Raw genomic sequence first — 72,089 nt, forward strand, 5'->3', positions numbered from 1 at the left:
TTGAAAACGGTCAATTAAACGATAATTATTTTAAAAGGTTGTGATTATTTAAGATCTAGATCGATTGTCACACATATTTTAAATTAAAATGCTGAATGCCTTTGCCGACCGACCCATGAAATTTTAGACTGAATATCTATATAAAGTTTGAATTGCTACAAACCCTGTTTTTTTCTTTCTTTTTTTGCATTCAACGTGTTTGTGGTTGAATTTACATTAAAGTTATGTACTGCCCTGTTTGTAATAGAAGTAAACGTTTCGTATACGTACCTTTTGGCGAAAAAAAAAACAACAACAAAAACATGTGTGTTTTATATCATAGAAAATGAAAGTAATTGACGCGCTTGAACATGCATCTTTTATCTGGCTGAAGAACAAAGTACCCCTTCAAAAGGTCATATGAGTCGCGCCATAAGAAAACCAACATAGGGCATTTGCGACCAGTATCCGCGCATTCTGGTCAGGATCCATGCTGTTCGCTAACAGTTTCTCTAATTGCAATATGCTTTGAACAGCATGGATCCTGACCAGATTGCGCGGATACTGGTCGCAAATGCACTATGTTGGGTTTCTCATGGCGCGGCTCATATTTTTATTTTGTCTATAGATCTACCATGCCTATCAATAGCACAGAAATGTTTAACATGCCCCCACTCTACTTTGGATTTCACTGAACGGCCGAGCATGAATATTAAAGATGCGAGGATGGAATTGAAAAATTGGTATTATGTTATTATAAAGAATAAAGGCAATTATTAATTTGTTTACCGTAGTCCCTTATACTAAGCGGTTGTCTCAAATTGAAATATGTATATTTTAAACCATTAATTGCATTGACGAATATGTTTTACCTAGATCGAACGGTCACTAAAATAGTGGACATAAAGGTAACAGAAAGCAAACGTGTATTCATGATATTGACAAACAACCTTTTAACAAACTGTTATCAACCAAACTTTTGATACGATTATAAACAAAGGTAACCCATAATGAAAATGAGTTAAATGAGTTGCGCGCATCTCCGCTGTCCCCACCTCTATTATGATATCTACGGCTGAAACAATGATATGCACTTGACTTGAGACATGTATTTATTTTACGTCAATGCAATGAGTATTCAGAAAAAAAAGCTAAAACCCTGAAACGGAAATAACTGATTAATTTGAAGTAAAATTTTAATTCAGGGTCTTCTGTACAAGAAAATCCTACAAGTTTTGAACAAAGCTTGTTTTAATTTTCCATGTCTGTTATTCAACAATAAATATATCAGACGTCGCTAACTGTGAGCAAACCCCCAAATGACGTTTGTATGGACGCCGCCATATTGAAATGGACGTCGCGTCATTTTACAATGCAAGTCTATGGGGAAAAACATAAAATCTTGATTTTTAACTTCATTTTACATTTTTTCAAAAAATTGAAAAAGGTGCCTAGAGATATTAACCGTCTGGTATTAACAATGTCATTTTTGACAATTTTATATACAGTATAAATAAATTATGGGAGGTCCAAAATAAGGTGGGACAGACTATAGATGCAACTATTATGTATATTCTTATCTTGATATGAACCTTGTGTAGGTAGCATTTATTAGATGTAACTACTGTGTATTACTGTGTATATTCTTATCCTGATATGAATCTTGTGTAGGTAGCACTTACTAGATGTAACTATTGTGTATATTCTTATCCTGATATGACCTTGTATAGGTAGCATTTACTAGATGTAACTATTGTGTATATTCTTAACCTGATATGAATCATGTGTAGGCAGCATTTACCAAATGTAACTATTGTGTATATTCTTATCCTGGTATGAACCTTGTGTAGGCAGCATTTACTAGATGTAACTATTGTGTATATTCTTATCCTGATATGACCTTGTATAGGTAGCATTTACTAGATGTAACTATTGTGTATATTCTTATCCTGATATGAATCATGTGTAGGCAGCATTTACAAGATGTAACTATTGTGTATATTCTTATACTGGTATGAACCTTGTGTAGGTAGCATTTACAAGATGTAACTATTGTGTATATTCTTATCCTGATATGACCTTGTATAGGTAGCATTTACTAGATGTAACTATTGTGTATATTCTTAACCTGATATGAATCATGTGTAGGCAGCATTTACAAGATGTAACTATTGTGTATATTCTTATACTGGTATGAACCTTGTGTAGGTAGCATTTACAAGATGTAACTATTGTGTATATTCTTATCCTGAAATGACCTGGTATAGGTAGCATTTACTAGATGTAACTATTGTGTATATTCTTATCCTGATATGAATCATGTGTAGGCAGCAATTACAAGATATAACTTCTGTGTATATTCTTATCCTGATATGAATCATGTGTAGGTAGCACTTACTAGATGTAACTATTGTGTATATTCTTAACCTGATATGAATCATGTGTAGGCAGCATTTACTAAATGTAACTATTGTGTATATTCTTATACTGGTATGAACCTTGTGTAGGCAGCATTTACTAGATGTAACTATTGTGTATATTCTTATCCTGATATGACCTTGTATAGGTAGCATTTACTAGATGTAACTATTGTGTATATTCTTAACCTGATATGAATCATGTGTAGGCAGCATTTACAAGATGTAACTTTTGTGTATATTCTTATACTGGTATGAACCTTGTGTAGGTAGCATTTACTAGATGTAACTATTGTGTATATTCTTATCCTGATATGACCTTGTATAGGTAGCATTTACTAGATGTAACTATTGTGTATATTCTTAACCTGATATGAATCATGTGTAGGCAGCATTTACAAGATGTAACTATTGTGTATATTCTTATACTGGTATGAACCTTGTGTAGGTAGCATTTACAAGATGTAACTATTGTGTATATTCTTATCCTGAAATGACCTGGTATAGGTAGCATTTACTAGATGTAACTATTGTGTATATTCTTATCCTGATATGAATCATGTGTAGGCAGCATTTACAAGATGTAACTACTGTGTATATTCTTATCCTGATATGAATCATGTGTAGGTAGCATTTACTAAATGTATCTATTGTGTATATTCATATGGTGTAGGTAGCATTTACTAGATGTAACTATTGTGTATATTCTTATCATGATATGAACCTTGTGTAGGTAGCATTTACTAGATGTATCTATTGTGTATATTCATATGGTATAGGTAGCATTTACTAGATGTAACTATTGTGTATATTCTTATCATGATATGAACCTTGTGTAGGTAGCATTTACTAGATGTAACTATTGGGTATATTCTTATCCTGATATGAATCATGTGTAGGTAGCATTTACTAGATGTAACTATTGTGTATATTCTTATCCTGATATGAATCATGTGTAGGTAGCATTTACTAGATGTAACTACTGTGTATATTCTTATCCTGATATGAACCTTGTGTAGGTAGCATTTACTAGATGTAACTACTGTGTATATTCTTATCCTGATATGAATCATGTGTAGGTAGCATTTACTAGATGTATCTATTGTGTATATTCATATGGTGTAGGTAGCATTTACTAGATGTAACTATTGTGTATATTCTTATCATGATATGAACCTTGTGAAGGTAGCATTTACTAGATGTAACTATTGTGTATATTCTTATCCTGATATGAATCATGTGTAGGTAGCATTTACTAGATGTAACTATTGTGTATATTCTTATCATGATATGAACCTTGTGTAGGTAGCATTTACAAGATGTAACTATTGTGTATATTCTTATCCTGATATGAACCATGTGTAGGTAGCATTTACTAGATGTAACTATTGTGTATATTCTTATCCTGATATGACCTTGTATAGGTAGCATTTACTAGATGTAACTATTGTGCATATTCTTATCCTGATATGACCTTGTCTAGGTAGCACTTACTAGATGTAACTATTGTGTATATTCATATCCTGATATGAATCATGTGTAGGTAGCACTTACTAGATGTAACTATTGTGTATATTCATATCCTGATATGAATCATGTGTAAGTAGCACTTACTAGATGTAACTATTGTGTATATTCTTATCCTGATATGAACCTTGTGTAGGTAGCACTTACTAGATGTAACTATTGTGTATATTCTTATCCTGATATGAACCTTGTGTAGGTAGCATTTACTTGATGTAACTATTGTGTATATTCTTATCCTGATATGAATCATGTGTAGGTAGCATTTACTAGATGTAACTACTGTGTATATTCTTATCCTAATATGACCTTTTATAGATAGCATTTACTAGATGTAACTATTGTGTATATTCTTATACTGATAGGAACCTTGTGTAGGTAGCATTTACTAGATGTAACTATTGTGTATATTCTTATCCTGATATGAATCATGTGTAGGTAGCATTTACTAGATGTAACTACTGTGTATATTCTTATCCTGAAATGAATCATGTGTAGGTAGCATTTACTAGATGTAACTACTGTGTATATTATTATCCTGAAATGAATCATGTGTAGGTAGCATTTACTAGATGTAACTACTGTGTATATTCTTATCCTGATATGAACCAGGGTTGTAGGAATGCTAATGCTAATGGTAATGCATTAGTAATGCATTATTTTTTTCAAATAATGCCAAGTAATGATTAATGCCACAATTTTAGCATTGAAAATAATGCTAATTTAATGCCAAAGTAAATAATGCTAATGCTAATGCTTAGCATTACTTAGGCATTATTTTCTGTATCACTGGAAAAAAAATAATACACATGTATGCTGTTATTTATACAGGTTACAGCAGTTCTCTAATAGATTTTTGCTTGATTTTAATAACTGTCTGATGATATAATTGCCTTTTGTTCAATGTACACCTGAAAGATTTTGAAAAATATATTTAAAACCTTGGACAACTCCAAGGTGCATATTTATAATAGCCATAGAAATGTGACATAATTAGATTTGTCACCCAAAATATCAAACAGCATCTATTATCTTTTGACACCTTTTTATCAGTTAACACTATGCCACTGATAGTGATGTTTAAGACCTGTTTAAGGCAGCTAGCTTTTACATGTCATGTTAAATTAGGCTGTTAAAGAGCCATTAAACAGGTACTTGACATTCTCTAACAATTTAAATGCTCATGCATGCTGTACTTCCAACATTAGGTATTTTTTTTTTTTTTTTTTTATAAAGTAATGGTAAAAGAAAAAAATCAGATATAATACAAGGAAGTCATACAAGTATTTAACTATTCATGTAGACGACCTAGGTAAACTAAAATGATTTAATGAAAAACAGTGTATGTGATAATAACATGCAATGATTCTCAAAAAGTAATGCTAATGCTAATGCACCCTATGTAATGCTAATTTAATGCATTATTTTGATAAAAATGAGTAATGCTAATGCTAATTTAATGCCATCTTTTTCCAAGTAATGCTAATTTAATGCATTACTATTGCAAGTAATTATTAACAACCCTGATATGAACCTTGTGTAGGCCTGCAGTTAATCTTGAAGATGTTCTTCTCCATCAAAACAACTGTGCACACTGCACAGACCAACCTGCTACAGACAGGACTTCTTAGATTCCAGCTCATTGTGCACTCAGCTTATTCACCAGACCTTGCCCCAATGGATTTTTGGGAGTTTCCCGCTGTCAAGTTGGCTCTTAATGGCTAAAGATTGAATCCTTTCTGGAACTGTCCCGCACTGTGCATGGTCTTTACTAGAGTGTACATTATATACTGACATGTTCCCCCAGTAGATTGCTAGACATAAAAATGTGTTTTTTGTAAGGGCGATTACTTGGAAAAGTGACAGTCTTGAGCACTTGTCAAACTGTTGTCACACACAACATTGCTGATGTCATTTACTGTAATGCCTGATACTAGCTTTGTGTTTATCTAAATGTTTTCAGTGTTTGATGTACTTCCGTCTTGAAATTTTCAGGAACTGTGCAATCAAGATTGAACAACTAAATATATAAATTCTACAAATGTTGTATAAAAGAAAGAAAAGAAAGTTGCAGACCCAGGCTGGTTAATTCTGGATCACCCCTCATATATTTTTATCCTGGTATGAATCTTGTGTAAGTAGCATAGCTAGGTGTAACTAATGTGTATAATCTCATCCTATACAAACTCCTTGTGTTTGAACCTCCTGTCAAGCACAAGCCACTTCTGTGTTGTCAACTACCCTTATTTATGGTCTTTTGTATCTGCAATAATGAAATTTGAAAATCTAATTTCTAATCCATATTTACATTAACTACATGTATTGAATGAAAGCTTAAATGAAACTCATCTTCAAATAATCCGCCCACAATAGAATGTAAACATCCTTGTTGAAAGTTGCCACAGAGAAAGAGTCATTAATTACAGCATGGAGACATGGCACTTAAATGACTAACTAGAAAATTACAAAAATTCTAATATCTATAATTATGAAAAAACTTTTTATTGAAGGTTACAATTAATTAACCTTTATTTATCATAATGACAGATATTGCCAATTCTTCTTCTGTTTAAAGTATTCTAAAAGATTTGTTAACATTTTAAATTACCTTAAAGGACTGAATAAGGCAATCCAACACGAACAAAGCAAATCATAAAATCCTGATTAATGTTGTTCATTTTCAATATGAAAATAAATCAAATATAGCTGTTCATATCTCCCCATGTTTACTGTTTGTTTTTCCCTCATTTTCTTATCTTATCTTGAATTATGCATATACTGCATAGCTTCATTTATAATGTTGTCTTCAAGTCAAATTGGTAATGACTTTTCTTTTATAGGACAGGGTATTAAGCACAGTTTGACTCTAAAGTGCATTGTGATTTTATAAGGCTATTTTCAATACTTCTTATATCCCTTTTATTTTCATTTTCAAATACTGATATCTTGTAATGAATTTCAACCTAAAAATGATAAAGTCTGTGTGAAACTTGTTTTCACATTTTACTATGACTTCATCTTGTTTTTGATTGTGTCCAAGATCACACTGACAGTACTGGTAACCTATTTAACATTGAAATTTGCTTTGCTGTTTGAAATGGTTGAAATGCCAATAGTTACTTGATAGCTTTAAAGTTTCTTATTAATATCCGAGAAGGTGTTTTTTTCTAACTGAGTGATTAAGGTGTCAGCAGCTCTACCAGGAGAATATGGGTTTGAGTCCCACTTCCTTAATGACTGCATCTTCTGCACGACTGTATGTTAAGGGAAAGAACTTTAGGAGAATTGTACTCTTTGTATATCAGAGTTACTACCCTTCATGAACACACCGTACATCTGTATTTTTTTAATGCTAACTAGATGTGAGTCCAAAGGACGTTGGTGCCCCTACTTCTTGTCACTACATGTTTTCATGACTAGGTAATCAAGAGGGCTATGATGGCCCTATATGTCGCTCACCAGAGTTGATCTAGCCAACTGACCTAGTTTTTTACCCCACATGAGCCAGTTTCGAATTCAACCTAGAGATCATCAAGACAAACATTCTGACCAAGTTTCATAAAGATTGAGTCACAACTGTAGCCTTTAGAGTGTTCACAAACTTTTCCTTTGATCTGACCATGTGACCTAGTTTTTGACCCTAAATGACCCAGATTAAAACTTGACTTAGAGATCATCAAGACGAACATTCTGACAAAGTTTCATAAAGACTGAGTCATAACTGTGGCCTAAAGAAGGTTCACAAGCTTTTCCTTTGATCTGGCCTACTGATCTACTTTTTGACCCCGCATGACCCAGTTTCAAAATTGACCTAGAGTTCATCAAGGCAAACATTCTGACAATGTTTCATAAATATTGGGTCACAACTGTGACCTCTAGAGTGTTCACAAGCTTTTCCTTTGACCTGGCCTACTGACCTAGTTTTTGACCTTACATGACCCAAATCTAAACTTGACCTAAAGGTCATCAAGACAAACATTCTGATCAAATTTCATAAAGATTGACTCAAAACATTGGCCTCTAAGTGTTCACAAGCTTTTCCTTTGATCTTGCCTACTGACCTAGATTTTGACCCAACATGACCCAGATTCTAAATTAGCCTAGAGATCATCAAGACAAACATTCTGACCAAATTTCATAAAGATTTGGTCACAACTGTGGCCTCTAGAGTGTTCACAAGCTTTTCCTTTGATTTGAATGGGTGACCTAGTTTTTGACCCAACATGACCCAGATTCGAACTTGACCTAGAAATCAACAAGACTAACATTCTAACCAAGTTTCATAAAGATTGGGTCACAAATTTAGCCTCTAGTGTTCACAAGATGTCCTTTGATCTGGCTTACTGACCTAGTTTTTGACCCCACATGACCCAGTTTCGAACTTGACCTAGAGATCATCAAGACTAACATTCTGACCAAGTTGCATAAAGATTGGGTCACAAATGTGGCCTCTAGAGTGTTCACAAGCTTTTCCTTTGATCTGGCCTACTGACCTAGTTTTTGACCCCACATGACCTAGTTTCGCACATGACCAAGAGATCATCAAGACAAACATTCTGACCAAGTTTCATAAAGATTGGATCACAAATGTGGCCTCTAGAGTGTTCACAAGCTTTTCCTTTGATCTGGCCTACTATCCTAGTTTTTGACCCAACATGACCCAGATTCGAACTTGACCAAGAAATCAACAAGACTAACATTCTGACCAAATTTCATAAAGATTGGGTCACAAATGTAGGGAACAGCAGGTGCACAACTTTACATGCTATATAACAATCTTCTAATGATTTATGACTTTCGGTCAAAACATTTAACCCCCTGTCTACAGATGGAAATCATGATGATAAACAAGTGTTCAAAGTTTCAAAGCCACATGTCAAATAGTTTTGACAGAAGGCTAACTTTTACAAAAACTGAACCAATTTCCAAGTCCAAAAAGGGCAATAATTCAGCCAAAATAGTTGACAGAGTTATGTACTACTCTTGCCTACAGATAGTTTCGAATTTGACCTAGAGATCAACAAGACTAACATTCTGAGCAAGTTCCATAAAGACTGGGTCACAAATGTAGAGAAAAGCAGGTGTACAACTTTACATGCTATATAACAATCTCCTAATGATTTATGACTCTCGGTTAAAACATTTAACACTCTCTTGCCTACAGATGGAAATCATGATGATAAACAAGACTTAGTGTCCAAAGTTTCAAAGCCACATGTCAAATAGTTTTGACAAAAGGCTGACTTTTACAAAAACTGAACCAATTTCCAAGTCCAAAAAGGGCAATAATTCAGCCAAAACAGTTGACAGAGTTATGTACTACTCTTGTCTACAGATAGAGACTGTTATAATAAACAAGTGATAAAAGTTTCAAAGCCATATGTCAAATAGTTTTAACAAAACCTGTACAGAAACTGAACCAATTTCCAAGTCCAAAAAGGGCAATTATTCAGCCAAAATAGCTGACAGAGTTATGTACTCTTGCCTACTGATGAAAATCATGATGATAAACATGTGTTCAAAGTTTCAAAGCCGCAGGTCAAATAGTTTTGACAAAACGTTGGCTTGTATGAAAATTGTATCAATTTCCAAGTCAAAAAAAGGGCCATAATCCTTCCAAAATAGTTGACAGAGTTATGTACTCTTGCCTACAGATAGAAACTGTTATAATAAACAAGTGATAAAAGTTTCACAGCCATATGTCAAACACATTACACAAAATATGAAATGGAACGAAAAACTTAACCAAGATTTGTAAGTTAAAAGGGGCCATAATTCAGCCAAAATCCTTGATGGAGTAATGTATTCTTGCCTAAAACTGGACATGGTGATGCTAAACAAGTGTTGAAAGTTTCAAAGCTTTATCTCAAAAGACTTTGTCACAATGTGGACTGGTACGAAAAACTTAACCAAGGTGTGTTGCAGACGCCGACACCGACGCCGATGCCGTGGTGAGTAGGATAGCTCTTATTACCAGTAGCTCTACTACTAAGCTCTACTTATTCTCAATTCCACAAAAAATCCTTACCAGGTACAGATATGTCAAAATACACCTAAAAATTGGAGATTCCATCCATGTTGTACCACAGAAAAGTGGTCTTGGTTTTTCCCTACGGCCAATAATAAAAAAGTTACAAAATAAGCTATTTATAGTAACATAAAAGGGAAGTTATTCAATAAAAAAAATTTGTAAGTGAACAAAAAAGGCATGCTAAAAAACAACATAAGAGCATCGCAATGCAGAGCAATATATACACACAAAACAAAGTCATATGACCTTTGACCCCTACGTGTGACCTTGATCTTGAAGCAAGTCATACAAAACATGCGCTCTGCACTTCGGCTCTATGTGAGGAACATTTGTGCCAAGTTTCTTTAAGGATGAGAATTAGGCCTTGAGAAGCAAAACTCAAACAACACCAAATCATAGAAAGAAAGACTTGTTTGACATGAAAATTGAACAGCATGTAAAACATGTATGGGCGGCGGTTACCGCCAAAATTAGTAAATATACAATCCATTCATAAACAAGTCAGTCAGTGCAGTGCATTTCAATGCCGTCTAGTCTAAAACTCCATCCCGTCCAATACATTTGCATTCAACGCATTGTATTTTGAAACCATTTAATACAAAACTTCATTCCATCTATTTAAACATGGAACGATGCATTTGAAAACCTGTTGCAACGCAACGTAATATGAAATCATCCAATGAAACATGAAACCATGCAGCTCAAAGTGAAGCCGTTTAACACAACGTGAGTACGTGCAGTGTAAGATGAAATGATTCATTACAACTTGACGCTGCTTAATGCATATTGACACTGCTTTGTGTAATTGAGAGCGGTGTATTAAAACTTGATGCCATGCAGTACAATGTGAAGACGTTTAACGCAACATGAGTTTGTGCAGTGTAAAGTGAAATGATTCAATAAAGTTTGGCGCCGTCTAATGCATACTGAAACCATGTTGTGTGATTTGGAGCGGCGTATCAAAATTTGATGCCATGCAGCCAAATGTGAAGCCGTTTAACGAAACCCGAGTTTGACCTGTTCTAAATATAGATTAGTGATCAGTTTTACATAAAAAACATCTTGAAATTTGTCCTAAAACTAACTTCATAGTACTATTCTTACATTTAATTTTAAACAGTTACTGCGATTTATCTGAATATTAAAAGGGACCTTACTTTCGTGAAACATCTTTTTTCTTAGGTTAAGCTTTATCAGAAGTATGCTTTTTTTTTGTTGTTGTTGTTTTGGTTGGACAGGATCTTTTTTCGTTTTTATACAATATTTCATTTAAGTTGGAAAGTCAGTTTCCTGGATTTCATACTACCTGTTAGGGGATCCGAGCGAATGTAGCAGATACTTGTGGATATAAAGTTAATACTTGTATGAAATCAAGGAAACTGACTGTCCAACTTAAACGAAGGACTGTTTAAAAACGGCTTAAGATTTTCCGCCGCCACTCCCCTCCCACTCTCCACCTCTAACCTGCTCGCTTAGCTCAATTAGGGTGAGCGCAGATGTACGGATCTTGGGGTCGCGAGTCCGATGCCCGGGCTTGGCTTTGTTCTCCGTGACGATTTTATAAAAGACACTGTGTCTCACATCATTCGTCCTCAGATTCATTAAAGACCTATAATATACATAACAGGTCTTTGGATTCTTGTATGGAAGTTGACAGTTACCTGCTGAGAACAGGTGTGTACTGGTACAGAATCCTAGAACACCGGTTAGGTTAGCTGCCTGTCGTTATATTAACGGCGTTAAACCAAAAACAATCTATCAACTCACCCCCCCCCCCACACACACACACCACTCCGACCCCGAAAAAAAATTGTGAAGTACCTATAAGTTTGATAAACTGTCTAAAAGCATAAACATGTAAACAAAAAGTTCATAGGATTAAAAAGTAACTCAATTTTATCATTATTTTTACTTGTACTGAGTCTGTTTCATGAAGCATACTTCTTACAAAGCTTTAACTGAGAAGAAAAATGATTCACGAAATAAGGTCCCCTTAAATATTCAGATAACTCGCAGGAAATGTTTAAAATTAAATGTCAGATTTTTACCACAAGGTCAGTTTTAGGATAAATTTCAATATATTTTTATGTAAAAACAAGGAAGAATATCCAACAGGGAAAACCACGTTCCAAAAACACAGCCTCCCCAAAGGCACACACGAACAACACTCACACACCACACATACAAACAAAATAAACATACAAGGACAAAACAAACAAATACAGGAACACAGTGGAACGGTCAGTGGCAAAACCACCACTGGGGAGTTTAAAGCGGTATATAGTGCACCTAACCTCACTCTGAGCCCTATGTTATACCTAGCTGCCAGGTGAAATCCTAACATACGTTAAGGCAACAGAAGGAACGTAATGTAAAACTGATCCAGAATCAATATTTATGAAAAGTCAAAACCTATTAACTGATAGTCTTATTAACCTTTTACAATGCACGTACTGGTGTTTCGTTAAACGGTTTCACATTTGGCTGCATGGCATCACATTTTGAAACGCCGCTCCAAATCACACGACATGGTTTCAGTATGCATAAGACGGCACCAAACTTTAATGAATCGTTTCACTTTACACTGCACGAACTCATGTTGCGTTAAACGTCTTCACATTGGACTGCATGGCATCAAGTTTTAATACACCGCTCTTAATTACACAAAGCGGTGTCAATATGCATAAGACAGCGTCAAGTTGTAATGAATCATTTCATCTTACACTGCACGTACTCACGTTGTGTTAAACGGCTTCACTTTGAGCTGCATGGTTTCATGTTTTATTGGATGATTTCATATTACGGTGCATCGCAACAAGTTTTTTAGTGCATCGTTCCATGTTTAAATAGATGGAATGAAGTTTTGTATTAAATGGGTTTAAAATACAATGCATTGAGTGTAAATATATTGGACGGGGTGGACTTTTGAACTAGACGACATTTAAATGTATTGCACTGACTGACTTGTTTATGAATGGATTGTATATTTACTAATTTTGGCGGTAACCGCCGCCCATAAACATGTATATTACTTTACGAAACAAGTGTCAGTATACTGATATAAACATTGAATTCTGGAAAAGGACTGCTTAAAGGGGCTCCACTTCCGGACAGTTAAACACCTTTAAAAACTCAACATTTTCAAAGAACAGTTACACATGTTCATTTTGATGCATTTGCAATAGTGTGCGAGTGGTGAAATTTCGCATAACAAGATGGAACACAGTTTTCAGCAATTGTTTATCTTTATTTCTTTACAAATGGTATTCATTTTCAAAGGGATACAACTTTTTCCGATTATTTTAAGTACAAATGGCATTCATTTTCAAAGGGAAACAGCTTTTTCCGATTATTTTAAGTAATCGTCCAGAAAAAGTTGTTTTTCACAAAGTTTTTCTTTGAATTTACTGGGTGACCTAGTTTTTGACCCGAGATGACCCCTATTTGTAATTGTCCTAGATTTCATCAAGACAAACATTCTGTTCATGAATATCAAGTGTAAAATACAGCCACTATGGCATACACAAGGTTTTTCCTTGATTTGACCGGGTGACCTAGTTATTGACCCCAGATGACCCATATTCACACTTGACCTAGATAAAGTGCAGTCCCTATTGCATACACAAGGTTTTTCTTTTATTTGACCTAGCGACCTACTTTTTATCCCAGATTACCCATATTCGAAATTTGACCTAGATTTCATCAAGGCAACCATTCGGACTAATTTTATGAATATCCAGTGTAAAATGCAGCCCCTATTGCGTACACAAGGTTTTCCTTTGATTTGACCATGACCTAGGTTTTGACCCAAGATGACCAATATTTGAACTTGACCTCGATTCCATCCAGATAAACAATGTGATCAAATTTCAGTAAGATCTGGTGTAAAATATGATTTGACCTAGTGAATCAATAGGGGTCATCTGCTGGTCATGACCAACCACCCTATCAACTTTCATGATCCTAGGCCCAAGCATTCTTGAGTTATCATACGGAAACTGTTTAACTGTTTTTGGGTCACAGTGACCTTGACCTTTGACCTACTGACCTCAAAATCAATAGGGGTCATCTGCTGGTAAGGGCCAACCACCCTATCAACTTTCAACTTTCATGATCCTAGGTCCAAGCGTTTTTCAGTTATCATCCGGAAACCGTTTAACCGTTCTGGGTCACAGTGACCTTGATCTTAGACCCACTATTTTCAAAATCAATAGGGGTCATCTGCTGGTTATGACCAACCATCCTATCAACTTTCATGATCCTAGGCCCAAGCATTCTTGAGTAATCATCTGGAAACGGATTGGTCTACATAGAGTCATTTTACCTATGCTCAACCAGCCAAGTGCTCGATCACTATTTATAAATGTACATGTTTATTGAAATAAACCTTTGAACTCATGATTGCTGTTCATTTATTTCCTTCCCAGCATCCTTGTATGACATTATACACATTCGATCTAGATCTTTAAGGGGCTTGTTTGTTTACAGACCACAGCTTCTTTGCATTTGTCAAAATACTTACCGTGAATCTCCTATAGAAAATGATGCGTCTTTCCCAAATTCTTTAAGAGTACTGGATCAACGTATTTTATAGTCTTCTAACCTTTATTGATAATTTAACGTAAGCTTATATCTGTAAACTATCGACTTGAAAGTAAAATTTAAGATGTAAATAAACGCGCCCACCTCTATACGGATGAAAACAAAAATGGCGCCTTCATTAGTTGCGTCATGTAGACGCTTGAGATAAAGATATTCACTGCGCCATAAGACAAGTTCGATAACATGATTATAGACATTTGACTTTTTAAAGTTTTTAGGTTTGTTTGATTGTTAAAACAGTACGATTTCTTGTTAAATTACTTGAGGGATACTGCAGACACACCATTTACCAATGTTCCTTTTGCCCGCTTTTCAGGTTGGTGTTTCTATCTCTTGTTTGAAAGTCTGAAACTTATTAGTTTTCAAATCTGAAAACAAAACTAGAAAATATGAAGTTTTGACTATAAAAATATTTGTTTGTTTGATTCTATGATTACCTCTGAAAAAAGAAATTGGTCTGGTCGTCACTTTAAAATTTAGTGTTTTACACCTATTGTTTGAACCGCGCCATATTTTATCCTGATACATGTCAGCCAAACGCTTGAGTGAAAATTAACCAATAAAAGTAGGTCAATTCAGAAACTAAACGTTTTCCACAACATTGTCAGTTTTTAATTTGTTTCGAGAAATATACATGTAAATCTGGTTGAGCATAGGTAAAACGAGTCTACAGACCGACCGACCAACATCTGCAAAACAATATACCCCTCCTTCTCCGAAGGGGGGCATAAAAATACAGCCTCTATTGCATACACAAGCTAAATGTTGACAGACAGACGCCGGACATCAAGTGATCATAATAACTCAACTGAGTATTGCATCTACATCTAGAAAGATACTTAAAACAGAGATACCCTTGATTGGTCGATTCCCAGTTAAGGCAATGTCTTATTTATTTATTTATTTTTTTTATTTAACCTCGCACCAACACATGATAGGTCATATGGCGACTTTCCAGCTTTAATGGTAGAGGAAGACCCCAGGTGCCCCTCCGTGCATTATTTCATCACGAGCGGGCACCTGGGTAGAACCACCAACCTTCCGTAAGCCGGCTGGATGGCTTCCTCACATGAAGAATTCAATGCCCCGAGTGAGGCTCGAACCAACATCGATGAGGGGCAAGTGATTTGAAGTCAGCGACCTTAACCACTCGGCCACGGAGGCCCCCGTCTTATGAAATTTTATCTTCACCAACAGTGGCATTAGCTGTACTTTTTTTTTCTAATTTTAGCTCTGGTGTCCCCTAAAAGGGGACCAAGTGGAACCATTACAATGATGCTACAGACCAAGTTTGATGATGATCCATCAAGCAGTTCATGGGAAGTCATTTAAAGAATTTTTATCTATAGCAGCCTCTAATTGGGGCCACTGGTGCCCCTATTTGAATAACTTGGGAGAGGACTTTACAATGATGCTAAAGACCAAGTCAGATGAAGATCAAGCCAACAGTTCAAGAGAAGTCATTAAAAGGCCTTTTTCTATTTTTAACTCTACTGTCAGCTAAAAACATCAAACACTACCACTGAACAAACTTGTGCCCCCATTTGAACAAACTTGGGAAGAGGACCTTATAATGAGGCTACAGACCTCCTTTGATGAAGTTCCGCCCAGTGGTTCATAAGAAGAAATCTTTTAAAGGGATTTCAGATTTTAGCTCTAGTGGGCCCTTAAATGGGGAAATCGCCCCCATTTGAACAAATGTGGGAGAGGACCTGCTGTTTAAAGGTATTTCTAATTTTGACTCTAATCCTTGAAAGGGACCAAGCTTCTCCACCTGCACAAAAGGACCTTATAGTGATGATACAGACCAACTTTGATGAAGTTCTATCCAGTGGTACATGAGAAAAAGTCATTTAACAGTGTTCCTATGTTCCAGTGGCCCCTAAAAAGGGTCAGTTTGAACAATTGTGGGAAAAGACCTTATATTATAAGAATGCTAAAAGCCAATTTAATGAAGATCCATCCAACTGTTCATGAGAAGAAGTCATTTCAACGTATTTCAATGTTTGTTGAAGATCTATCCAGAGTTCATGAGATGAAGTCATTTAAATGTATTTTTTTTTCAGCTCTAGCAGCCCCTAAAGGGGGCAAAGTGCCCCCATTTGCAAAAATTAATTTAAAGGCGTTATAATGATGCTACAATCCAAGTTTGATGAAGATCCATCCAACGATTCATGAGAAAAAGCCCTTTAAAGGTTTATTCTATTTTTAGGTGTAATGCCCCAGCTATCCCATATAAACAAATTTTAGAGAAGATGCTACTGACTAAGTTTGATGAAGATCTATCTGGCAGTTCATAAGAAGAAGCCATTTATAGGTTTTTCTTTTTTAAGCTGTAGTGACCCCTAAAAGGGTCCAATTGCCCCAATTTAAATATATTTGTGAGAGCACCTTACAGTGATGCTTACAGACCAAGTTTAATGAAGATCCATCAGGCGGTTCATGACAAGTCATTTAAAGGTTTTCTTACTATTTTTAGCCCACCATCATGATGATGGTGGGCTATTAAAATCACTCTGCGTCCGTGGTCCGTCCGTCCGTCCGTTAACAATTTCTCGTTATCGCATCTCCTCAGAAACTACTGGGGGGATTTTGACCAAACTTTGTCAGAATGATGTATTGGTACCCTAGTTGTGTCCCCCTGAAAATCAGACTGGTTCAACAATTTATGAGTGAGTTATGGCCCTTTGTTTATTTCTATAATTTATATAGATTTATATAGGGAAAAACTTTGAAAACCTTCTTGTCCAAAACCACAGAGCCTAGGGCTTTGATATTTGGTATGAAGCATCATCTAGTGGTCCTCTACCAAGATGATTCAAATTATTTCTCCGGGGTCAAATATGGCCCCGCCCTGGGGGTCACATGGTTTATATAGACTTATATAGGGAAAAACTTTGAATAACCTCTTGTCCAAAACCACAGGGCCTAGGGCTTTGATATTTTGTATGTGACATCATCTAGTGGTCTTCAACTAAGATTGTTCAAATTATACCCCTAGGGTCAAATATGGCCCCGCCCTGGGGTCATATGGTTTACATAGACTTATATTGGGAAAAACTTTGAAAATCTTCTTGTCCAAACCACAAAGCCTAGGGCTTTGATACTTGTAATGTAGCATCATCTAGTGGTTCTCTACCAAGTTTGTTCAAATTATCCTCCTAGGGTTAAATATGGCCCCGCCCCGGGGGTCACATGGTTCATATAGACTTATATAGGGAAAAGCTTTTAAAATGTTCTTGTCGGTAACTACAACATTCAAACTTGGACCACATGTATATTTTTGAGTGGCAAGATGAACCTTGACATGAGTTGACCTTGATTTTGACCTAGTGACCTACTTTCACATTTCTGTAGCTACAGCCTTCAAATTTGGACCACATGCATAATTTTGTGCACTGGAAAAAACTTTGACCTTTATTTTGACCTAGTGACCTACTTTCACATTTTTGAAGGTACAGGCATCAAATTTGGACCATATGCATAGTTTCCTGTTTCAAAATGAAATTTGACATTGATTTTGACCTAGTGACCTACTTTCACATTTCTCAAGCTACAGCCTTCAAATTTGGACTACATGCATAGTTTTGTGTACCGAAAAAAACTTGACCTTGACATTGACCTAGTGACCTACTTTCACATTTTTGAAGGTACAGGCTTCAAATTTGGACCACATGCATAGTTTTGTATTCTGAAATAAGATTTGACCTTGATTTTGACCTAGTGACCTACTTTTACATTTCTAAAGCTACAGCCTTCAAATTTGGACCACTTGCATAGTTTTGTGTACTGAAATGACCTTTGACCTTTACATTGACCTAGTGACCTACTTTCACATTTTTAAGGTACAGGCTTCAAATTTGGACCACATGCATAGTTTTGTATTCCGAAATAAAATTTGACCTTGATTTTGACCTAGTGACCTACTTTTACATTTCTCAAGCTACAGCCTTCAGATTTGGACCACATGCATAGTTTTGTGTACCGAAACAAACTTTGACCTTTACATTGACCTAGTGACCTACTTTCACATTTTTGAAGGTACAGGCTTCAAATTTGGACCACATGCATAGTTTTGTATTCCGAAGTAAAATTTGACCTTGATTTTGACCTAGTGACCTACTTTTACATTTCTCAAGCTACAGCCTTCAAATTTGGACCACTTGCATAGATTTGTGTTGTGTACGGAAATGAAATTTGACCTTGAGCTAGTCAGTAAGTCTTGAAATTTGGAACACTCAAAAATGGCACATTGGTGGGCACCAAGATCACTCTGTGATCTCTTGTTAACTCTAGCAGCCCCTAAAAGAGGCCAAGTGGGGCTAAAATTAAAAATATTTTGTTTGCAGTCTCACTTCCTACCTGCTTAAAATGCTGCGCCCCAAGTTTTTATTGGACCATGATGGTCAATTTTTGTTTTAAGTTGCAATATGACAAGTGCCGCATATATTTTAAGTAACAAAATAATAAGTAAGAAAGTTTAAATTGTATTATTCAATTTTATCCTTTTATACAACATATACAGATTTGTCTTATTTTTACAGAAAAAATATTCTGTAAGATATGATCATATAATCACACTGGCCATAGCTTTCGCAGATGCGGTGGTTCCAACGCAGCAGCGGTGGAGGATTCGTCGCAGAAGCGGTGGAGAAATATGGCCGTCTAGCTTTATTTTCACTGTCAACGGTAAGTTTTTTAATGAGTTTTCCCATATCTTTTTCCGTTTGAGTGAAAACAACCAGTGAGACAGGAGCCCAAATGTATACTCTTCCAGCCACAAACACTTGTTCAGTGCAATTCTTTGTCAGTAATGTAAACACTTCTGTACAGTTTGACGAGGGACTGTCGTTTTTGTAGAATTTCCATCAAAAACGGTAAATTCTTGTACAAAGCGACCCCTGAGCTCGTTTACATCAAATCGTAAGTATGTCAATGTCATGCAACAACTATTTCTCCGTAATCAGTGAATTTTCATTGCCGGCATATAAAATGATCGACCAAAAATGATTCCAACGCAGTATGCGGTGATTCCAACGCAGTATGCGGTGGATACATTTGCAACGCATTACGGTGGATCTTTTTTCTTCAATGTTTGTTTGCATCACATTGTAATTTGACACTGTAAAGCAACAACTTTTTCTTCGTAATCGGTGATAATTCATTGCAGGCTTATAAAATGATCGATTAAAAATGATTCCAACGCAACTGGAATGCATTAAGGTGTGTCTGATTTCTAGAACGTCCGTTTCTGTTTTCTAAATGAACTGAGCTGCACTTCTAACGTGATTTGACTTTGGATCTCCATTACATCACTGACAAATATAGTTTGTGCTACGCCAGTGGTTCCTTGCTGGCTAAAAATCCTGTAAAAATACTTTCTGATGTAACTTGATAAACACTTATTGAATGACATGTCTGTCAAAAAAATGTCAAATGTCAATAGATTTGTCTGTTGAGCGGAACACTTTTCAAAAAATGTATTCTGTTGACTTGCACTTCCATTTTCTTTAGATTGAAAAATATATACCCGATAATCATATTCTAATTTCAGTTATCCTATTTTACGAATCTTTGTTAACCTGTTTTATTAATCTTTATATACCTGTTTACTTAAAGATACATTTTTTATTGTATTATTTATAGAATATATAAGCTAACATACTAATTCTTACTCTTCATTAAATTCATATCTGGGGTATATTCTCGATACAAAACTAAATGTTCCACATTTAAACAAATTACAGGGCTAGGGCTAGTAGGCCTGTTCTTACAATATTTCAAAAGACAGAAGTGTCAGATCTCACCTCAAATGTAATTGCAAATATCATGCCATACACATTAAAACTTTGTGTAAACTCATTCTACATGATTTACAAGTAAAAATATATAAACTATATTTTTCTTAATTCTGAAAGTTATTGTTTTGAGCAAAAATAACTATATTTCCCTTTCATGTATAACATAACTTTTAGCTCAACTGGTCGCATTCCTTGACTATTGAAATACTTTACTAGAGCTTTCACAAATGTGATTCATGCCTTCACCTGGACTTGCTTGACAACACAGGACCATAATCTAGGAAATTGAAGAGCAATTAACATAAAAACCCTTATGCACAACAAGGTATCAATATTGATCATTGCTGAAAGTTTGAATAAATTATATGAAATAATGAATGAGGAATTCAGGTCACAAACATTTCTCTATATCCTTTCCGCAGCCTTAACGTACTAAAACGTATTAGCGTCTGATGGCCCTTTCACGCTTCCATAGAAACAACATTTATTATACGAAACTTATTTTGAAAATATTTCTGAAATGTCTAGGTCTGCAGCTTTCAAATACGGTTATATCTTACATCTGAGGCATATACTGACACTCTCAGACAACATCAAAAATGACATTTTGAGCGATTTGATGGAGTTCCAAAATTATCAATGTACCCTTGCTCTGTTACGGACCCCTGGGGGATTTCTGTTTATCCAGAGCTCAAATATTTTTTCATAGATTAAAAGCTGACATGCTGTACTAAAGCCCAGGTAATTTCAATTCGTAATAAAGAGCTGAAAATTGGCTCCCCAATAGCAAAAAAAAAAAAAAAAAAAAAAAAAAAAAAAAAATGCAATTTGTACAAAATTTTGATTAAACATTGGGGATAGCTAACAGAAGTTTCATCATTATTTGGCAATTTAGAAAATGTCACTGGAAAAGAATAATGGTGTACACTGATACTTGGTTGATGAATTTATTGATGTCTTTCACTTCATACCAGAAATCCTTGAAATATTCATGAACTTGTTTAAGAATGAATCAAGATTTTTTCATGAATGTCAATATACCTATAGAATTCAAGAAAAATTCTTGAAAAACAAGAGCTGTCCGTAAGACAGCCAAGCTCGACTATTCGAAATATTGTCACAGAAAGCAGGAAATTATTACCCAAAATGTTAAATATCAAAAGAGTTTTAAGTTCGAAAGGGGACATAATTTGACCAAAATGCATATCAGAGTTATGGGACTTGATGCTATCAACTAGTTTTATAACCCCGAAGAAACATGTTAAATTTCCATTCCATAATCTGCATTAGTTTTGGAGATAGTAACTTGCATGTAAAACTTTAACCAGAATTTTCTAAGTCCAAAAGGGGGCATAATTTGCTCAAAATACAAGTTAGAGTTATGGAACTTGACCCAGTGAGCTTGGTAATTGGCCTAGAAAAAGAACAAGCAAATTCGATGAATTGGTATCCCCCGCCGAAAGGGTTTGTGGTGAGGAATGGCAAAAAGATATATCCGGCAAAAAGTTAAGAATGTTACTAAGAAGCAAATAATCTTATTAGTCAGGATCAATTTAACAGAAAACAAATGTTTTAAGTATACAAATAAATGTATGATACTATGGAAATTATTTTGAATGGAATATGTTACTGTAATAAGCTTAGCTTTTAAATTATTGGAGTTAATTGAAATGGAGCTTGAAGTTAACTGAAAAATATTGTATTCGAGTAGTTTGGCACCAAGTGTCGCTGTTGTTAATGACATCTTGTAAAAACAATCAAGTAAGAATCTGGAACGTGGGTGCTGGCGGGGCTGTGAGGTGGGTGTGGTTACAACTTGAATATGATAAATAGTCATGGAAGTTTTGAATTTATTTTAAAGAAAACGGAATGAAAAACAAGAGGGCCATGAAGGCCCTGTATCGCTCACCTGACCTATTGACCTAAAGATCATCAAGATTAACATTCTGACCAAGCCTCATTAAGATATGGTCAAAGAGTACACAATAAATGTATGATACTTTGATCCGGACTAAAGAATTCATTTTGAATGGGATATGCTTACTGTAATAAGCTTAGCTTTTAAAATTAAATGCAGTTAATTGAAATGTGAGCTTGAAGTTTAACTGGAATGAAATATTGTCTTTGAGTGGTTTGGCACCAGGTGTTGCTGTTTTACATGTACATTTGTACATAAAAAATCAGATGTCCTTAAGAGAACACAGATAAGATATCTTGAACATGGCTGAGGGCAAGGTTTGTGCAGTCACAACTTAACATGTTGAAGGTTTGAACATTTAAAAAAAAAAAAAAAAAGGAATGGAAATATATATATCTATATATAGATATATGTATATATTTATTTTTTTAGGGGGTGGGGGTGCAGGGGAACGGGAGAGGAAACAAAGATATTTAACATGGCTGAATTTATAAACTATTGATTTGAAAATTAAAAATGAAAAAAAAAAAAATAAAAAAATAGGTAATAAATGTGATTGTTAGGGGGGGGGGGGGGGAGGAGAGGAATCAGACATTCATGATGGGTGAGTGATAATATAAATTGGATTTGAAAATTAATCAAAGAAAGAAAAAAAAAAAAAGTAATATGGGAGAGTGTGGGGGGAGTGTGGTTGGGAGGGGGAGGGGGTGTGACCAAGGCAAGTGGGTGACCAGGTGTGGGTGCGCAACTTCACATGTTTATAATAAATGTTCACAGAAAAGAATGAAAGAAATTTAATGAAATTCTGCCAAATGGTAAGTTTGTTATGTACAAATATGTGGATTTTTAGACAATTAAAGGGCAATAACTCTGAAGTTACAAAAAGAAATCTGTACAAAATTGTCTGTGCACAACCACATTATAGTGCTCTAAATTCTGTTAAAGTTTCATAGTTCTAGGTCAAATATATCAAAAGTTATGATGCAGAAATTGGCATATCTATAGATCTATAGTACCCTATATAGTTAACACTAGAAACTTCTAAGGGCCATAACCCTGGTGTTACTTGGGCAATCTGTCTGAAACTTGATGGGCCCCATAACCTCATAGTGGTGAACATGTATATGAAGTTTGTTTGAAAAAAATCTAAAATAAGGAATGATTTTTTTTTTTTTGTGGGGGGGGGGGTGTCGGGGGATAGGGGGGGAGGTGTGTGATCAGGTAAGGGGGTGACCGGGTGTGGGTACACAACTTCACATGTTTACAATAAATGTTCATGGAAAAGAATGAAAGAAATTTAATGAAATTCTACAAAATGGTAAGTTTGTTATGTACAAATATGTGGATTTTTATACAATTAAAGGGCAATAACTCTTAATTTACAAATAAATCCAAATGAAATTGTGTGTACACAACCACATTATGGTGATCTAAATTCTGTTTAAGTTTCATAGTTCTAGGTCAAATATATCAAAAGCTATGATGCAGAAATTGCCATATTTATAGTACCCTATAAAGTTAACACTAGAAACTTCTAAGGGCCATAACTCTGGTGTTACTTGGGCAATCTGACTGAAACTTGACGGGCCGCAAGAACTCATTGTGGTGAACATATATATGAAGTTTTAAATAAATATTCCCAACCATTTCCTAGATATGGCTCCGGACGGACGGACGGACAGACGGAAAGACGGACGGAAGAACGGACGGACGGACAACGCCAAAACTATATCCCTCCGACTTTCGTCGGGGGATAATAAATAAGTTTCAAAGCTATATGCCTTTTGGTAATAGCTGTATGTACTTGCACGCAAAACTTTAACCAGGATTTTCTAAGTCCAAAAGGGGGGATAATTTGCCCAAAATACATGTCAGAGTTATGGGACTTGATTCTATCAACTAGTTTTATTACCCCGAAAACACATGTGAAGTTTCAATTCAATATCTGCATTAGTTTTGGAGATAGTAACTTGCATGTAAAACTTTAACCAGGATTTTCTAAGTCCAAAAGGGGGCATAATTTGCCCAAAATACATGTCAGAGTTATGGGACTTGACCCAGTGAGGTAGGTAATTGATCTAGAAAAAGAAAAAATAAGTTTCAAATATATATGCCTTTTAGTAATAGCTGTATGTACTTGCACGCAAAACTTTAACCAGAATTTCTAAGTCCAAAAGGGAGCATAATTTGCCCAAAATACATGTCAGAGTTATGGGACTTGACCAAGTGAGGTAGGTAATTGATCTAGAAAAAGAAAAAATAAGTTTCAAATATATATGCCTTTTAGTAATAGCTGTATGTACTTGCACGCAAAACTTTAACCAGAATTTCTAAGTCCAAAAGGGGGCATAATTTGCCCAAAATACATGTCAGAGTTATGGGACTTGACCCAGTGAGGTAGGTAATTGATCTAGAAAAAGAAAAAATAAGTTTCAAATCTATATGCCTTTTAGTAATAGCTGTATGTACTTGCACGCAAAACTTTAACCAGAATTTTCTAAGTCCAAAAGGGGGCATAATTTGGCCAAAATGAAGGTCAGAGTTATGGGACTTGGTGCTATCAACTAGTTTTATAACCCCAAAGACACATGTGAAGTTTCAATTCAATATCTGCATTAGTTTTGGAGATAGTAACTTGCATGTAAAACTTTAACCAGAATTTTCTAAGTCCAAAAAGGGGCATAATTTGCTCAAAATACATGTTAGAGTTATGGAACTTGACCCAGTGAGGTTGGTAATTGACCTAGAAAAAGAATAAATAAGTTTCAAAGCTATATGCCTTTAAATGATAGCTGTATGTACTTGCATGCAAAAACTTAACCAAGGTGTGACGCCGACGCCGACGCTGATGCCGACGCCAGGGTGAGTAGAATAGCTAGACTATTCTTTGAATAGTCGAGCTAAAAATGATGAACATTTTATGAGCAGTTTAAGAATATCAAACTCTGAAAAACATTCTTGATGATTGTGTTCTTAAGAAAAAATCATCTAAGATTCAATAAAAGTACTAAAAATTCAAAACCTTTTTCTAGTTCAGTACCAGTTCTTGAACCCAATTAGGAGTTTCTGAACTGTTCACTCATTAAACACAAGAGGGCCATGATGGCCCTATATCGCTCACCTGTTATCACTGCAATTGAGGACAAGAAGGTCCTCAGAAAACATATCTAAGTCCAAAGGACAGGAACAACAAAGGGAAGAAATTTAACCAAAAAGAAAAAAAATTCTTACAAGGTACAGATATGTCAAAATACATCTAAAAATTGGAGGTACCATCCATGTTGTACCACAGAAAAGTGGTCTCGGTTTTTCCCTATGGCCAATAATAAAAAAGTTACTAAAAATAAGCTATTTATAGTAACGTAAAAGGGAAGTAATTAAAAAAATTATTTTAAGTGAACAAAAGAAGGATCTGCCAAATAAATCTGTTGACATAAATGAAATTTCAGATCAGTATCTTCATTAGTTACAGAGATATACCCATTTTAATTTGAAATAAAGGGAGGTAATTTGACATAAAATCAGTCCATAGTTATCTACCCTGATTAACTCAGTCCAACTAATGACAATAATGAAATTTCAAATAAGTCCTATAAGTACTTACTGATATAAATCCTTTTTGATTACAATCAGGGGAGGTAATCAGATATAAAATAACTCTGGAACCTACGCTTGGATCTGATTTGTCATGGAATCCAAGATTTATTGTTGTTGAAGATATTTTGGAAGTTTGTATCAAATAAAACCATAAATGAAGAATCTATATGGCTGCAAAAGCCAAAATAGCCAATTTTGGACCTTTAAGGGGGCCATAACTCTGGAACCCATGATGGAATTTGGCCAGTTCAATAAAGGAATCAAGATCTTGTGGTAATACAAGTTGTGTGCAAGTTTGGTTAAAATCAAATCATAAGTGAAGCTGCTATCGTGCAGACAAGGTCAAAATAGCTAATTTTGGCCCTTTCAGGGGCCATAACTCTGGAACCCATTATGGGATCTGGCTGGTTCAAGAAAGGAACCGTGATCTTATGGTGACACAAGTTTTGTGCAAGTCTGATTAAATTCAAATCATAAATGAAGCTGCTATTGTGCAGACAAGGTCAAAATAGCTAATTCTGGCCCTTTCAGGGGCCATCACTCTGGAACCCATAATGGAATCTCGCCAGTTCAAGAAAGGAACTGAGATCTTATGGTGATACAAGTTGTGTGCAAGTTTGGTTAAAATAAAATCATAAATGAAGCTGCTATTGTGCAGACAAGGTCAAAATAGCTAATTTTGGCCCTTTCAGTGGCCATAAATCTGGAACCCATAATGGAATCTGGCCAGTTCAAGAAAGGAACTAAGATCTTATGGTGATACAAGTTGTGTGCCAGTTTGGTAAAAATCAAATCATAAATAAAGCTGCTATTGTGCAGACAAGGTCAAAATAGCTAATTTTGGCCCTTTCAGGGGCCATAACTCTGGAACCCATAATGGGATCTGGCCAGTTCAAGAAAGGAACTGTGATCTTATGGTGATACAAGTTGTGTGCAAGTTTGGTTAAAATAAAATCATAAATGAAACCACTATCGTGCAGACAAGAAATTGTTGACGGACGCACGCACCGACACACGACGGACGACGGACGAAGGGTGATCACAAAAGCTCACCTTGTCACTATGTGACAGGTGAGCTAATAAAACTTAAGTTTTCCTTTTACAACAAGAGCCATGTTACACATGACTAATCCCCCCGCAGGGCATATTATAACTGAAGGCTAAAGTTCCTGGCAAGTTAGTGCCTGAAAGTATTAATTTTGGGGAAAGCTTTGAAGAACCGTTTAGTTGTGGTCCGCATCAGGGGTTTTAAGATTTGGAAGAAAGAATAAGTCAGTAGTGAGGTGGTTTACTGCTAAATTTTATTAATTTTCATGAACAGTATAGCTATGATATTTTTCTATATGGCTACTGTAAAAAGAAGGAATGGAAAGCTAACAGGGAACAAGAGTGCCAGAATGTCACAATATATGCCTGTCAAAGCAAATTTCTTTACTCTAGCAGCTGTATTTGCAAATGGAATGTTAATTTTGTGGTTGTTTAGTAATCATTGTAAGTCTTTTGTTTTTTAAAGTCCACAAAAAAACTCCTTACCAGGTACATATACCTATGGAAGCGTCCTGGTGCCAGCAGAGAGATCTAAATTTGTTTTACGTACGACTTACTATCTCCTACGTAGGAGTTAGTATCTCCTACATAGGAGTTAGTATCTCCTACGTAGGACATAGTATCTCCTACGTAGGACTTAGTATCTCCTACGTAGTACTTAATATCTCCTACGTAGGACATAGTATCTCCTACGTAGGACTTAGTATCTCCTACGTAGGACATAGTATCTCCTATGTAGGAGATATTAAGTACTACGTAGGAGTTAGTATGTCCTACGTAGGACTTAGTATCTCCTACGTAGTACTTAATATCTCCTATGTAGGAGACAGTATCTCCTACGTAGGACTTAGTATCTCCTACGTAGGAGTTAGTATCTCCTACGTAGGACATAGTATCTCCTACGTAGGACTTAGTATCTCCTACGTAGGAGTTAGTATCTCCTACGTAGGACATAGTATCTCCTACATAGGACTTAGTAACTCATACGTAAGGGTTCCCATTTTGCGGGGCTGCAACGTTCTATGGTCCTACTTGCGTTTCCGGTACATGTGTTAATTGAACATTGCTGGTTGACTTTTTAATTGCATGCTGATAAAAGGCGTTTATTGCAATATTTCATTTATTTTCTAAACTATTTATATTCTTGTATTTTATGTGTTGTTTTGAGAAGGGGCTTAAATGAATAACTTTTCATTGAATTCCGTGAAATAATCTCTTAACCACTGTTTCTAACCAATAACAAAGAACGAATTTATATAGACCTGATTGCATGATACGATTATCAATGTTCTATAAGATTTAGTAAGTTTCAACTAGTCAATTATTCTTTTATCTAGTCACTCTGATCAAACAAAATTGTAAAGGTTATTTCTCATGAAATTAGCTCTTATAAAAAAATAGCCTCTACCGTGAAGAGCGATAAAGGGGAATAAATCATGTTTACCAAGTTACTCGTCATTAATTTCTTCTCTCTAGGCATAAACTTAACAAAACAAAGGAATGCCAGATTTAATGACTGGAACCTACAAATTCGCCGTGATATTCGGTAATTAAAAGATTTTACTGTCAAAAAAATGCTTCACTTTATTTAAATACTATTCTATTCTTCTTCTTTTTCACAACATATACAATATATAGAAGATACACACACCATGTTAAAGAAAACAAAACCGTCGGACTACAAGTTGATATGACATTAGTTTTTAGGAACACTATTATTGAGTGTATTCTTGGGAATAGATCACAAAATTCAGTAGGAAAAAAATATATAAAGTGGGCTAAATATAGTACTGTAATTAAGAGAAAATATACAGTAATTAAGACTCTTAGAGAGAAAGAGAGAGAGAGAGAGAGTTAGACGAATATTTGAATTTTATGTGAATAATGAGACATGTGCAAGATCCACATCCCTAGCTGAAAAGTCAAGGTCACTTTCGGCCGAGACAGAACTATTTTTGTCCGTTCTAGATCGGTATTTAACCAGTCGGGCGTTCAATTCATACGCAGCTGAACTCTGTCAGGGTTCCCACGGTCAGGGAAAGTCGGTGAATTTTGTAATTAGTCAGGGAAATTTGGACTTTGGGCAAAAGTCAGGGAAATTTGGAGTTGTACATGTGCGAATCCAGCTTATTTTCTCAGAGGGGGTCTGACCCCCTCCCCCATCCGGAAAATTTTGAAATTTGGCGCTTTCAGTTTTCTGGGCATTTTAGGAGCATTTAAGAACACAACACTTTTCCACTGCAAGTTTATATATAATATACACCTTATTTTCACAGTTTTATGTGCTAACCTGTTAAATTTGGGGAAAATGATAAAATCAAGTTTTCTTCAAGGTAGATAATTGATATAAATATGAATTATGTCGGGATCGTATGAAGCAGCAGCCGCATATACTTTGAATGCGGTCCTAATATTGCCTTTTTCGAAAAAACAAACATTTTCTTTCCTTCTTCTCTTCTTTCCTTTTTCAAGGATTTTCCAGAGGGGGTCCGGACTCCCGGTCCCCACCCCCTCTGGAACTGCGCATGTTGTAGGTTGAATGTTTTAGAAATCAGTTTTAACATTAGCTAAAAAGATAACATTAGCTTAAAAGATCTAGCAGTGTTTTAAAGCTACCTCTATAGGCAAAATTATTAAGGCACCTTATTTGAAAGATTTAGCTTGTAAACCTTAACCCTAAGACTGCATTGCCTGGTGACCACTTTTATGACCCGACTAATTAGTGTACTAAAATTGACAGAGGTCCACTTTTCGAAACCTGCTCATTTTAAGACCCATGTCAAATGTTTTATTCATTATTTAATTGCTCAAAAGAGTTTTGATGAAATTGAAATAGTTGTTATTTTGTGCACATAAAGACGTCAGTTCCACCATGACTTCGTCTACTCTGACTTTTTTTCTTTTCAAGGAAAATTAAGCATTTGTTTTTCATAAGACTACAGGATGAATAGTTCAGTAAAATATAATTTCTAAAACACTCGCCTTTAAATATAATTACAGACTCCCAATTACTACACAATCATTTAGTTTAATCATATTTTATTGTACATATATACGGAAACATAAACAACAATCACATACATCATATATGTCATATATACAAATGGGTTGGGCTAAAAGTTATTGAAACGTTATGTCGTGCTATTATTAGAAACATCAACGTTCGTAAAGCGACGGTTGTATTTGGATGTCGTCGTGAACGTCGTTAGCAATTTATAGTGTGGCAGCATTTTTCGCAAGAGAGACAAGAAATAAAGAAAAACCAACTTTTTGACCAACCTAAACACGCTCAATGTAATTGCTTACAACGGTAAGCCAAGAGCTCTTTTGGTTTAAAGGCAAGCAGCAAGCATTTTCGTGAAACAAGATATATCATAAACTTTATTAGATTTCTCTTAGAGAGAGAGAGAGAGAGAGAGAGAGAGTATACTTTTGTTGATAATTGTATCTTAATTAAAGAGCTATCTGTATAATTAATTTCCTTACCTTAAAAGATATTTCAAAAGAAGATATCTCTCTTGGAGAAGAGCTTTCAGTCACAGACAAGAGACAGGTTTAAATATAGTTTTCTCTCAATTAAACTTCTATCCCATCATAATGCAGATATTGAATTGAAACTTCACATGTGTCTTTGGGGTTATAAAACTAGTTGACAGCATCAAGTCCCATGACTCTGACCTGCATATTAGCCAAATTATGCCCCCTTTGGACTTAGAAAATCCTGGTTAAAGTTTTACGTGCCAGTATGTACATACAGTACATGGTGCATCTTTGATGAGTATAGGTCACTTCTCAGCCAACTTGGGACGGGGGCACCATCTGTCCGTCCCTGGATCCGGGCATGTTCAGAGATGATTTTAATAAGCCTTTCAAAAGGAGAAACAGCTATATGCGAAGAAACAGTTCTATCATATTTGAATGAAATTTTACAATAGACACATTAGAATTAAAATAGTTCATAACAAAGCTGTGTTTGAACACTATACACTCCGCAGATTATACGTCGTATAAAATTATTACGCTCGGCCTATATAAATAGTGTTGAAACACGGTTTTGCTATAAATCATTTCTTAAATATAACTCGCGACGGCTACATCGACGCCTGGATTGAGTACAATAGCCCTCTTCTTCGAACAGTCTAGTTAAAATGTTTATATTGGCCTCTGTTAATATTAAATATATAACTAATATCCATGAACTTTTGGATAAATTCTCGCACATGAGCAAAGGGTTACAATAGATGCATTTACTGGTTTTTTAAATTGTTAAACATTGAAATTGTTCCTGCTTTGCTAATACTGAGATTAACAATGAATTGATTTAAAGACACTATTTAATATGTTTACAACAATCAGTTGACAGTTATACGTCCCCTTACAGAAGCAAGCCTCTGTGGCGTACATGCTGCGTATTTGCTGTGTATATGCCGCTAACACAGTAGTACGCCAGAGGAGTACATTTTACATACACTGCATGCTGCGTACATGCCGTGTACTATTTCGACGAGTACACAGCATGTACACAGGAGGTCACTAGTACACTTCAAGTACGCAGCACAGACTCTGAAAATTTAAGGAGTACACTGCATGTACGCAGGAGGGACTTGTACAAGAAAATAGTACACTGCATGTACACCGCAGATACTTTGAAATTTGTGCAGTACACTTCATATACGCGGGAAAGACTTGTACAACTGTTTTGGCATTTATACTTAGTCTTTTTTTATAAGTTAATGTCTGAAGTAAACTTCATATACGCGGGAGGGACTTGTTAATTTTCTTTTGGTGTTTATACTTTGAATTTTTTTAGGTAAAAGTCTGAAGTACACTTCATGCAGGAAGGATTTGTACATTATTTTTTTTTCTTGGAAGCAAGAACTTGATTTCCGAGTAACTTTTATCTTAATAGCATAGAGTAGTTCAGATTACCGGTATTCTGAACAATGAAAATTTGCCAAACTATTTGCAATGTTCATTTGTGAAGCTTACATCTTGGTGATTTCTGAGCTGCACCTTGCATGCAGTGTAAAAATATATTCTTTTTCATTTTGAATTAATCCTGGAGCTTTTTAACTTGGATAATTGAAAAGCCTTATGTTAACTTCGTTGCATTACATTTTGTAATACATGAAATAATTACCAAGATAATGCCTCAACAGCGCCCGAATGAGAAGAATTAATAGCTCTCACTGTTATTTGAATACTCTTAAGCAAAACACCATTCTATCATGTTTTATAAAGGCTTTAATGCTCATTATGTTAACTCATTAAGGCCTCACCAAATTAAAAAGTTGTTCATCGGATTTGCTGCTCGTATATTTTCATAACGTTTTTGGCTAATTGCGCTCGCCCCATTGGAAAAAATCAATCCAAAATTTTTTGGTGCGCTACTTTTTACGGACGTAAAAGTGTATAAATGCTTATATAATTCCAGTCCTAGATTGTTCTCAGATGGATTTTAATCAAAATAAATACATACTACGCACACATCGTCTATAATAAATCACAACACTTATATTTAGTTGCATTAAAGTTGTTTCCCCTTGATGCAGTTACGCCATTTTCTTCAAATGTTTACCAAATTACATGCTACAAAAATTGATTTATTTCATTGAAAAGTGGATGAAGAAAAGCATACTAATTTATTTGATAACATCAGTCTAAATTATTTTGGTAAGGGTAAATACATATTGATGCATGTCACTTATCTTTTTTCTGGTCTTTTTCTGTCCAAATGATCAGCATTTGCATACGAAAGTTGGTGGGGTAAGGAATTTACATTATCACAGCAGTTTCGCCACAAGAGTACACAGCATGTATGCAGCAGGAGTACACAGTATGTACGCCGCAGGACTCTGGCCAGGAGTACACCACATGTACGCCGCAGGAGTACACAGCATGTACGCCGCAAGAGTACACAGCATGTACGCCGCAGGGGTAGTACACCGCAGGCTCATTTGCATGTGAAAAGTGTATGTGCCGCGTACATGCTGTGTACTATTTCTCGCATACTAAATTCCACAGCATGTACGCAGCAAGTAGTACGTGACAGAGCTCATTTGCATGTCAAAAGTGTACTACAAACGTACTATCGGTGTATGTGCGGTGAATATCCTGCGTACTATTTAAAGCCCTTGATTTTAGTACACATCATGTACGCATCATATACGCTGTATGTACACAGCAAGAGTACGCAACAGGCCTTTTTCTTCTGTAAGGGGTCATTTTCATGTTTTACAAATGAACATGGTCAACTTGTTTAAAATAACTTGTAAATAACGAAGTAGCCTGTGCGTCGACAGACTTCGCCTTATATTGGTTGGTCTTGCATTTAGGCTTAGTCCTGGTGAAGTTCATTTAATATTTCCCTTCGGAGAAATAGATAAAGCAGTGCAGCATCGTCTGCTGTATTGGCAGGCATCATATTATGGTCTGACATGATGATGGTACACAGTTCAAACACTGTTTCATCACATGTAACATTTCCCTTTTGAATACTTTCCTCAAGACACAAGTTCACTTGTGCTTCAGATGTACAACAAAGGTAATCCTGACAGCCAAACATACCAGGACAATGATACATCAAAAATGGTCTTCCGTATGGCTGGTTTGGATTGCTTGATGGTCTTATATGATGGTTATTCCACAGTTTAACTATAGAGTTAAGTTCTTCCTGAAAAAAATGTATAGATAAAAGTATAATGGCGAAAGAAAGTAATTACGATGCACGCTATATATAGGCCTGTATTTACATTTTTTAAGACTTCGCACACACTTTTAAATGTATTTGTTAACACTCCTTTTAAAACTCTATTAAATTTCAGTGGAATCTGAAATGTTATTTTTTTACGTTCAAATTTCATACCGGGTGTGTGACGTCAGTTTCAGGTATATCGTCACGTTTAAAAGTTCTTCAGCGACGATAATTTCAACTTCACTCACGCTTCATAAAAAGATGTGTACCATTTATATAATAATTAAAAGTGAGGTATGCGTAAGTAAAAAAAAAAAAAAAGAGTACTGTATTGGATTTACATTGGAAAATATGAATTCGTTCTTTTGTGCTCCAAAAGTCGACCAATATTTCCGTTGCAGAACTCGGGCATTGAGAACTTTTTATTTCATACATACCGGTATCTACACGTATAATGTATATATGCAAAGATAATAACCTTTTTATCACATGCATATCTACATGTATAAACGAAATGTGAATATTATATATTTGTTTAATAGTCTGATTAAGACTAACAATACTGAAATAAATAAAATAATTAATGCAACGACAAACAGTAAATTACGTTACGCACCCGATATGAAATTCAGGCGTCCGTGTATTGAAAAATATTGACGATTCTGGTACCATTGTAACTTACCACAGGCACGAGTATCCGGCCTAGTTTACATCCAGAATAAGTCTAAAATGAAAACTGTGTAGTGAAATATTGGCCCCTTCAAAAGATACATATATCTACTGAAGGCCAGAATCTCGAGAATCGAGCCTGCGAGCGATGGGTTCACTTCCCGAGCGGTTGTGAAATAAAGTCTCTAGACAATTGAACAAACTACCTATCACAATTTTGCATGTACAATTAGCTACAAATTGAGACCAACCCCAAGTTTCTAGCCCTCCCCGTTCATGAAATATCTATCAGAATGCTGCAAGTTCCAGGTAGATTGAAGTGTGGCACAACGAAACAGTACGAAATTGTTTGTCAGCCTAGCACGGGTCAAATTCATTTGCCATGAATAACAAGTTTTACTAAATATGTAAATTTTATTACGTCACATAACTTCCGGTTTCAAATGAGATGCGCGCCGCGTATTGCCAATATTATCAGTGCGCCTCGGTACACCGATAGAGTAAGACGTGTCTTACTTGAATAGACGTTGTCTATTTTTGTACCGATTTTGCCAATTTTGTTTGCTACGTGGTAGCTTTTATGTATTAGAATTAACCTTTACTATGCTGTAGTATTTATATATATAAATTTCTAATTTAAAAACGGCGATAAAATATTGAACATATAAATTAAAAACGAAATTAAAATTTTCGTTCAAATAATTCTGCCGTTTACGACATAATCAAAGGCACGTGGTGTCGATAGATTTGCTTAACGGTAAATATGGCAGATGCTATGCTGCAAAAGAAGGAAAACAGCCTAAAAAATCCTCTACTCCTGCACCAAACATGCAGGAAACAAGTGGTTCTCAAGAAACTTTTTCCGAAAGTCATGAGCAATCAATTTCCACCGACGAGTCGGCGGACAAACGCACCCGAACGTCAAAAACCGTTCCGGTAAAAGAAAAACAAAGTAGTTCGCCTTCGGACCATTCAGCGTCTAGTTCGCAAAATAAATTTCAACAAGAAATTTTATCTATCATGACACAGATTAGAAAAGATCAAACTGCCCAAGAAAAACGTTTAAAAGAAATAGAAACAAGCATGTCGTGCATGCAAAATAGTGACCAGAATGACTATTATGGAGACTTTTATGATGAGAACTATGAAGATCAAAATGTAGGTGATACATTCAATCCGGCATGTTCTTCTCCCCCACACACATCATCAGACGTTGATGATGGAGAAAAATCATGTTTCAAGGACATTACATCCAAGTTTAATATTCAAGAGCATGTGGATTCAGAAGTTGATGATTATTTAGCAAATCTGACGAATTCAGTCTTCAGAGAGGGCATTTCTGATGAAAAATTTAAATCCCTTGTCATGGACATTGGTAGACCCTCAAACTGTGCTGCCCTAATGAAAACGAAGGTAAATAGTGTTATTTGGAATTTGCTATCTCCTCAAATGCATTCTGTTGACAGTAAAATGCAAACAGTTCAAGAGGGTATTGTGAAAGCGGCCATTATAATAGTGAAATTAATGGATCAAGCAAGTGACCGTTTATCCCGTTCAGAATTAGAAAGTGGAACAGATGCCCTAGGACTTTTGGGTCACACAAACAAACTTCTAAATGTTAGAAGGCGTGAAATGCACAAAAAAGAACTAAATACTGAATATCATCATCTGTGTTCTTCTACACGAAGCTTTACAGAATATTTGTATGGGGATGAGGTCGGAAAAGATGTCAAAGAAATCCAAGACATCAATAGAATTGGTTCTAAAATCAGAAACTGGCCTGCTTACCAGTATCCAAGAGGTCGTGGTCGTTCTAGGCCATTCTACAGAGGCACTTTCCGTGGTCATGTCTATAAACAGCGACCCAGAGGAAGAGGAGCTTCCCAGACAAAAAACCCAGGTGTGGGTCAGAATGCCAAGAAGTAAATATACAAGTAAGTACATGTACATTTAATGCAGGTTCTTTAAAACACTGTGTTGATAAATGGAGAAAAATCACATCAGACGAAAACATTCTAGACATTGTCCAACACTGTCATTTAGAATTTGAACCAGAGTTTTTGTCAAGTTCTTTGAATACATATATTCACTCAAAATTTACATCTTTTGAGGTGGAGGTTATAAACAAGGAAATAAATAACTTGTTGCATATGGGAGTTATAGTTGAAGTGAATCATGAACAGGGCGAAGTTATTTCGCCAATATTTACAGTCCCAAAAAAGAATGGAGAACATCGTATGATTCTCAATTTAAAACGTTTAAATAATTACGTTTCCTATCACCATTTTAAAATGGAAACATTTGAAACTGCTATAAAAATGATAAATCAGTTTGATTATCTAGCTTCAGTTGACCTTAGACACAGTTATTATTCTGTACCCATAGCAAAAGAACATCAAAAATATCTTAGATTTGTATGGTTCGGCCGTGTATTTCAGTACACTTGTCTCCCAAATGGTGTAAGCTCAGCACCAAGATTATTTACTAAGTTAATGAAACCTGTTTTTTCAACACTTAGACAAATGGGACACTCAAACTCACCATACATTGATGATTCACTTCTTTCTGGTGACTCATTCAAGTCATGCTCACAGAATGTCACCGATACAGTCAGCCTTCTGTCAGACTTGGGTTTTGACGTAAATAAAGAAAAATCTCGGCTTGTCCCATCCACAAAAATTACTTTTTTGGGTAATTGTATAGATTCAGAGAAAATGATAGTTACTCTACCAGAAAGTAAAGTTGTCAAGTTAATTCAAGAATGTAAATACATTCATGAAAAATTAACAGTGCCAATACGACAGGTTGCAAGAGTTCTTGGCCTAATGGTTTCGAGTTTTTCTGCAGTCGAACTGGGTCCCTTGTTTTATAGAAATATAGAACTATGCAAAAGTCGAGCTTTAAAAGAGAATTTTGGCAACTTTGATGCAAAAATGCATGTTACTGACGGAATGAAGCAAGACCTTATATGGTGGATTCAAAATTTACCAGATCAAAAGCGTCACATTTTACACACAAATCCAAATATGGTCATTACTTGTGATGCTTCGAAAAAGGGGTGGGGCGCAGTATCTGGTTCAAATAAGATAGGAGGTCGTTGGACATTGTCAGAATCTGAACAGCATATTAATTATCTAGAACTGTTAGCTGCTTTTTATGCGGTTAAATCCTTTTGCAAAAATAAGCATAACATACATGTACAAATCAGAACTGACAATACGTCAGCTATGTCCTACATAAACAGTCTAGGTGGAACAAAATCTGTTGTTTGTAATGATCTTGCAGGGCAATTCTGGTTATGGTGTATTGAAAGAAAAATCTGGATCTCTGCAACATATGTACCGGGAAAACTAAATGAAGCTGATAGAAGTAGTAGGGTATTCAATGAAAACATAGAATGGATGTTGAATAAATCTATTTTTCAACAATTTTCCAAGTATTGGGAAGAACCTGAAGTTGACTTGTTTGCTTCCCGTCTGAACAAACAGCTTCCAAAATTTGTTGCTTGGTATCCTGACCCAGAGGCATTTCATATTAATGCATTTAGCATTGATTGGTCTTCATTTTATTCATATATATTTCCTCCTTTCAGTTTATTGATGAGATGCCTGCAGAAAATACACCAAGATCAAGCAGAATGCCTTCTAGTCTGCCCTTTATGGACAACACAGTGTTGGTGGACAACCCTTATGGAAATGCTGATAGATTTTCCGAGAATCATTCCGCAGAACAGCAAAACTTTAGTTCTTCCGCACAGCGAAAAGTCCACCCTCTTCAAGAACAAAATAGTGTTGATTGTATGCAGACTATCAGGAATTCGTTCCAAGCAGAAATATTTCGGGAAAATCTCTTGACATCTTGTTACAATCCTGGAGATCTAGCACGCAAAAACAGTATTCGTCAGTTATCAAAAAGTGGTTTCAGTTCTGTAACCAAAGGAAAATTAGTAACTTTCAAGTTTCTTTAAATGATATTCTAGATTTTTTGACTGAGTTATTTGAAACAGGTCTTGGTTACAGCACACTGAATACAGCCAGAAGTGCGTTAACAGCAGTTGGCATTATTATTGATGGATTTTCTGCAGGAAGTCATCCTCTGGTAGTGCGTTATATGAAGGGAGTGTATAATTTAAGACCTTCATTACCGCGGTATAATGAAACATGGGATGTTTCCAAAGTACTGTTATATTTACGTTCATTATCACCAGTTAGGTTGATATCTTTAAAACAGTTAACATTGAAATTGGTAATGTTATTATCATTAACTTTGGCTTGTAGAACACAAGCAGTGCATTTATTATCTTTAACTGACATGAAGAAAACCAAAGAAGGTTATATTTTAATGTACAGTGGTTTACATAAACATTCTAGGCCAGGAAAAGATAATCCGTATGCAACTTTAAAGGCTTATCCTCCAGATAGGAGGTTATGTGTGTGTCTTGTTTTGCGTGAATATTTGAAAAGAACTGAACCTTTAAGAGGGAATATTTCTTCTCTTTTCATCAGCTACATTAAACCACATAATAGTGTTTCAAAAAGTACTGTAAGTCGTTGGCTAAGAACAGTAATGCAGTTGTCAGGAATAGATTGTGAAATTTATAAAACGCATAGTATTCATGGAGCTGCAGCATCAAAAGCAAAATTGAATCTTGTGCCTTTAGAACATATACTTAAAACAGCTGGTTGGTCAAACTCGGGAACATTTGGTCGGTTTTATAACAAGCCAGTCAAATCGGACAAAAGATTTGATACAGCAATATTACAAATATAAATGTATACAAACAATATTGGCATGGCAAAAAGTGTTACGATTTTCATGTTACATAATGCTGAATTTCCACTATTGGACACAGTACAGCAAAATGAAGTTTAACATCAGGTATGTTTCCTGTTTTACTGTTACTATTCATTATCATGTGTCCAGAACTAGCTTTAAAGTCTCATTTGAAACCGGAAGTTATGTGACGTAATAAAATCCAACAAATAAACGAGACTTACCTTGGTTAAGTTGAAGTTCATTTGGGATTTTATGTAGTCACATTTTAACTGGAGGGTTCAAATGCCCTCCCATAGTGGTGTTTTTCTGATATGTTTTTCAGAATTTCCCTCCCTTACTTCCGAAAGTATGTAATTTTTATTATGTTTTTCAAGTTCCAAAGTAAAATTACTGATTCAGTTCAGGCCACATGATTGTACGTGTACAGTCGGCTTTGAAAACTGATAATATTGGCAATACGCGGCGCGCATCTCATTTGAACCCTCCAGTTAAAATGTGACTACATAAAATCCCAAATGAACTTCAACTTAACCAAGGTAAGTCTCGTTTATTTGTTGGATTATGGCCACTCATCACCGTCAGTAGCATCTGCTACACGCGATATTTACTTTTTTATTTTTCCGTCGCTCTTTCGATTGTATTCTCCGCCATTGAAACAGATATGATAATAATAATATCCAAGTAATTTTGTACGAAACGTTGCGGTTCTGTCGAAGGTGTGTCGCTATTGGCCAATCAGAAATTGAGTTTAAGATTACTTAATGAATTCTGTTCAATGGCGTAGCATTCAATTGAAAGACCGTGGAAAAATTTGAAACGCAAATATCGCGTGTTTGAGATGCTACTGACGATTTTGAGTAGCCCTAGTTTATGTATTTAGTTATACTTTTTAGTACTTCTTTTTTATTGAATTTGAGCCGTAATCGGCGGACAGTTATACTTTAGTCTATGTTTACGTACCGATTCTTTGTGCTGCATCTTTATCTACCAGGGACTTTCAGAAGGAAGGCATTCGTTTCCTGACAGATATTTCATGAACGGGAAGGGCTAGAGACTTGGGGTTGGTCTCATTTTGTAGCTAAATGTATACGGGAAACAGGGATAGGTAGTTTGTCTAGAGAATTTATTTCACAACGGCCCGGGAAGTGAACCCATTGCTCGCAGGCTCGATTCTCGAGATTCTGGCCTTCAGTAGACATTTATATCTTTTGAAGGGGGCTCATATTTCACTATATATTTTTCATTTTGAACTCATTTAGGATATAAATAAGGCCATATTTTTTGTCCTAGGTCCGATACTGGTGCCTGTGCCTGGTCACTAAATTATATATTTTAACACGACCAGCAAATACAGGGTGGCCACAGACTCTGGAAAACAGGGAAAAAGGCTAAAAAAAATTCCCTGCATGGAAAATTCAGGGAATTTGAAAATTTTGAAAAAATCAGGGAATTATCAGGGAATTTTGAAAAAATTGAAAGAAAAAAATTAAAAAACTGTATAATTATGTCTTGGCTACTGGTGGTTTCTCTTCTTCATAATAGTTACATTTATTTCATATAATACAGAATACTATACCCAGTACTCTTAGCAAATGCACTCACTGTTTGATGATTCTAAAACTGTTATTCATCAAGTATAAGAGATATGTTTTTGTTTCTAAAAAGGAGAGAGGCTGATAAAAAAGCATGATTTTAGTCTGCTAGCTCAATCAGTGGCATTACGTGATAAGGGACAAGAGATGCTAAAGAAAGAGGTTGCAAAGCAAGTAGAAGTTGTTACACAACTTAAAACTAAAATGAATTGAGTGACAGTACATTACTGGCATAAACAAAATGTATACCAACATTTGAATCATGCATTAGAAGTACCTGTGTATTGGTAGTAGTTTTTTGTTAGACTTTTGCTAGTTTATAATTAACAAACATTAACATTAGTCTTGAATAGCATAATTATGAAATGCATTTTTAAAACCATAAAATTAGCAACTTGATGAGAAAACTCTTTGGCTTTGAAACCAGTAATGGAATCAAGACTAGCCTGTACATTCTGTGTAGTCTGATCAGGATCCATGTTGTTTGTGAATATTAACTGTAACAGCCATATGTCTATCAAGTTCAAATGAACAGGATGGTTCCTGATCAGAGTACAGGCTTTTTTAATCCATACTGGCCACAAAGTCATTATGCTAGTGTCCCATGTCATGACTTGAGTTTTAAACTGTTTACCAGAAAGATGAAATTGTTGTTATGTATGCGAGGAGGTGGTGACAGTTGTATGCTAATTTAGTGGACTAATTCATTTTCGAAGAGACTTTTATGTCAAATCTTGAAGACCATTTGTCTAGATTTAATATTTTTCTTTTTAAGTTAAAAGTTAAAACTGCAGGAAAACATATTTTCCACTCCCTCAAATTAGAAACTAAAGTGCTGGATTGTTTATGTGTAACATCCTGTTTTGATTTACATAATTGTACTAACGTTAATAGTGTTTTAAATTCAAAGTGAAAACTGCAGTTACTGGTAGTTTTGTGACTATAGCTTGTTAGAAACCTGAATGGCTAGAATGTTTGTGATTTAGAACATTGATAATGTTTAGAAAGTTATATATTTGTAATGCTTAAAGGCTTATTTGTAACCTTCTGCTATAATATGCAGTATGATTATGAAGACTGTAGTGTCTTTGTGGCATTGTAAAGGAGAATGTTAAAAATCAGGTTCAGTTCATTTACGTTAAAACATGATAACTGATTAAAGCTGTAATCACATTGTTAATTCGAATAATCAGTGTTATAGGCAATAAAAGACACTGGAAATAGTATCACTACAAGTTACAAAATAAATAATGGTATGTACATGTATGTGAAATGTAATTCATTGCTGCTGAAATATTGAAGTTTTCTTTTTTGAGCTGTTTTGAGTTAACTTAAATTTGTTACTTACCACGCTTCCTACTCTTACTGAAGTTGCTCAATGAGATCTTAAATTACCTATATAATTGATTATTCAAACAGGATTCTGAAAATAAAATAAATAATGAATATATTTTCAAAATATAATAAATAAATATAATTTCATATGTATATAGAATAGATGTAAAATAATATATATATAAGCTAGTTTATTGGTGGAGAAGGTATGGCTAGAAGGGGAGGATGGAGGCCATAATATTACTACATTTGTATTCACAATTTTTGCTATGCAGAACAAAGTATCAGGGAAACTGACTATCCTTTCAGGGAAAATTCAGGGAATTATCAGGGAAATTTACTTCAGATTTTTGGTGGCCACCCTGAAATAATTAACCTACATACATGTAGAGCAAAATCTGTTTCTATATAAAGTAACATCATTATACGATGAACGATATAATCGAAAATCCGTGTAGAAAGGTTAGAAATCTGTCATATGTTTTATAAAAAAAATATAGACGTACCTGAATTAAGTCCATGAAACAAAACTGCAGAACAGCTTTATCAAGGAAGCTTCCGTTGAAATCACCAGTACTTTTCAGCAATGTGAAAAAATCTATCCAGTACTGAACATTTTCATTTCGAAGTATACCCCACCAATACTCAATTCTTTGATTATGGTTACTTGATCCTTGTAAAAAACAGCTGTTTGTTAACTGTTCGTGTCTCTGACCCCTAAGAAAAATGACCATCTGTCGAATGTAAACATTCTCGGTGCCATAATCTGACCTAGCACACGTTGGACAGCCTTGCAAATGTTTCACAGCATTCATAAAATAACCAGCAATTATCTTAGGATCGCTGTTTGTTTTGTGCACCTCAAGCCATATTATGAAACGAGAAAATCCATCGATAGCTCCGTTGATACACAGCCCGTACGGTTTCAATTTATCATACCCGTCACAAATATACATCATCAGGCGAACTGTTTCTTGTGTAACAACATATCCCTCTTGAAGGAGTTTCTGATGCATCATCTTGTATCCAAGTTGTTTGCTGGATGTCATTACATTTTCCATGACATAGAGACCAACACTAAGCTCATCACTTTTATTTATGCGTCTAAATAACTTCATACGTGACAATATCCGTTTAAGGCTTTGTAAAGAAACTTAAACCCATTTATTTTTTCAAGACAAAGTAATATTTCACGGTATTTTATACCAGATGCAAAATATGTTTTTATAAAGTCATCCATGCCGTGTAGTTTTAAATTACACACGTTTCCTCACTAAATAATAGTACACACAAGTATATTGTTCCACTACGCATGCTGGAACGTCTTTTAGTCAGTAACATACGTACGAGTTACTAAGTCCTACGTAGGAGATACTAACTCCTACGTAGGAGATACTATGTCCTACGTAGGAGATACTAAGTCCTACGTAGGAGATACTAAGTCCTACGTAGGAGATACTATGTCCTACGTAGGAGGTACTAAGTCCTACGTAGGAGATACTAAGTACTACGTAGGAGATACTAACTCCTACGTAGGAGATAGTAAGTCGTACGTAAGACAAATTTAAATCTCTCTCCTGGCACCAGGTCGCTTCCATAGATACCTTATATATAATAAAATACACCTAAAATTGGAGAGTAACATCTATGTTGTACCACAGAAAAGTGGTCTTGTTTTTCCCTAGGGTCAATTATAAAAATGTTACAATATAAGTTATTTATAGTAACAACTAAGGGAAGTTAATCTTTAAGGATGTACGAGCCTTTTTTTTCAGGATATCCGCCATTTTGAAAAATGTTTTTCCGAATAGTGCTTTCTAACAAAAGTTTTGCCAAAAATTAATGATAGATAATTAAAATTTGGCTAATAATGTACCATTTAAGCAAATAAATTCTACTTTTTGCGAAAAAAATTTTTCACCCTTATCTTCGGCTCGTATTTGCCTAAAATTGATGTAAGATTTACAATGGGGTACACGATGTCAAATATCTATTTAAGGCATCGCCTACAGTGGTGGCCATTTGTGTCACAAATTGACATACGGGCCTTATTTTATCTGTAGTGTAAATGCAGGTATTGCATCATCTTTTTGTAAATTTGTGAGTTATTGAGGTAAATGTCAGATTTCACGCATAAAATACCTCTCATGTTTTTCTGTATTTCATAACTTAAATTTCCATGTAAATTTCATTAAATTCGGTTCAGTAATAAGAAAGCTGATATTTTATAAACTTCAGTAATTCATGTTTTTATCCCCAAAACCACTATAATGGGCCTCAAATTGTCAATTTCAATTCGCGCCAAAGTAGTCAGATTTCCCGGCTATATCGTGAATCCCGTGAAAATGACAATAGTCATAGCACACGGATTATCCGTGAATCCCATGAAATTTAGTATTTGGCGGGACATTACCCTTTAAATAGACTGGACTAGATATGCCTTGCGCACACCACCTTCCGACATTATAGACGAATCTATGTCTGAATTATTTTCTTGCTAGAAATTTATGCTCGATCGAGGTAAGAAATTTATTTGTTAGATTTTTTTGTATGATTTTTGCATAACGATTTTTATTTCATAAATTTTTGTTCATTCTACAAAATTCTGTAACATTTACTTTTCGGCATATGATTTTTAGCTAGTTTCGGTATGTTAGGATAATTTATTAAATTTTTCAGACTTTTGTAAATTATTTCGAAAGAGGAGTCTAAAACGTTTCGTTTATATAAGATGTTAGATTTAATACTGAAATTTGGTATCGTGATAATTGTAAAGCACTGTTTCAAAAACTTATGTCAAACATTTTGTTAATCATGGAACGCCATTACTGCATTGTATTGTTATGTATAAATCTATATGGCAAGTCTAGTACCATGTATGTAATATATTATTGTAATTTGTAATTGTGTGCCAGTCTATAGCACATCTAATTAATGTCCGTTGTAGTGTACGGCATTGGATATTATATGGATGCCAACTATGATATAACGTTTGATTTATATTGAATTTTGTTAATTTGTAGTTGTAAATAATAGCTGCAGTTTATCATTTCCATTACTATAATGTTTCATCATATACTTTTCATATCTTTTTCATACTTTAATTTTAGTCTTTTAAGTAAGTAATTTTTGTAATAATGGAAGTAATTAGTGACGTATTTTAATCATGTGACGTCTGAACTTATTAGCACATATATTTTGTATAAGTAGCACGTATTATTTATGGGAGCCTACGGAGGTATGGTGTACCCAAAGGAGCAGTTTTATGCCCTGACTTATTTGTTTTGCTATGGTGCTTACCATACGTTATATATTTTAGCTTCTTCCGCCAGATGATTTTCCTGGTGATGTCATAACCTGGAAGTACAATGCCCGAGGTTCACTTGTCTTCACTCGCCTGGATGTGATATTCTCAGTGCAGAGCTTACGTCCCATGGTTGTGCCGTAAACCGCAAAAACGATGATTTTTGTTATCATCTGAAGTCATCTCAGGGATGCAATCACCTACCACCATAGGGAGCCAATACGGAATCAACGTATTCACGGTTTAAAGGGACTGGATTAGAAGATATGTTGTCATATATTGTTTGTGCTACTTAAAGTTCACAATTAAATTAAAGAACTGTGTCACGTCAGATTAGAATGGAACTATAAGAACTTTTGTATCTAGAGATACTGAATTTTTTTTTTCTTTCTTATAATCAGTTTTTTTTTCTTTTCATATCATCTATTCATTGTTAATAATCATCTTTTGTAAATAAATTTGTAAATATTGTAAAGGGTGTTGATTTGTTCTGATGGTTACTGTCGCCGGTACGGCCTTTCCTGTCACAATTTGACTCAAAATTTTACATGCAAATTTTCATAAAAATAAAAGATGACTAAGTGGTAACAATAAAGTCAATAAATTTGCCAGCCCGCCCGCTTAGCTCAGTAGGTAAGAGCGTTGGTCTACGGATCTCGGGGTCGCTAGTTCGATCCTCGGGCGGGGCGTATGTTCTCCGTGACTATTTGATAAACGACATTGTGTCTGAAATCATTTGTCCTCCACCTCTGATTCATGTGGGGAAGTTGGCAGTTACTTGCGGAGAACAGGTTTGTACTGGTACAGAATCCAGGAATACTGGTTAGGTTAACTGCCCGCCGTTACATGACTGAAATACTGTTGAAAAACGGCGTTAAACCCAAAACAAACAAACAAACAAACAATAAATTTGTCATAATTATGTTTTAAATATCTATGTGAACATATTATGCAAGTTAAAGGATGTGCACTTCACTACCTGTTTTATGCCTTTATTCGATATTTTTCTATGACAAAATTCTGCAATTTTACGTGCAGTCAAACTCAATATATATTCAATACATTTCAAAGATAATTACAGCCAATTGTAAAGCAGACTGTGAAGAATAAAGTCTTCAGAAATTATTTTGAAATTTTACCTGATTACTTAATTATACACAAAAATCCCAACACCATCAATTTATCCAATTTGTATTATCTGTTCACACATAATTTACATGTATATAAACAGGTGATTTTATAGAATTATGTATAGGTTTACCTGGCTACCTGTGGTCAGTAATGCATGTACAAACAACATTTTAAGGTGATGTCACTTTTTGAATTTTTGGTGAATAACAAAAAACCAAAGAATATTCAGTTCTTTCCAAAAACTGTTATATTATGATTCAACCAAATAGTTTCCATTGTCTACCAGAAAGGAACAATTCTTACATCTTAATATTGAGATTTGATACCTTTATAACAGACAGTAAACTAAAACAATAGACATTCATATGTGACGTCGGTGAGCTCAACAAAACAATTTCAAGCACAAATATTAATGTGGAATGTAAAGTAAGTTACACACTACAATATCCGTCCAAGATACTTTCAAAAACAATGCATTTGCAGAATAGAGAGATAAAAGTAATTCTGACAGCTCGTGAAAACTAATGACAAATTTTGACAGGTATATGATGACTCATGACCTAATTAATTTTTTTCTGTTATTTCTAACTTCCAGATTGATTTTCATAAAATGGATATTCTTTATTGTAGCTTACAACTCATACATTAAAACAATAAAAGAATATATTGTTACCTCACTGTCGTTTTGTCTATCCATCTCTTGTACGAATTCCTATTGTTTCAGTCATTTGTCAGTAATTAGAGCAACTCACAGTGTTGCAATCATACAAAACACATCCCTTATTTTCACATAGATATTGAGGATTTATTTAATGAGCACATGTATTGGAAACACAATTTCAATACTGACTGTGTATTGTAATAATGCTAAACTATCTCAGCCGTGACAATAATCAAATTAAATTTACATGGAGTTGTCTTTTTGTGTCTAATGCAATAACCAGGAAAATTTCGACAAAAATCCATAAGAGTTTGCAGTATACATATTGTACTATGAAATTAACTAAATTTTGTCTTTGTAATATTTTTTATATTGGAGTTTGACTGCACATAAAATTTCAATATTTTGGGGTAAACTTTCAGTCTAAACGAGACTCATTTTACAAGCAGCATATGTACTATAAATCATCATGTGCTTCTTATGTTGATGATAATTTGACCAGCTGTTAAGGCTTTAGTGCAACTTTCAAGAGAAAAATACTCGGCCTGAAAATATGAACTGATACTGAGTTGTGACTGTGGCGATGCCTTAAGTAGATTAGGTTTTGTTTTGAAATTTTCCTGACTGATACATATAATAATGAGCTATAACTGTTTTAAAAGTTTTCAAGATAGCAAATTATGTTATCTAGAAAACATATATTAAAACAAAAAGAACAAAAAATATCAAAATTCACCAATTTGTAACCGTTTTTTCTTAATAAATCTCTTAGATGCACGGTGACCCCAACTTTTTTTCTTTCAATTTTGAAGCACTTTTGTGGTCATTAAAGCTGCAAAATATTTTGAAAATCTTAACGTCAGAATTTTTTTTGTAGATCTAAATACGTTTTTTCCATTGACAATAAAGTGGGTGAGATAATTATGTCAATATGTGAAAATGAAAGAGAATTGTTAGTGACATTTATGCTTATATAATACTGGCATCACCTTGTATTCATATTAACCTGTAATACCTGAAATCCCTATAACATTACGTGTTATTTTATATGTTTCATAAAGTATCACCAGTTTTCTAATTTTACAAAATTTCTGAAATGCTTAAGCAGTGGGTGAAGAAAATGCCCGCTAAAATTAAAACGAGTTCGGTGACCTATGTTTTTTTCTTCTCCTGTTTGTCTTGGAAACAAATGTTCTTCAAGCTCACAGAGTATGAAAAAATTCTTTACGTTGGAAAAATTTCGCTCCTACATCCATAAAAAAAAAAAAAATAAATAAAAAAATAAAAAAAAATTGCAAGTCCACACAAAAATCTTTATCAGGTAGAGATTGGTCAAAATAAACTCAAAATTGGATTTAGCACGCTTGTTGTACTACAGAGAAGTGGTCTCGATTTTTCCCTACAACTAGTAATGAAAAAGTTACAATAAAAGCTATTAAAAGTAATAATAAAGGGAAGTAATTCTAAAGAAGAGAACTGCGCATGACACTTCGTCTCATGATGGTGTATAATTGTGCCAAGTTACATCAAAATCCCTCCATGCATGAAGAAGAAATGCTTTGGACAATGTCTTTCTTGTATCTGACCTTTGGCCTCTAAGTGTGACCTTGACCTTAGGCCTAGTGACCTGGATCTTGCGCACGACACTCCGTCTCGTGGTGGTGAACATTTGTGCCAATTTATATCAAAATCCCTCTATGCATGAAGAAGAAATGCTCCGGACAAGGTTTTTATTCTTGTATCCTTTGACCTCTAAGTGTGACCTTGACCTTCGACCTAGGGACCTGGTTCTTGCGCATGACACTCCGCCTCGTGGTGGTTAACATTTGTGCCAAGATATATCAAAATCCCTCCATGCATGAAGAAGATATGCTCCGGACAAATTTTTTTAAGAAAATATGATAAAGGGGAATAAAAAATAGGCAAGGTAGAGTTATTGTTCTTGCACACTGCACTTCCACCCAATGTGTTCTATCAGTGTATGAAGTTCGAAGAAAATCCCTCCAGTACTTTTGGAGTTATGCTCCGGACAAATTTTTTTAAGAAAATATGATAAAGGGGAATAACTCAAAAAATAGGCAAGGTAGAGTTATTGTTCTTGCACAATGAACTTCCTCCCAATGTATTCTATCAGTGTATGAAGTTTGAAGAAAATCCCTCCAGTACTTTTGGAGTTATGATCCGGACAAAGATTGTTGCGGACGGACGGACGCACACACGCACAGACTAATATCCCCTTCTCCTTTGGCCTTTGGCGGGGGGATAAATAAATGAATATGTTCATGAACTGTTCATGTATGTTCATGAACATTAAATTTATGTCACATGATCAGTTTCCATTATTTTGTTGCATGCTGGGAAATTTTTGCACATGTGATTCAGCAATTTTTTAGAAGTTTGTGCAGCAAATGAGAAGGAAATATTTATCATACTACAGTAAGGAATGGTTTAAAAGGAACATGAGTATACTGAATATCAAATAAGTAATTACGGTGTTGTCATAAATCGTTCATTTTAAAAAATATAAAATCCTTTTAAAATGTCACATGTTTTCACAACACTGAAACAAAGCTAGTATCTAATCTGAATGTCAATCTTGAGATTAAAGTAAATTAGACCGTCTAGCAACTGAATTTCGGATACTCTTTCATGTTCAGGAAAACAGAGATGTCGTTACACACAAGGTTAGCATTTGTTGTTTTTTCCGCTTTTTTATATTTTGGAATTTAAAGACCTTTTTCAGTGTCGTATGAGGGCGTAATAATTTTTAAATACAAAATGGACACAATCGGATGTCCTTGGATTTAATCACAGGTTTAAACAGTGCAAAGTGTTCTCAAGTCACTGACCTGAGAAAGCCTGCTTTTCTCAGACAGGCTTTATCAGGCAGTTGCTATAGTAACGTCGACGTACGTCACTATGGTCAAAATCACTGTTTCTAATTCAGCTGGGTTCATCAACTTTCCATTTATCTTGTAACTTTCAGTTCATGAACCCCTGGTTCATGAACTATGGTTCATCAACTTGATGAATAGTTGATGCTGCAAAAATTCCCATTTGTAGTTGATGAACTTTTCATGAATAGTTCACAAATAGTTCAGTAATTATTCATGAACTGTTCATCAAGTTCACGAATTTCTGGTTCATCAAATTCATGAACCTATCAATTCATGAACTTTGATGAACACATCAAGTTCATGAATTTGACGAACCAGTCCAGTTCATGAACTTGATGAATCACGCCCAGTTCATGAATTTTTGATGCCGTAAAAAGTCCCATTTGTAGTTCACTAACTTTCATGAACTATTTGTGAACTGTTCATGAACAGTTCATGAATTTCTCAACAGGGTACTCTCCGTGCTATCTGTCAACACTAAAATCTAAGATAGCCGTTACGTTCCGTAAAAGATCGAGTGGTTTATTTTTCTTTCAAACAAAATTAATTTCGTATAAGTTTTAAGGTATTTTGATGAAAGAAATATTTAATAATCACAAATATTATGATACTAATTAAAGATGGAGTATTATCTTTAACTGAGATCAAACTGAGACAACAAAATTGACAGGAGGTGACACGCTAATTGCCGGTAATTTCTGGCCATTTGATCATAACAAAAAGACTATCACACCTTTTGTTATCAGTCTGAATTGAGAAGCTCATGTCATTTTGAAAGATACCATTCCAAAATACCCGAGACGTACCCTATACTACTTGCACACGCACTTTCGTGCACCCAAAACATACCCTATACTATTAATTTCGCATGCGCTTTCGTGCAGGCAAAATGTCCCCTATACTATTGATTAGTAGTTAGTAGTATAGGGTACATTTTCTCTACACGAAAGCGCATGCGCTCTGAGGATTTTTTGGTAATTCAAGGGCCATAATTCCAGAGTGCCTGGGCCAATTTGGCTAGTTATCGAACTTGGCTGAGGTCTTATGGTCAGACACATTTTGTTCAAGTTTGGTGAAGATCGGGTGAGAAATGTTCGACTTAGAGTGCAGTCAAGCTTTGTGACAGACAGACACACAGACAGACAGACAGACAGACAGGAATAAATTAATATGTCTCCCACACCACTGTGTGGCGGGAGACATAATTACCAAGGGCATATATATATATCTTCTTCAAATATCTGCATAAATATATGAATCACCTTTTTTATTATTTAATATAATGTTCACATAAAACAGAATGGATCGGACAATTCACACCTTGAAGCATGTCTGGTTTTTGTCATTTTTATCATTTTGTATAAAAGGCCCACTTATGAAATTTTGTCGGAAGATAAAATCGGTATGTCTTTAGCACAGACTGATTTACCAAATGCGCATGGCAGCTACCGTGCGTGCATCATAAATGTGAGTATATATAGTTGCCCGATTAGCCAATCGTCGCACTAATCGCAAATTGGTTATTTGCGCTGAGCGATTTACAAAATACGCAGATTGTAACATTCCTCCAGGCTACTGCAGACGTTAATACACAAAACAAACACGTATTGTCACTATTCTTGCATAAAAAACATTACACGATGACTAAATGTACTGTTTTCATATATGATGACTTTACGATTCTTAACGTTTTTTGATTACCACTCTGTTGTTCTTGGAAACAGTAAACATGTTTAAAATATCCATAAACAGAGCCCAGATATCAACAAGACTACTAAAGCACGTACTAAAGGATAATTATGGTAGAAAGTCAAACTCTTATATAAGTGTCATGCCAAAGCTCTAGAGAAAAAGATTTTAAAAGTCTGATAGCTGAAAACCTATTTTTAACCAAAAAGACTAATATGTTCAATGAGCCGAGATCATTTGTGTAAAGTTTCATCAAAATCTATTCAGTGGTTTTGGAGGAGATGTTGTAGGTCACGCAAGGACAATTTGTGCGAAATTATTTTTAAATTGGTCTAACAGTTTTATACAAGAAGAGTTTCTAAGTTTCTACTATATACGTAAAGGGAAAACTTAAAGAATGCCAGACTGTCACAAAATCAGCCCGTCATCAAACTTGGTCTAATTCAAGGGGCATAATCCAAGAGTGCCTGGAACGATTTGGCTGGTTATCAAACTTGGTCGAGATATGCCCACAAACATTGTCAGCAACTTTGGTGAAGATCGGATGACAACTGTTCACCTTAGAAGCCGGACAAGGCTAAATTCGCAATTTCTCAAGTAATTCAAGGGCTATAATGCCAGAGTGCCTGGGGCAATTTGTCAGCAAGTTTGGTGAAGATCGGATGAAAACTGTTGGACATAGAGAGTGAACATTAGGCTAAATTCGCTGTTTTTCGAGTAATTCAAGGGCCATAATCCAAGAGTGCCTTGGACGATTTGACTGGTTATCGAACTTTGCCAAGATATTATGCCCGAAAACATTGTCAGCAAGTTTGGTGAAGATCCGACAAAAACTGTTCGACTTTGAGTGTGGACATGCTTTGGACGCCAACCGATAACCTGTCTCCCGCCCTCCCTCCCGCCGCCACGGGTGTTTGCATAATATGCCCCGCTCTTTCAGAGACAGGCGTGTAAAAAGTGACCACACCCACTGGCAGCCATGTTTTTTGACCAATCGGAATAATTTGAACAATCTTGGTAGAAGGTCACACAAGGACCATTCCTGTAAAATTATTTTAAAATCACACAAGAAGATATTTAAAGTTTCCACTTTATACATATAGGGAAAAGTGACCACATCCTCTGGAGGCCATGTTGTCTGACGAATCAAAATTATATGAACAATCATGTTGAGGGTCACACAAGGACCATTTGTGTGAAATTATTTTAAAATTTGGGTAGCAGCTTCACATAAGATGTTTTAAATTTCCATTAAATACATACAGGGAAAAGTAACCATGCCTCCTTGGCAGCCATGTTTTTTGATAAATACGGACAACTTGACAGATGGACAGATACAGCATGATCACAATAGCTCACCATGAGCACTTTGTGCTGAGGTGAGCTAAACAAGAGGGCCATGATGGCCCGATATTGCTCACCAGAGTTGATCTGGCCAACTGACCTAGTTTTTAACCCCACTTGACCCAGTTTCAAACCTGACCTAGAAATCATCAAGATTAACTTTCTGGCCAAGTTTCATAAACATTGGGTCACAACTGTGGCCTCTAGAGTGTTCACAAGCTTTTCCTTTGATTTCACCGGGTGACCTAGCTTTTTATCCCACATGACCCAGATTTGAACATGACCTATAGATTATTAAGACAAATATTCTGACTAATTCTCATGCATTTCAAACTTAAATTGTGGTTTCTAGAGTGTTGACAAGATTTTCCTTTGATCTGGTCTAGTGACCTAGTTTTTGACCCCACATGACCCAGTTTCAAACGTGACCTAGAAATCATCAAGACAAACATTCTGATCATGTTTCATAAAGATTGAGTCACAATTGTGGCCTCTAAAGTGTTCACAAGCTTTTCCTTTGATTTGAACGGGTGACCTAGTTTTTGACTCCACATGACCCAGATTCAAACTTGACCTAGAAATCATCAAGACAAACATTCTGACCAAGTTTCATAAATATTGGGTCACAACTGTGGCCTCTAGGGTGTTCACAAGCTTTTCCTTTGATCTGGCCTACTGACCTAGTTTTTGACCCAAAATGACCCAGTTTCGAACTTGACCTAGAGATCATCAAGACAAACATTCTGACCAAGTTTAATAAATATTGAGTCAAAACTGTGGCCTCTAGAGTGTTCGCAAGCTTTTCCTTTCATCTGGCCTACTGACCTAGTTTTTGATCCACCATGACCCAGTTTCGAATTTGACCTAGAGATCATCTACACTAACATTCTGACCAAGTTTCATATCGATTGGGTCACAAATGTGGCCTCTAGAGTGTTCACAAGGCAAATGTTGACGCACGCCGGACGCCAGACAATGACCCGTCACAACAGCTCACCTTGAGCACTTTGTGCTCTGGTGAGCTAACAAAAGGATTTACTTCAATACATATTGTTAGACCTTTTTCAGTTTGATAATTACACGTATACTGCTTTCCTTAATAAATACTATCACGTTTTTAAGTTATTACTTTTTTAAGAAAAGGCAAACAACAATTTTAGTAATGTGTAGCACTTTCTTTTACATATTAAAGTTCAAGAATAACTTAAACTTCAATAATGAGTAATATTTATACCTTAAGATATCTTATTTTCACTTATAATTTTTTGAACGTATATGAATACTGAGAAAATAATTTTATGATTTTCAAAAAAAAAAAAAAAAAGAAGATAAATGACCGTAACTTCCAACTGGATGATTTTCCCTCACTAGCTCCATATAAGGGATAATAATGCTGTCATGCAGCAAAAATTCAATTATTACGACAGACACAGACACAGTGATTTTTATGAAGTGTTCCTTTTACGCAAGTTGGAAATTCGCTAATATTTCCGCACGCCAAATGTCTGGAATTCCAAATTCGCTAACTTTTCGACCTCAGAAATATCCACTTACACAGTATGTTTCCAACATCATCTAGAATTTAAAGAGATAGACATTCTGATGAATGCTTACGAAGATCATGGGTAGAAAATGTGGCATCTAGAGTAATAAGTTTTTTTTATTTGACCTAGCGACCTAATTTTTGACACTGGTCACTCATTTTCTTATCTGACTTCAACATCATACAGATAAACAGTGTGAAAAACTTTTATGAAGAACAAGCAGAAAATGTAGTTAACAAGGTTGTTATATCTTTTGACATAGTGACCTAGTTTCTATCTCTTAGTGCATCTCATAATGTTTCAGTATATCTAAGAATATTCCACTATTTGGTACAATGTAGTCAATGTTTTTTTTGAAATATCAAAAAATATTTAGTATATTCTGCTTTTAAATGTTTCAAAATGATTACCACAGTTTACTTCATTTCATAGGTAACAAGTTAACATATATTTCTTGTATCTTTATGTAATGGCTGGCAGTTAATGTAACCAGTGTTCCTGGATTCTGTACCGGTATTAATTTACCAACTTCTCCATATGGAGAACCTAACCCTAACTAACCCTACTTACTAATATAATACTAACCCTAACCCTTGAGAGGTGGGGGTCAAATGGCTTCAGACACAATGTCTTTTCATTGGCTATGTCCAGATATCTGACTCCAGACACCATGATCCATAGACGTGTGCTCTCTCGTGTGCTTTGTGTATTTCCATAAAACGCACCTATTTCTGAAATTCAAGAGCAGCAATATGGCAATATATGCCAAAAGGGTTTATATCAGACGAGTACTGAAGAAAATTTTTAAGTCTTTTTTTTTTTTTGGTGGGGGTGAGGAGGGGTTTGTAATGTAGATTGTTGAATTCTGCAGATGTCTCAATCACCACCTGCCTATTTTTTAAGTTATGCTCTTGAAATATGATGGGCAGATTTGCTGTGACCTTTGACCTACCACCCTGGTTCATGCACTCTGCCCATCGCCTCATCACCACCTCTACCTACTTCCCAAGTTTGAAGTCAATACCTTGAATGGTTAGTAAGTTATGCTCCATACACTAGATATGAGGGACAGATTTAATCTTTGAGCTAATCTGTGACCTACAGACCAGGTTTGTGTTCTCTGCACATCAACCAATCACTACCTACCTACACACCAAGTTTGAGGTCAATACATTGAAGTTATGCTCTAGACACGAAATATGACAGACAGATTTGACCTTTAATCTTAGTTTGTTACCTTGACCTTTGACCTACATATCAGGTTCATGTGCTCAGCACATATCTCACTGCCACCTACCCACATGCCAAGTTTAGATGAAATAATTTGCATGGTTATTTAGTTATGCTCTAGACACAAATAAGGACATTTTTGACCTTTTACCTCAACTTGTGACCTTGACCTTTGACTAACAGAGCCAGTTCAAGTGCTCTGCACATCGTCTCATCTCCATCTACCTATACGCCATGTTTAATGGTTATGCTCCGGACTGAAAGTACTGTGATTTTTATTGACGTTTCATCTACAATAATAGTTAAATCAAAATGTGTGTGTGAATATGTATTTATTACAGTGAAACACCGCTCCCTCGAGCATCGATGACTTGAGCACCCGGGCTCTCTCGAGCAATTCATGTGGTGCCGGCCGATTTCCTTCTATTTTCTATGTGAAATTACCATGGCTGGGTCGAGCATCGATAACTCCATTGCTCGAGCATGACACCTGGTCCCTGTGTATTAATTTACCCTTTGCTGCTTATGACAAACTTGAGCAGAGGTGTCAAATTTTTTCACACCTTCGGCTGTCAGAGTGTATCGGTTAATTTAAAATTTTCGCTCGTCGTGAGAATTGCATGGTCTATTCCCCGACTATCTTAAATGTTTGTTTGTCGGTATATTTGACCTGATAATGAGATTAATTAATAATGAAAGGTGGAAGAAATATTTTATTGATCAAAATTGTTATTAATTATTACTTTTTCTGCGGGATCGAGAAGATAATTATGATATCTTAATATTTTAATCAACAGTTGTTTGCATGCAAATAAAGTAAATAAGATAGCCTTTTCATAAAATTAAGATGATAATTATGAGATCTTAATTTGGAGAAGAAAATTGCGAATTCGATTACAATATTTCAAATAAAAAATAAAATGTCTTAGCTGTTTCTTCACACGTGCCATTTAGATCTATCATAAATAACGTCTGTAATACGTTTTTTAAAAATGTCACGAGTGTGTTATTATTACGCATCACCGTTTCCTCTGCAAATGGTTTCGATGACAACTGGTAAATCAAACTTCAATTTTCTTCGTTTGTTCAATGTTTGGGTCGCTCGAAACCATGGATAACTCGAGCATTTTGCTCATCCCCTTGCGACCTCGAGCGGGCGGTGTTTCACTGTATATAAAATGACACAGAATGTGTAATATATTTCTGACAATTTCTTAGTTAACAGAAAAAAAAGTATCTTGAAATTTACACCAACTTTATCTTTTCAGAACCAAATTGACCATGGTATGATAAAATATCTTTGATATGGTTATCATTTTATTTTATCTACCAGTATATGCCAAGAATGGTTAAGTTATGCTCCAGACATGAAAAATGGAAAAATCTAACCATTTGTGATCTTGATCTTTGACCTACTGACTTGGTTTACGTGCTCTGCACATGGTCTTATTGCCACTTACTTATATTAAAAGTTTAAAGTCAATAACCTAAATAGTTATTAAGTTATGCTATGGGCACAAAATATTTGGGACAAATTTGACCTTTGAGCTCCATTTGTGACAATGACCTTTGACTTACTGACCTGGTTCATGATGTCTGCACATTGTCTCATCACCACCTACCTATGTGCAAGTTTAAAGTCAATACCTTGAATGGTTATTGAGTGATGCTTCAGACAGGAAATAGGATGGACAATCAAATGATAGGTCCATTTTAGATCAAAACAAGCAAACAACAAGCAGCTAACGCTATGTCGTTTTGGCCGGGTTTTCCGAATTAGGTGATAATGAGTTAAAGTTCTAATAATGGCATACAATAAATAACCCCCAAATTAATAAGCAATATTGAAGAAAAAAGGGAAACAAGAGGGCCATATCGCTCACCCGCTATCATTGCACTTAAGGACAAGAAGGTCAAAAATAATAATCAAGATCAATCAAAAGAATTATGAGACAAGAGGGTCATAATGACCCTGGATCGCTCACCTGAGTAATATGAGCTACATGTTTCAAATGTCAAACTGATGCTAAAATATTAAGAAAATCAGGTCACATTCATGGTCAATGAAATTCAGTTTTACTATCGGTGTGCAAAACTGTGTATGTAAATAGGATCAGATAATTTTTTAAGTATTTTTTCCTATGTAACTCATATAGTAACTAGGTGACCCCAGGGCAGGGCCTCTTTAACCCCAGGGGCATAACTTCAACAATTTTTGTAGAGGACTACTAGGCAATGCAGCATACCAAATATCAAAAGCATAGGTCGTGTGGTTTTAGACAAGAAGGTTTTTGAATTTTTTTTCCTATGTAAGTCTATATAATATTTGGGACCCCCAGGGCAGGGCCTCTTTTCACCCTAGGGGTACATTTTGAACAACTTTGATTGAAGATCATAAGACAATGCTACAAACCAAATATCAAAAGCCTAAGTCTTGTGGTTTCAGACCAGAAGATTTTTAAACTTTATTTCCAATATAAGTCTATGTAAAACTTGGGACCCCCCGGGGCAGGGCCATATTTGACCCTAGGGGTATAATTTGAACAGTCTTGGTAGAGGACCACTAGATGATGCTACATACCAAATATCAAAGCCCTAGGCAGTGTGGTTTTGTACAAGAAAATTTTCAAAGTTATCCCTTTATAAGTCTATATAAACCATGTGACCCCAGGGCGAGGCCATATTTGACCCTAGGGGGATGATATGAACAATCTTGGTAGACGACCACTAGATGATGCTACACACCAGATATCTAGACCCTGTGGTTTTGGACAAGAAGATTTTTAAAGTTTTTCCTTTCGGTTGCCATGGCAACCAGAGTTCTGCATGGAATTCATATCTTTGAACAATTGTGAAAGGGGGCCACCCAAGGATCATTCCTTTGAAGTTTGGTGTAATTCTGCCCAGTGGTTTTCAAGAAGAAGATTTTCTTAGAAAATGTTGACAGACACACGACAGACAAGGGACATTGAACGGTCACAAAAGCTCACCATTAGCCTTTGGCTCAGGTGAGCTAAAAATATAGTTGAAACTTTCTTAAAGTTACTTCAAGTAAAATTATTTTCAAATCAGGCCAGTAGTTTCATACAAGAAGTTTTCTGTATAGCCATATGGGAAAATGAGCCCCTCCCCGGCCACTTTTTCAATGAATAAAAATCATTGAAGGAATGTGGTAGAGGGTCACCCAAGAAACATTTGTGTAAAATTATTTTGAAAATGGACCAGCAGTTTCTGACAAAAAGATGTTCAGAGTTCTAGCTATATAGGCATATAGGGAAAATAAGCAAAACCCCTTGGGGGCCATGTTTTTCGCTGAATCAAAAATATTTGAAGGAATATAGTAGAGGGTCACCCAAGGAACACTAGCCTTGTGTAAAATTGTTTTGAAATCAGTTTTCTATATAGCAATATGGGAAAAACAAGCCCCACACCCTTTCAGGGGCCATAACTATAGAATCCATGCTGCGATTTTCCCAGTTCAAGATAGGAACGGAGATCTCATAGTTATACAAGTTCTGTGAAAGTTTGGTTAAATTCAAATCATAAATGAAGCTGCTATTGTGCAGATAAAGTTGAAATAGCTATTTCTGGCCTTTTCAGGGGCTATAACTCTGAAACACATAATGGGATCTGTCTGGTTCAAGAAAGGAACCAAGATCTTAAGGTGACACAAGTTATGTGCAAGTTAGATTAAATTCAAATTGTTATTGAAGCTGCTACTGTGCAGACAAGGTCAAAATAGCTAATTTTGACCCTTACAGGGCCCATAACTCTGGAACCAATCATGGTATCTGGTCAGTTCAAAAAATGAACCGAGATCTTATGGTGATACAAGTTGCTTGCAAGTATGGTTAAAATCAAATCATAAATGAAGCTGCTATTGTGCAGACAAGGTCAAAATAGCTAATTCTGGCCCTATCAGGGGCCATAACTCTGGACCCATAATGGATCTGGCCAGTTCAAGAAAGGAACCAAGATCTTATGGTGATACAAGCTGTGTGCAACTATGGTAAAAATCAAATCATAAACAAGAGCTCGTCGAACACGAAATGCCCCTTTGATGTATTCAGTTATTGCACAAGGAACAGAAATTTTTTGCTCACTGTAAACAAAAGTTCTACTATTCTGGTTCAATGTGACATTGACCTTTGACCTACTGACCTCAAAATCAACAGGGGTCATCTGCTGGTCATGATCAACCTCCCTATTAAGTTTTGTGATCCTAGGCCCAAGCGTTCTCAAGGTATCGTCTGGAAAGTGTTTAACTGTTCCGGGTCAATATGACCTTGAACTTTAGTCTACAGACCTCAAAATCTATAGGGGTCGTCTACAGGTCATGACCAACCTCCCTATCAGGTTTCATGATCCTAGGCCAAGCGTTCTCAAGTTATTGTCTAGAAACAGTTTAAAAGTTCCGGGTCACTGTAACCCTGACCTTTGACCTACTGACCTTAAAATCAATAGGGGTCATCTGCTGGTCATGATGAACCTCTCTATCATCTTTCATGACCCTTGGCCAAAGCGTTCTCAAGTTATTGTCCAGAAACCATTTAATTGTTCCTGGCCAATATGGCCTTGAACTTTGACCCAATGACCTCAAAATCAATAGAGGTCATCTACTGTCATGATCCATCTCCCTATCAATTTTCCTGATCCTAGGCCCAAGCGTTCTTGAACTATCGCCCAGAAACTGTTTTACTGTTCCTGGTCACTGTGACCTTGACCTTTGACCTACTGACCTCAAAATCAATAGGGTTCATCTGCTGGTCATGAACAACCTCCCTATCAACTTTCACAATCCTAGGCCCAAGCAATCTTGAGTTATCATCCGGAAACCGTTTAACTGTTCCGGGTCACTGTGACCTTGAACTTCGACATACTGATCTCAAAATCAATAGGGGTCATCTGCTGGTCATGACCAACCTCCCTATCAACTTTCATGACCCTAGGCCCAAGCGTTCTTGAGTTTTAATCCGGAAACCGTTTAACTGTTCAGGGTCACTGTGACCTTGACCTTTGACATACAGATCTCAACATCAATAGGGGTCATCTGCAGGTGATGACCAACCTTCCTATCAACTTTCATGATCCTAGGCCCAAACGTTCTTGAGTTATCATCCGGAAACGGATTGGTCTACATACAGACCGACCAACCGACTGACAGACAGACCGACATCTGCAAAAAAATATATCCCTCCTTCTTCGAAGGGGGGCATAATAAAGCTGCTATTGTGCAGACAAGGTCAAAATAGCTAATTTTGGCCCTTTCAGGGGCCATAACTCTGGAACCCATGATGGAATCTGGCCAGCTCAAAAAAGGAACCAAGATCTTGTAGTAATACAAGTTGTGTGCCAGTTTGGTTAAAACAAGAGCTCGCCGAACACGAAATGCCCCCCTTGATGCATTCAGTAATTGCACAAGGAACAGAAATTATATGCTCACTGTAAACAAAATTCTACCATTCTGGTTTAATCTGACCTTGAACTTTAACCTAACAAGAGATTACAGATTGATCTTGGTGCCATCAACTGAGCCATTTTTGAATGTTCCAAATTTCAATACTAGCTCAAGGTCAAAAACAAGGTCAAATTTCATTTAGGTACAAAACAATGTGTATGTGGTCCAAATTTGAAAGCGGTCGCTTGAGAAAGGTGAAAGCAGGTCACTAGGTCAATTTCAAGGTAAAGTTCATTTCGGTAGACAGAACTATGCATGTGCTTTAAATGGAGGCTGTAGCTTGAGAAATGTGAAAGTAGGTAATAGATAAAAATCAATGTAAAATTTCAATTCAGAACACAAAAATATGCATGCAGTCCAAATTTGTACCTTCAAAAATGTGAAAATAGGTCACTAGGTCAGTCTCATGATCAAAGTTCATTTCGGTACACAAAACTATGCATGTGGTTCAAATTTGAAGGCTGTAGCTTGAGAAATGTGAAATTAGGTCACTAGGTCAAAATCAAGGTCAAATTTTATTTCAGAACACAAAACTATGCAAGTGGTCCAAATTTGAAGCCTGTACCTTCGGAAATGTGAAAGTAGGTCAGTAGGTCAATCTCAAGATCAAAGTTCATTTCAGTACACAAAACTATGCTTGTGGTCCAAATTTGAAGGCTGTAGCTTGAGAAATGTGAAAGTAGGTCACTAGGTCAAAATCAAGGTCAAATTTTATTTTGGAACAAAAAACTATGCATGTGGTCCAAATCTGAAGCCTGTACCTTCAAAAATGTGACAGTAGGTCACTAGGTCAATAACAAGGTCAAAGTTTTTTTCAGTACACAAACCTATGCATGTGGTCCAAATTTGAAGGCTGTAGGTACAGAAATGTGAAAGTAGGTCACTAGGTCAAGATCAAGGTCAACTTATGTCAAGGTTCATCTTGCTACTCAAAACTATACATGTGGTCCAAATTTGAATGATGTAAGTTATGGTCATGAAGATTCTAAGTTTTTCCCTATATAAGTCTATATGAACCATTTGACCTCTGAGGCAGGGCCATATTTGACCCAAGAGGGATAACTTGAACAAACTCGGTAGAGAACCACTAAATGATGCTACATTACAAAATACCAAAGCCACAGACTTTGTGGTTTGGACAAGATTTTCAATTTTTTTTCCTATATAAGTCTATATAAACCATGTGACCCTAGGGGTGGGGCCATATTTGACCCCAGGGAAATAATCTGAACAATCTTGGTAGAGGACCACTAGATTTTGCTACATAACAAATATCAAAGCCCTAGGCCCTATGGATTTGGACAAGATCAGAAACCATTTGACTGTTCCTAGCCAATGTGACCTTGACCTCTGACCTAATGACCTCAAAATCAATAGGGGTCATCTGCTGGTCATGGCCAACCTAACAATCAATTTTCTTGACACTAGGCCCAAGCGTTCTTGAGTTATTGCCTGGAAACCATTTTACTGTTCCTGGTCACTGTGACCTTGACCTTTGACATACTGACCTCAAAATCAATAGGGGTCACCTGCTGGTCATGATCAACCTCCCTATCAACTTTCGTGACTCTAGGCCTAAGCGTTCTTGAGTTATCATCCGGAAACTGTTTTACTGTTCAGAGTCACTGTGACCTTGACCTTTAACATACTGACCTCAAAATCAATAGGGGTCATCCGCTGGTCATTACCAACCTCCCTATCAACTTTCATGATCCTAGGCCCAAGTGTTCTTGAGTTATCATCCGGAAACCGTTTTACTATTCAGGGTCACTGTGACCTTGACCTTTGACATACAGACCTCAAAATCAATAGGGGTCATCTGCTGGTGATGACCAACCTCCCTATCAACTTTCGTGACCCTTGGCCCAAGCGTTCTTGAGTTATCATCCGGAAACCGTTTTACTGTTCAGGGTCACTGTGACCTTGACCTTTAACATACTGACCTCAAAATCAATAGGGTTCATCCTATGGTCATTACCAACCGCCCTATCAACTTTCATGATCCTAGACCCAAGTGTTCTTGAGTTATCATCCGGAAACCGTTTTACTATTCAGGGTCACTGTGACCTTGACCTTTGACATACAGACCTCAAAATCAATAGGGGTCATCTGCTGGTGATGACCAACCTCCCTATCAACTTTCATGATCCTAGGCCTAAACGTTCTTGAGTTATCATCCGGAAACGGATAGGTCTACATTCCGACCGACCGACCGACCGACAGACCTACCGACCGACCGACCGACATCTGCAAAACAATATACCCCTCCTTTTTCAAAGGGGGGCATAATAAAATCATAAATGAAACCACTATCGTGCAGACAAGAAATTGTTGCCGCACACACATTAGCAAATTCTGGCCCTTTAAGGGGCAATAACTCTAGAACCCATGATGGGATCTGGCCAGTTTTCCAAAAGAACCGAGATATCATGCCAATACAAGTTTTGTACAAGTTTGATCAAAATTGCTTGCAAAATGTGGTCTCTATCATGTTCACAAGAAATTGTGGACGGACAGACGGACGATCACAAAAGCTCACCCTGTCACTTATGTGACAGATGAGCTAAAAATTATTTATTTGGGTTTTACGGCGCACCAACACAATATAGGTTATATGGCGCCAAACAGGACTACAAATTTTGGTTCCAAAAAACCCCAACATTTTCAATGTTTATATCCCTGTGACCTTTGACCCTGAAATGAATGGGGGTCAGGTACACATCAAGACCTACATACCTATGAACTTTCAAGGTCCTAGGTGAAATACTTGTCCAGATGTTGAGTGGAAACCATTTTCAGTGTTCAGGTCCCTGTGACCTTTACCTTTGACCCAGTGACCCCGAAATCAATAGGGGTCATGTACACATCAAGACCAACATACGTATGAAGTTTCAAAGTCCTAGGTGAAATACTTGTCCAGATATTGAGTGAACAAGAAGGTTAACATGTTCAGGTCCCTGTGATCTTGACCTTTGGCACAGTTACCCTGAAATCAGTTGGGTCATATACATATCAAGACCAACATACCTATGAAGTTTCAAGGTCCTAGGTGAAATACTTGTCCAGATATTGAGCAGAAACTATTTTCACTGTTCAGGTCCCTGTGACCTTTACCTTTGACCCAGTGACCCTGAATCAATAGGGGTCATGTACACATCAAGACTAACATACATATGAAGTTTCAAGGTCCTAGGTGAAATACTTGTCCAGATATAGAGTGAACAAAAAGGTTAACATGTTCAGGTCTCTGTGACCTTGACCTTTGACCTAGTGACCCTGAAATCGATAGGGTTCATGTACACATCAAGACCAACATACCTATGAAGTTTCAAGGTCCAAGGTGAAATACTTGTCCAGATATTGTGCAGAAACCATTTTCAAATGTTCAGGTCACGGTGACCTTGACCTTTGACCCTGAAATCAATAGGGGTCATGTACACATCAAGACCAACATACCTGTGAAGTATCAAGGTCCTAGGTGAAATACTTTTCCAGATATTGAATTAAGAAAATTGTTAACATGAGACTCATTATTCCATCCATCTGCCCATCCGCCTAGACAGACCTAATCTACAAGCCGGATTTTTCTTCGAAAACCCGGCCAAAAATGAATGATTGCCATGAAACAGTACAATCATATATAGTTCAAGTGAGTACTTTCATAGGAAAGTTTTTCATTTTCATATAGAATGATGGTCCTGGCAAACAATTTGGTACCTATGAAAAATTATCTTTGGGTGTGTTTAAGTGTGTACGGTAGGCCTCACTGGCAACTGACCTATAACTACATTTTAACAGTTTGACAGCTTGCTTTGAACATACAAGTGTTTGCTGGACTTAAGTTACTTTGCTCTCTAGTCTTGTGAGCACGATATTATCAAGGAATTCAACTTGCAAGTGCATAAAATCTGACCATAGAGGGCCATGAAGGCCCTGTATCGCTCACCTGACATGTTGACCTAAAGACCATCAAGATTAACATTCTGACCAAGTTTCATTAAGATATGGTCATAAATGAGGTCTTTAAAGTGTTAACTAGCTTTTCCTTTGATTTGACCTGGTGACCTAGTTTTGGCCCCACATGACCCAGATTCATACTTGACCTAAAGATCACCAAGATTAACATTCTGACTAAGTTTCATGAAGATACAGTCATAAATGTGGCCTCTAGATTGTTAACAAGCTTTTCCTTTGATTTGACCTAATGACCTAGTCTTTGACCTTACCTGACTCAGATTTGAACTTCACCTAAAGATCATCAAGATTAACATTCTGACCAAGTTTCTTTAGATATGGTCATAAATGTGGCCTCTACAGTGTTAACTAGCTTTTCCTTTGATTTGACCTGGTGACCTAGTTTTTGACCTTAAATGACCCAGATTCAAACTGGACCTTGAGACTATCAAGATTAACATTCTGACCAAGATTCATGAAGATACAGTTATAAATGTGGCCTCCACAGTTTTAAAAAGCTTTTCCTTTGATTTTACCCAGTGACCTTAGTCACCCGTCCCTAGATTTGCCGCCTAATGCCACTCTTTGCCACTTATTTCCATGAAAAAAGGGTGGCAACTGGTGGAAACAGGTGGCATTAGCTGGCATTCGGTGTAATTCAACTCTTTTTTCCACATGTGGTAAATTTGCCACCAAAAGCCACTTTATTTTGGTGGCATTTAGTTGGCATTAGGTGTAAATTTGAACACAGTTTTTCTTTATGGTGGCAGAAAGGTGGAAATTGGTGGAAAATAGAACATTTTTTTTTTCATGGTGGAAATTGAGTGGTGTTTGTTGGAAAATAGGGACTTAGAAAATTTTCTTAGTGGCGAATAGGTGGAAAAAAGACTTTTTGTGATGTTTGATTTAAAAGCGAACTGTAAGACATTGGATTACCCTGTACAAAAATCTTCACAGGGAATCAAGGTGAAATGGACACTAAACTTCAAACTTCAGGCCAAATTGACACGGACTCTGACTTTGCTAAAACTCCACATTGACAACAGCTCGTAGAACACAAAATGCCCCCACTGATGCATTCAGTAGCCATGGTAACTGCACTAGAAACAGAAATCATTTGTGCACTGGACGTTTGATGTACTAACCTCAAACCAATAATTATGGGTCATTTACCAGTCATAAGTGACTTCTGTATCAAATGTGATCTCAGAATCAATAGGGGTCGTCTGCTGGTCATGATCAACCTCCCTATTTAATTTCATGATCCTAGGTCTAACAGTTCTCAAATTAACATCCGGAAACAACTTAACTGTCCTTCTCACTGTGACCTTGACCTTTGACCTACTGAACTCAACCTCCAAAAAGTTTCATGATCTTAGGCCCAAGCATTCTTGAGTTATAATCTGGAAACAGATTTGTCTACATACCGAACGACTGACAGACGGACTGACCAACATCTGCAAAACAGTATACCCAGGCTCCTTCTTCAAAGGGTTTCGTTAAAATGGAAATAAGTCTACACTGACTCCAGCTGGACAAAAATAATATTCAGTGTGGTATACAGAAAATTTGAATTTTGGTTATTTTGTAAGACAGAATATTTATTATTTATTATATCTTTGTATTATATTCAATGTAAATATTAATAAGTCACTTTTTCAATCAACAATTCTGAAAGACAGAAAAAGGTGGAAAATAGGTGGCAACTAGTGGAAATTTGCTGTACTGGCAGATCTCTTTTTAATGTGTCTGAAGTGTATTATTTCTGCATGAGTGAAAGTTGGTTAAAGATAAGATTAATGATAGATCAAGTTACAAGCTCCCACAATAATGTATAGAAACAACCCCAGGTGGAATTTGGGTCAGTTAAGATTGATATATGCAGGTAAACATCAGGTCAGATGCAAAGAAATAGTTCTCTTCATTAATTGAAAAAAAAAAGAAGTGGTTTTTACAATAGCTTTTCAACTTAATTATTTGACACCTTATTTAGCTGGCCAAAAAGTGTATGTGTGGGATCAATTTATCTGTGTAGTAATACCAAAATTTGAAATCTGGTATTTGATGAGTCAGTCAGGGAGGAAATGGAAACACATTGTGAGAGGTAACAATATTATACTGTTTATTTTTTTTTAATTATTACTGTCTTTAACATTGTCTTACTTACTTACTCTTAACAAATACTTGAATTTGAAACAACATTTACAAAACTGCTTAAAATCAAAAACAACAAATCTCCTTTTATGTCTTAGGAAGTTTGGCAGATGGATAAATCCCAGATATATTTTCTGGAATATAGCTCAGTCGTGTTTATAACACTGCTTGTAAAATTTTATCATTTTGTAATTATTTACATTATTGATTAGCACTTCGGATACAATATGTACTTTAAACTGTTCATACCAGGAACCTTCTGTGAAACAAGAGATCACAGAGTGATCTTGGCGCCCACTATTGAGCCATTTTTGAATGTTCCAAATTTCAAGACTAGCTCAAGGTCAAAATCAAGGTCAAATTTTCTGTGAAATGTGAAAGTAGGTCACCAGGACAAGATCAAGGTCAACTCATGTCAAGGTTCATCTAACAACTCAAAACTATACAATTTGAAGCCTGTAGCTTTATGTGAAAGTAGGTGACTAGGTCAATCTCAAGATCAAAGTTCATTTCGGTACACAAAACTATGCATGTGGTCCAAATTTGAAGGCTGCAGCTTGAGAGATGTGAAAGTAGGTCACTAGGTCAAAATCAAGGGATAAATTTCATTTCGGAACATAAAACTAGGCATGTGGTCCAAATTTGAAGCCTGTACCTTCAAAAATGTGAAAGTAGGTCACTAGGTCAATGTCAAGGTCAAATATTTTTTCGGTGCACAAAACTATGCATGTGGTCCAAATTTGAAGGCTGTAGCTTGAGAAATGTGAAAGTAGGTCACTAGGTCAAAATCAAGGTCAAATTTCATTTCAGAACACAAAACTATGCATGTGGTCCAAATTTGAAGCCTGTACCTTCAAAAATGCGAAAGTAGGTCACTAGGTCAATGTCAAGGTCAAAGTTTTTTTCAGTGCACAAAACTATGCATGTGGTCCAAATTTGAAGGCTGTAGCTACAGAAATGTGAAAGTAGGTCACTAGATCAAAGTCAAGGTCAACTCATGTCAAGGTTCATCTTGCCACTCAAAACCATACATGTGGTCCAAATTTGAATGTTTTAGTTACTGACAAGAAGATTTTAAAAGCTTTTCCCTATATAAGTCTATATGAACCATGTGACCCCCAGGGCGGGGCCATATTTGACCCTAGGGGATAATTTGAACAAACTTGGTAGAGAACCATAGGATGATGCTACATTACAAATGCCAAAGCCCTAAGCTTTGTGGTTTGGACAAGAAGATTTTCAAAGTTTTTCCCTATACAAGTCTATGTAAACCATGTGAGCCCCGGGGCGGGGCCATATTTGACCCTAGGGGGATAATTTGAACAATCTTAGTAGAAGACCACTAGATGATGTCACATACAAAATATCAAAGCCCTAGGCCCTGTGGTTTTGAACAAAAAGTTTTTCAAAGTTTTTCCCTATATAAGTCTATATAAACCATGTGACCCCCAGGGCGGGGCCATATTAGACCCCAGGGAAATAATTTGAATCATCTTGGTAGAGGACCACTAGATGATGCTTCATACCAAATATCAAAGCCCTAGGCTCTTTGGTTTTGGACAAGAAGATTTTCAAATTTTTTCTCTATATAAATTTTTGTAAATTTTAGAAATAAACAAAGGGCCATAACTTACTAAAAAATTGTTGAACCAGTCTGATTTTCAGAGGGACACAACTAGGGTACCAATACATCATTACGACAAAGTTTGGTCAAAATCCCCCGGTAGTTTCTGAGGAGATGCGATAACGAGAAATTGTTAACGGAAGGACGGACGGACCACGGATGCAGAGTGATTTGAATAGCCCACCATCTGATGATGGTGGGCTAAAAATAAACAAAGGGCCATAACTCACTCAAAAATTATTGAACCAGTCTGATTTTCAGGGGGACACAACTAGGGTATCACTACATCATTCTGACAAAGTTTAGTCAAAATCCCCCAGTAGTTTCTTAGGAGATGCAATAACGAGAAATTGTTAACGGACGGACAGACGGTTGGGCTCGGATGGACGGACGGACCACGGACGCAGAGTGATTTGAATAGCCCACCATCTGATGATGGTGGGCTAAAAAGCTAATCTTTAAATAACCTTGAATTTTTAAAGAAATACACCAATTAATAGAATTTCCTGGCATATTATATGATAAATATTAATTATAAATGTGATGAAAAACCAAAGTGCCTTTTGCCAAAGGCGGAGGGATATTATTTCTAGCGTTGTCCTTTCTGTTTCATCTGTCCATCAGATTAATTGACAAGAGATCAAAGAGTGATCTTGGTGCCCACCAATGTGCCATTTTTGAGTGTTCCAAATTTCAAGACTTATTGGCTACCTCAAGGTCAAATTTCATTTCCGTACACAACACTGTGCATGTGGTCCAAATTCAAAAGCTCTAGTAGGTCACTAGGTCAATGTCAAGGTCAAAGTTTGTTTCAGTACACAATCCTATGCATGTGGTCTAAATTTGAAGCCTGTAGCTACAGAAATGTGAAAGTAGGTGACTAGGTCAATCTCAAGATCAAAGTTCATTTCGGTACACAAAACTATGCATGTGGTCCAAATTTGAAGGCTGCAGCTTGAGAGATGTGAAAGTAGGTCACTAGGTCAAAATCAAGGGATAAATTTCATTTCGGAACATAAAACTAGGCATGTGGTCCAAATTTGAAGCCTGTACCTTCAAAAATGTGAAAGTAGGTCACTAGGTCAATGTCAAGGTCAAATATTTTTTCGGTGCACAAAACTATGCATGTGGTCCAAATTTGAAGGCTGTAGCTTGAGAAATGTGAAAGTAGGTCACTAGGTCAAAATCAAGGTCAAATTTCACTTCAGAACACAAAACTATGCATGTGGTCCAAATTTGAAGCCTGTACCTTCAAAAATGTGAAAGTAGGTCACTAGGTCAATGTCAAGGTCAAAGTTTTTTTCAGTGCACAAAACTATGCATGTGGTCCAAATTTGAAGGCTGTAGCTACAGAAATGTGAAAGTAGGTCACTAGATCAAGTCAAGGTCAACTCATGTCAAGGTTCATCTTGCCACTCAAAACCATACATGTGGTCCAAATTTGAATGTTTTAGTTACTGACAAGAAGATTTAAAAGCTTTTCCCTATATAAGTCTATATGAACCATGTGACCCCCAGGGCGGGGCCATATTTGACCCTAGGGGATAATTTGAACAAACTTGGTAGAAACCATAGGATGATGCTACATTACAAATGCCAAAGCCCTAAGCTTTGTGGTTTGGACAAGAAGATTTTCAAAGTTTTTCCCTATACAAGTCTATGTAAACCATGTGAGCCCCGGGGCGGGCCATATTTGACCCTAGGGGGATAATTTGAACAATCTTAGTAGAAGACCACTAGATGATGTCACATACAAAATATCAAAGCCCTAGGCCCTGTGGTTTGAACAAAAAGTTTTTTCAAAGTTTTTCCCTATATAAGTCTATATAAACCATGTGACCCCCAGGGCGGGGCCATATTAGACCCCAGGGAAATAATTTGAATCATCTTGGTAGAGGACCACTAGATGATGCTTCATACCAAATATCAAAGCCCTAGGCTCTTTGGTTTTGGACAAGAAGATTTTCAAATTTTTCTCTATATAAATTTTTGTAAATTTTAGAAATAAACAAAGGGCCATAACTTACTAAAAAATGTTGAACCAGTCTGATTTTCAGAGGACACAACTAGGGTACCAATACATCATTACGACAAAGTTTGGTCAAAATCCCCCGGTAGTTTTCTGAGGAGATGCGATAACGAGAAATTGTTAACGAAGGACGGACGGACCACGGATGCAGAGTGATTTGAATAGCCCACCATCTGATGATGGTGGGCTAAAAATAAACAAAGGGCCATAACTCACTCAAAAATTATTGAACCAGTCTGATTTTCAGGGGGACACAACTAGGGTATCACTACATCATTCTGACAAAGTTTAGTCAAAATCCCCCAGTAGTTTCTTAGGAGATGCAATAACGAGAAATTGTTAACGGACGGACAGACGGTTGGGCTCGGATGGACGGACGGACCACGGACGCAGAGTGATTTGAATAGCCCACCATCTGATGATGGTGGGCTAAAAAGCTAATCTTTAAATAACCTTGAATTTTTAAAGAAATACACCAATTAATAGAATTTCCTGGCATATTATATGATAAATATTAATTATAAATGTGATGAAAAACCAAAGTGCCTTTTGCCAAAGGCGGAGGGATATTATTTCTAGCGTTGTCCTTTCTGTTTCATCTGTCCATCAGATTAATTGACAAGAGATCAAAGAGTGATCTTGGTGCCCACCAATGTGCCATTTTTGAGTGTTCCAAATTTCAAGACTTACTGACTACCTCAAGGTCAAATTTCATTTCCGTACACAACACTGTGCATGTGGTCCAAATTCAAAAGCTCTAGTAGGTCACTAGGTCAATGTCAAGGTCAAAGTTTGTTTCAGTACACAATCCTATGCATGTGGTCTAAATTTGAAGCCTGTAGCTACAGAAATGTGAAAGTAGGTCACTAGGTCAATCTTAAGGTCAAAGTTCATTTCGGTACACAAAACTATGCAAGTGGTCCAAATTTGAAGGCTGTAGCTTGAGAAATGTAAAAGTAGGTCACTAGGTTAAAATCGAGGTCAAATTCTATTTCGGAATACAAAATTACGCATGTGGTCCAAATTTGAAGCCTGTACCTTCAAAAATGTGAAAGTAGGTCACTAGGACAATGTAAAGGTCAAAGTTC

The sequence above is a fragment of the Mercenaria mercenaria genome, chromosome 5, assembly GCF_021730395.1.
Source record: "Mercenaria mercenaria strain notata chromosome 5, MADL_Memer_1, whole genome shotgun sequence".
Taxonomy (NCBI): domain Eukaryota; kingdom Metazoa; phylum Mollusca; class Bivalvia; order Venerida; family Veneridae; genus Mercenaria; species Mercenaria mercenaria.